The sequence below is a fragment of the Micrasema longulum genome, unplaced genomic scaffold (assembly GCF_059751315.1).
Source record: "Micrasema longulum isolate JH-2025_06_02 unplaced genomic scaffold, ASM5975131v1 h1tg001573l, whole genome shotgun sequence".
In the NCBI taxonomy this organism is placed as follows: domain Eukaryota; kingdom Metazoa; phylum Arthropoda; class Insecta; order Trichoptera; family Brachycentridae; genus Micrasema; species Micrasema longulum.
This window is the reverse complement of record NW_028278756.1, coordinates 1-72089: the sequence shown is the minus strand read 5'-3', so window position 1 is coordinate 72089 and position 72089 is coordinate 1. Positions and strand designations below refer to the sequence as shown.

General features: G+C 32.5%; 4 protein-coding genes across 6 annotated transcripts; 2 read left to right on the top strand and 2 right to left on the bottom strand.

Moving 5' to 3' along the window:
* The first annotated feature begins 35432 nt into the window (after nucleotides 1–35432).
* Nucleotides 35433–42815, top strand: aop (ETS variant transcription factor anterior open). The gene is made up of 5 exons (XM_088236572.1): nucleotides 35433–35856; nucleotides 38825–39115; nucleotides 39634–40317; nucleotides 40552–40801; nucleotides 41217–42815. The coding sequence occupies exons 2-5, from the start codon at nucleotides 38839–38841 to the stop codon at nucleotides 41596–41598; spliced, it is 1593 nt and encodes a 530-aa protein (XP_088092698.1). The 5' UTR covers nucleotides 35433–35856; nucleotides 38825–38838; the 3' UTR covers nucleotides 41599–42815.
* A 1410-nt stretch (nucleotides 42816–44225) lies between these two features.
* Nucleotides 44226–50562, bottom strand: mtSSB (mitochondrial single stranded DNA-binding protein). Of its 3 annotated transcripts, none has more exons than XM_088236575.1 (4): nucleotides 50287–50562; nucleotides 48581–48668; nucleotides 47174–47282; nucleotides 44226–44848 (listed from the first exon to the last, which is right to left on the bottom strand). In XM_088236575.1, the coding sequence occupies exons 1-4, from the start codon at nucleotides 50299–50301 to the stop codon at nucleotides 44617–44619; spliced, it is 444 nt and encodes a 147-aa protein (XP_088092701.1). In that variant the 5' UTR covers nucleotides 50302–50562; the 3' UTR covers nucleotides 44226–44616. The 3 variants fall into 3 exon arrangements, with proteins under 3 accessions (XP_088092701.1, XP_088092702.1, XP_088092703.1); XM_088236576.1 differs by having other exon boundaries at nucleotides 50423–50534; XM_088236577.1 differs by having other exon boundaries at nucleotides 50475–50523.
* A 1185-nt stretch (nucleotides 50563–51747) lies between these two features.
* On the top strand, nucleotides 51748–54733 carry ras (Inosine-5'-monophosphate dehydrogenase ras). The gene has a single exon (XM_088236574.1). The coding sequence runs from the start codon at nucleotides 52112–52114 to the stop codon at nucleotides 53654–53656; it is 1545 nt and encodes a 514-aa protein (XP_088092700.1). The 5' UTR covers nucleotides 51748–52111; the 3' UTR covers nucleotides 53657–54733.
* A 3198-nt stretch (nucleotides 54734–57931) lies between these two features.
* Rep (Rab escort protein) lies at nucleotides 57932–70005 on the bottom strand. The gene is made up of 8 exons (XM_088236573.1): nucleotides 69784–70005; nucleotides 67295–67469; nucleotides 66427–66670; nucleotides 66128–66350; nucleotides 64187–64533; nucleotides 63462–63613; nucleotides 59518–59646; nucleotides 57932–59402 (listed from the first exon to the last, which is right to left on the bottom strand). The coding sequence occupies exons 1-8, from the start codon at nucleotides 69984–69986 to the stop codon at nucleotides 59229–59231; spliced, it is 1647 nt and encodes a 548-aa protein (XP_088092699.1). The 5' UTR covers nucleotides 69987–70005; the 3' UTR covers nucleotides 57932–59228.
* Between the last annotated feature and the right edge of the window lie 2084 nt (nucleotides 70006–72089).

The following is a 72089-nucleotide window of genomic DNA, read 5'->3' as shown; positions in this document are numbered from 1 at the left end:
TAGACATTCAATCTGATATATCTTTATTTTTTTTTACAGATGTAAAATGGAGCGGAAGGATCATATTATATTGCGTAGAAAGAAGATACCTTATACGGTAAAACAGTAGACCGAAGAGTATAGACCTTTTGTGCTAATTTTACACAATTTAATTTAAATGTTTTGTAAACACTCAATATAGGAATTTAGTAACCCCTAGAGCTTATTAAGTTTTAAGAAAAAACAGATTTTATAAACTGGAAAAAAAATGTTTCGAACCTACCTCAATCAGTAACAAATAAAAATGTCGAGTCATTATTAGTTGGCAATTCGCGAGATAATTATTTTATCTTCTTATATTTTATTTAAAATTTCAAAACAGTAGAACATAAGAGAACTGATAAAAAATAATCCAAAATAACTAGTAAGTATGATTTGACATTTTAAAAACAATTCAATACACACGCATACATACATTTACCTATTTAGATATGCCATATGTATAAATATTATATAAAATATATACCGATACCCACCATGTACTGTACTCGCTGAAAAAACGCAGGCGATATAATCCTCGTAATAATATAGTTGAATAAAAATCTCACTCGTTTCGGAAACTGACAGTTATATCAGAATTAAATTCGACTTCAAAGTTTACTTATTTCTCTCTTATATATTGAAAAGGCTTTTAAGAAAAAATAAGCCCACCTCAAAACAATTAAAAATTTAAGTAAATCGTAATTAATTTTTAAAAATTGACACTTTTAATGCGTAGATAAATGTATTGAGAGGTTCTAGACCCGTCGGAAAACGTTGGACTCACATCAAAACTTGATGGTGAGGGAATCGGTAGTGTATCTAAGTAGTCGATCGGGAGACTTTTATGTTCAACTATTATGTCATACTGAAGCTATGTCTTTTCAGTGCGTAGATATGTATACCGTGACGTACGCTTCCGCTTGTTTCATATCGATGTACCTATCCAAAACTTGAAGGTGGGGGTCGGTAGTGTATCTTCGTAATTGCTAGAGAGAATTTATTTTCAACTATACCGTCAAGGTAAAGGTATGACGTCTTTATCTTCCCATCATAATCGAGGCCAAGGATTAGTTTGATATACAGATTGCCATGCATATTATAATAAAAAATATATCGTCGCCGTTCAGGCTAAAGTCAATAACCCAAAACATTTTGAGAAATCGTAATTTAAAAATAAATGAAACACCCACGAATGAAAGCATTATCGTATAAGATACTCGTACATATAATATGAGTTATTTTACATCAGGGTCCTAATTACAATGGAAAAATAAACTTTATATTCAATTTTGTCTACAAAGTAAAATTCAGTTTTAAGTATGAAAAGCAGAACATGCACACATTTTTTCCTTCTAAACATGTTCAATTATAGGTTACCGACGAAGATATTTAAAATGTTCATGCAAATATACTCATTTTCGTACACAAATATCGGTTTTTCTTTATAGACAGTCGAAGATAACTCTGTTAACCTCCCATCGTAATCGGGGACTAGGACATACTTGTACTGTCAGGGAGCAAAGCGTTAACCTAAATTTTATTCAGTACCGTATTTTATTTATCATTTTTTTATCATCATCTTACACATGTAGATGGACTGACAGAATAAAGGTGGCTACGGGGCTAAAATTTGATGAGTCAGTTCGTCGAGCTGAGGACAGACTGGAGTGGAACACACTAATCAGAAGTGTTCATGGTGATCACGATCCTCAACATTGAGTGACTGACTGGGAAGAAGACATATATAGTAGGTACCAGTGGCGAATGGTGGTTTCATTTACAGGTAAGCTATAAAAAAAAAATATATATTTGTACCTACATAGAAGGTACATAATATAATGTAAGTAATATATACTACAAATTGATATTTTTCTGTCGTTCTGTGTGATACAACAACTCTCATTAATGAAATCAACTCATACGACGTAACTTCGTGGTTCATTATGTCATACAAATATATTATCCGTTGAAAAATAAATAAAAAATAGCACTACGAATTCAGTCGATATGAAATATTTGATTGAAATGTCAACTGGCCGAATTGTTCTAGAAATTGATAGTGCTAAAAGCGGCCGCGTCTAGCGCATATGTCCTGCAATATGACGCATGAATGTTATAATGGTATTATGTCAAAAGTACCATCTCAAATAAAAATAGCCCTTCAGAAATAATGTTTGAAATACTGTTTTCCATATCAAGAATCTTCAAATAATTTGTGTAATCTGCAAGTTTAATCTAAGAGAAAAAACTCACACTGGGGTTAAGACATTAAAAATATAGTATTCTTTTTTGTATGAAAAAATAAGCTGGAATAATTGGCTAGTTTCTTGGCTCACCGCGGGCGCTGGGCGCGCTTTATTAATATTAATATTAGGAAAAAGATACAAACGGTGGAAATGATTTAAAATAAATAGTAATTATTTATTTGTTTTTCTGTAAATAAAATTACATCAAAACATTATTATGGTTAGTCAAATTAATGGTAACCTGCGCATAATTTTTAGTAATTTTGCATCGGAAGTAAGTCGCTCTAATTCTCCTTTAGTAAAGGAAGATGTTTTCCACCCCTCGTTAGAAATTTTCATTAATGATATTTTTACTGTCCCTCTTAAGGAAAACAGTTTACCAATTAGAAGGTTTCGGAAAGGAAACTACGATCTGATTAATGAAAAGTTTTTACAAATTAACTGGATTCAACAATTCCTCGGCTTATCGTTGGAAGATACCGTCTCCAGGTTTTATGATTTAATTAATGATTTGATCGTAACACACATTCCTCTCGACACACGTAGTCGCAAACGTTCATATCCTACTTGGTTTAGTGATTCTTTGTTAAAATTAATTAAAGAAAAAAAGAAAGTTCATGCCAAATGGAAAAAGTTTGGTAACCTTCTCGATTACGATGAGTTTGCTCTGTTGCGGCATCGACAATAAATACTTCAGGAAGATTGTTTTCAAAAATATGTTGTATCTTTACAAAATAACATCAAATCCAACCCCAAGCAACTCTGGTCATATATAAAAGAACGTCGAGGTGGCTCTGCTTACCCTAAATCCTTCGAGTATAAAGATCAGAAATATAACAGTGGTCAGTCTATTTGTCAAGGATTCAATGATTTCTTCAGTTCGGTCTTCAGCAAACCTTGCACTTCATATTCTGTAGAAAATCTTAGTAGGTAGTTTAATAGATAAAATTGAAACTACTGAAAGGGAGGTACACAAGTTCTTGTCTACACTCGACGTAAATGGAGGTGCTGGAAGTGACGGAGTACCTCCATATTTTATTGTAAAATGTGCAAAATCATTATGTATCCCTCTCAATAAAATAATTAATTTATCTCTCAAGCAAGGATATTTTCCCCTGAAATAGAAAGAAGCTCATATCTTACCAATACACAAAAAAAGTTCAAAAAATAAAATTTCTAATTATAGAGGTATTTCCATACTCAATACTTTCAGCAAAGTGTGCGAAAAAATAGTTTATTCTCGGATTTATCCAATCATAGTAAAAGGAATACCTCCCCAACAACATGGGTTTCTGAAAGGCAAATCTACTATCTCCAATTTGATAGAATTTATAGATTATGTTTTTCATTGTATGGACAAACTTGAGCAGGTTGATGTAATTTATACAGACTTCGAAAAAGCTTTCGACCGAGTGGATCATATCATTCTTATGAGAAAACTTTTAAACTTGGGTGTAAAAGGAGACGTTGACAGATGGATCTTATCTTATCTCAGCAATAGAAGCCAAGCTGTTGTTCTTGGTGGTTTTCGATCTGAGTTTGCTGATATTTCCTCCGGAGTACCCCAGGGTTCACATTTGGGACCATTGTTTTACAATGCGTATCTCTATGATATTTATGTTGTATTTATGAACGCAAGATTTTTGATGTACGCAGATGATAAAAAAATATACTTCAAAGTTAAGAATCCCCTTGACTGTCTTAAACTTCAAGATGATCTAAACCGTTTGACAGAATACTATTTGAAAAATCGTATTAACGTCAATGTATCAAAGTGTTTGCTTATTTCTTTTTCGCGAGGTCGACATCCAATCCCATATCATTATATATTATCAAACCAACCTGTTCAGAGAGTTGATACCGTACGCGATCTGGGTGTTATTCTTGATAGCAAACTTACATTTGAGAATCACTTCGATGACATACTGACCCGTGCACATAGAAACCTTGGTTTTGTACTTCGTACATGTCAGGTATTTAATGATATCGCGTGTATTAAAATGGTCTACTTTGCTCATGTTCGCAGTTTGCTCGAGTATGCCTCTTCTGTTTGGTCTCCACAATATGTCACACATAAAGAAAAGTTTGAGAAAATTCAATGGACATTTCTTAGACATCTTAACTGGAGATGCAGGTATACCGATCTCAATTATATGTCTTCCTGCAAAAAACACCACTTGCTTACTTTAGAAGATCGCCGTCTACTGTTGGACATGGGGGTGCTTCATGACATACTCAGTGGACGCCTTGATAGTCCGGCTCTTTTGTCAGAGTTATCATTAAATGTCCCCGGCTACCGCACCCGTCACACGTCGAGCTCTCTATTTCATGTGCCAGCAGTTCGTTCGAACTATGCCCAGAACTCTCCACTTATACGTTTTGCTAGTGAATATAATTTGAACTTTCCCCTTATTGATCCATTTGATTGTAAAAAAATAACATTTAAAATGCGCGTCTTAAAACATTCTTTTTTGTCTTATACTTAGTTTCAATAATAAAGTTTTATTTTATTTTATTAAATTTTATCTCTATTTCTTAATATTTTATATATATTTATATTTTCGATACCTGACACCCTCTCTCCAATATAACACCCACACACCCACCCTCTCACTCACTTACACTCACACAAACACACTAGTATGTATTGTACGTGTATTTAATGTATTTCTGTGGATATCTGTCATTGGTTTTATTCTCTGTATATGTTATTTGTTATATTTGTATTACATGTATTACTGTTGATATCCCCAATAAATAAAATAAAAAAAAAATAAAAAAATAATCGCTTCTATACACGGATCGCCTCTGGTAGGTACCGCATAAATAGTATTGATTATCTAATATACCTACATTATAATATAATATATTATAATTTGTATTATCAAAACACGAAATATACTGAAAGTCCTACATTTCAGTGCAATTTATTTAACAGTATTATTATATTTCAAAGCAAGTGTAATCAGATTTCCAAATAGATGGAAATCAACGACAACATGATCCTCAAAACCAATCTTAAGCATCCAAAGTAAGTTTACACGGAATTCATTTTTCTGCGTATTATATATCTATGGTAATAAATTTTCCAAGATTATGTTAAATCTATTTAATCTAGATACATACTTCCTAATAACAAAATGTTAGATATATGGCTCCTGTAGACAGGAGATTAGAGTACCCGCTCTGTTTACCTACACTAATTCTCAGAAAAGTACCCTTTTCTCAAAATTTAACTAAAATAATTAATACACGTTAATCGTGTATTAAAAAAAATAATTAACGCATAAATATTACAACTTACAGCCTTCTAATTTTTCTACCGCCTAGGACATAATCAAACATTGTTGAATTACTATCTGGTAAAAGAAGAAGTATAAAAATTGAAAAACTGTTTTCAGGCGTTGCCTAGTAGGTGATTTGGTTCAGCCGGATGAATCTCACCCACGTGATAAAGGTTTCAGCTCTTTTACTTCACAAAAGTCAACAGATGGAAGAGTTGAGGAAATATGGATGTTCAAACATGGGCAGAATGGTGAATGCTACACAGTGTGTAAAGTGGCCACTTAAACCAGCCAATGACAGGTCATAAGCCCTGTAAATGCCTAGACTTCCATATTCCCTTCTCAAAAATTTTTCCCTCTCTGTTGAAATAAATTTAAATACAGATTGTATTTATTTTATTTCATATTAAATGTAATTCAATGGACATAATATTTTAAGCCCTTAGGTGACAATTCATACTACTCGGTAGGTAAGTACCGACATAATAAAATTATATTTAACTTCGGTAAGTAGGCAGACAATAGAATATTATCACACATATATATTCGGAGAATTTATACCTAAATAATAATCTAATGCGAGCACAATGAATGTTAATGTTATATCCCAATTGTCTACGAAACCGGGAACCTATTAGGAAATGGCATTGTATAATGGGTTTTTCACACTCATAATCGATACATTTTTACTAAAAACTGACACCAGCTACTTTCAGTCCCTTATATAATTTCAATTGTTGGGTTTTGGGTAGCCTATCGTAAATTATCCAAAGAAATTACAAAAAATAAGAAAATAAAAACAAAATTGTTGTATTAATTAAGCGTATTATTTATATAATATAAATTTGATAAATAACACATTCATAATAGGTAGCTAATTTTTTGACCATAAAAATATTTTTGATTATTAAATATTATTGTGTCATTTTCTTACCAATGCCTATTTTATATGATTTTTTAGGAATCTTTTAAAAATAGTGTTTCATACGAAATTCAAGAGAACGAAGAAGATGTTACAAAAAAAAGTATAAATTTAATGATATCTGCTGTATAATTTTTAGGTTAATTTTTTAAATATAAACATTGTATAATTTTTAGTTTTTTTTATTTATTTTTATAAATCTTGGGTATAAGGAAATTCATGTTTTTTAAAAAAAAACAACATTAAACCAAATACGGAATAATTTGTATGTTTTTACTAGCCTATACTCGTATGTGTGTGCATCTATTATTAGAGATTTAAATTTTTTAACAAAGTTCACTTGTTGTATATTTTTAAGTAAAATCTACACATAGTAAATAAGGAGTAATTGATAAAAATATGGGTGGCTTCAGCCAGACGACAGAATTTAATCCAGGATACGGCCCTACCCAATGTAGGGAGTACCGCTTTACCCACCGTTAAACTACTGGGAGTTGACGCTCGAATTATTAAAACGATAAGTTCATGCTTCTACCAGCTGAAGCAAATCAAATGCATACGCAAAATTTTGCCGGTTGATGCCGGCCGTCAATAATTAAATGCGTTTGCAGTGTCTAGAGTCGATTATTGTAATGGTATCTATGCAGGTCTACTAATAAACAAAATGACTCGCCTACAGTCTGTATTAAATATTACAGCGAGACTTATTTTCGGAATTCCTAAGCTCAGTCATATTACTCCACTATTTTAAGAATTACACCTGCTACGTTTTCCACAAAGGGTGGAATACAAATTCTGTTGGCTTATGTATAAATCACTGCACAACTCTGCTCCGGAATTTCAAGGAAACTATGCATTCCAGGTGAACTAGCTGACAGGCGTCTTACGCTTAGATCAGCTACATCTACGTCGAAAGAAAAAGTTCTTATACCTCTACGCAAACAGCGCACTAAATTCGGTGAACGTGCATTTGCGGTCGCAGGCCCTACGGCATGGAATGCTCTCCCAGCAGAGGTGCGAGGCTGTGAAAGTTAAGTGATGTTTCGTAAAAAACTTAAAACCCACTTGTTCTCTAAATCATTTGAATAAATCCTTAGCATGTGGTGACAAAGTACATTGTTTTTCTTAAATTGAAAATTAAAAAAGTTACTTTATATAATCACTTTGTAAAGCGCCCTTGAGGTATTATATTACGAAAATTGCGCTAAATAAGTTATTCATAATAATAATATTAACATGCGTTAATCCGGATCCTTTGTTATAATTTAACGGTAAGATGATCAGTCTTGAGGTGTCAGTCCTGAAACTTAAATATTGCAGTGAAAAAAACGCGTTAACCACTACACCACGAGGCGATCAGGAACTACTAATACCACCATATCAAACGGTTATTATTATTTGTGTTGTGCCGCAAGTTGTGAGTTATTTATGCGCACTAATATATTAATTTCTATGGCGTTTTTATATACTTCTCACCACATGTAGGTAACAGTTTTTGTTTGCATTGCCCCGAACTGGAGACCGTTGCGTTGGAATTTGGTTGTGTGTGGTGTCTACTTGCCTACTGACTGCAGTAGCGAACTAGAAAGTAAATATTTTAATTCAAAATAAGCTCTTTAACGGATTTTTTAAATGTACCGAATATATTTTTTGTGTTGTAATGTTATTTGTACATTAGAGGGCTTATTTCCAAATGGCAATTTCTTCCAACCAACCAATAAAAAAAATAAAAAAAATATATAATTCAAGTTACAGAACATATTCGATAGAAAAAAAAGATTAAAAAGCTAACGATATTTAAAAATATAAATAAACGTATTTGTTTACAAATTACCTTAAATCAAAACTATTACTCAGTGAGAGATTAAGGAAGAGAAAGGAGATGTTTCTTCAGACGTGATTTAAACAGAGATAATGTAGTAACATCTTTGATGGTAGATGGGAGATGATTCCACAGTCAAGCCGCATGGACACTGGACACTATATGAGTTAGAGAAGAAAGAGGAATTGTGGATGGGTATTAAGAGAGTGCCTTGAGAATTGGAACGAAGAGGTAAACCATAAACTGATAAGCGACTATAGAATAGCTTAGGGAAAAATTCTTATTAATCATAATCTTATTGTTTATTAAATATTACGCATAAAATTTTGGGAACATAGTTATGTAACATAAAATATATGAATTATTTTTAAAAACAAACCTATGTCATCATTTTAAACAAAAAGTAAAACAACAGAAAAAATGTATTTTAAAAAAAATGCTCCTACTATGAGATGCTCGGATTCTTTAGTTTTGCATGCAATTATATTTGTTTTAAATTTTATTATTAAAAAAAGAGAAACACGTGGTAGTATTGTGGACTCACGCACCAAAGGTCCCAGGTTCAAATTCTACTTTACCATAACTCGATTTACATTTTTTCAGCACAGAGTTAATTATGACTTTGAGGAAATGGTCTGAAAATGTTAATATTTGAGTAAATTTTAACAACTCTAGTATTTCTCTTTTTTCTTTTAAGAAAAAAAAATGGCTAAAATAATTGTTAAAATTTAAATAAAAACTATTTTTTACCGTTAAATAAATATTTCCGACTGCGACGGAAGTGTCCCCTTAATGTGATTTTAACGACTCGGTACCCATTTACTTATTTTAGAAGTATTTACCCAATTTACTAATTTACGAGGAAGTCGATTTCAATAACCGATCCAATATAATTGGATTTTTATAGTTGTTTTAATTACGAAGACGGTGTTTTCAAAGATAGCATTTTACATTTATGATTTCGGTAAAATTTATTAAAACTTTATTTTTTTCATTTGGATTTATTTTCGCTCACTTAGATTAGATACGAAAGTTACATAAGGGTAAGTTGACCAGTCTTACACTTCGGGTGCCAGTCCAGGGACAGTGAAATATTGAATTGTAAAACCACCTTTTAAACCAATATCTAATTTTGACTTTGTAAGGAATCTAACTCAGGACCTCAAGCGTGGTAGGCAAACGCGCCACCCAATAAACTTCGAGGCGGGATTACTTCCAGACGATTTGCTTTATTAGGACTTTACCTGAGAGTATCCATCAAGATGTGTGTCCAGGCAGATATATAAAGTTTCTCTACATGAGGGAGTGCGGATATTATCCATGGCTTTATCCCACTGAGTTCCTCCAGGGTATGCTTGGTTACAGCAGTTTGAAGACTAGAAGGAATGTGTATTTAACAACTGACTGTTTCACATTCCAATATACAGAACCAACCTGCCAATGGTTATGCCTGTTGGAAGGGCTATCTCTATGTTGAACAATATCACATTGACATTTTTCACGTCTCTAAGGGAGTTTTTCGTTACAAGATTCTTTTACTTTTTTAACATATTATTCTTTGGATATTATGTATACTAATGTGTTTTTTTTTATATATACCTAATTTTACCTAATTATTTTAATTATTTCTATATGTATGAATTAAGATATTCCATTTTGTAATGTACATATATATGAATAAATAAATGATAAATAAATGAATATATTTATTTGTGTGAAATAGATTCAGAACCTTGTTTCTACTCGATTGCTACTCTAAAAGGCGGTTTACACGTGGAAAATACAATATTAGTTTGTCCCAGGATTCAACCATTGTCCACGTGTAAACGGAAATTTGTTGGACAAGACACTGTTCTTAGACATATGCACCATTTAGTGAGAATTAAGGTACGGTCAGTTGATTTCCATCGAGTCGAAAACACTCGTCCAGGATTTCGGTTCTATAAATACGATTTGATATTGTTTATTTTTAGAACCGTATTCCAATGGGAATCAAAAATTTATATTCAATTTTATATAAAAAGTAAAATTAAGTTTTCTGTATGAAAAATATAAGATGTTAACAATTTTTTTTTCTAAACCGGCAAAGATGCTTTGAATTTTCATACAAATACACACATTTTTTTTGTTGTTTTTTTTTGCACCACAGCAAGCCAGGAGGCCCAATTACAGCGGTGAATTACATCACAGAACACCCAGGCTTGAGATAAATCACATTTTAATTTATGTGTTTCCACCGGGAATCGAACCCGGAACCTTTCGTGCGTGAGTCGGACGTTTTGACCACTACACCACGCAGGCCGCCGATATGTACCGATGAAGATAGCGTTTGTAATCGCGGCCCAGACGTGTATTTTTCTGTGTACTTTGAAAATGTTTACAGCTGATCCGGCTTCCGGCCCTGTTGTAAGTGTACCCGTATAACACAAGACTGAAGCATGATCATGTGCCGTGTTGTGTGTTGTGTGTTGTGTTGTGTTGTGTGGATGCTGCAGGTAGGTACTGGGTACTGGGTACTGTATACATGGGTAGGTAGTTGGCGGGACAGGAAGCAGACCGGTTCCCGCGCTAGGAAGTGTCCCCCCCGCTCCGCCCCTTCCGCAGTTCGGGGGCGGGAGTTCAGCATTCCTACTTCAAAATTTTATAATCTTGCGTGCCACTCGGAATATGGCGGGAATGGCGTTCCAAGATTAATTGCCCCGGTAATGTCCAACCTTACAAAGGATTTATGTGAATCTCTTAAAAAAAGCTCATATAGTATCCATTGGGTTACAATATTTTTTATTCATATTATTATTATGAAAGAAGCAATAATATTTTTTTAAAACAGGGCCTAATTCGGCAAATGTTTAAATTAATGGATATTTAAACTGAGATGAAAAACCTCACTGCACACGATCTGTATTCGGGTTTTTAAAAAAAAATAATTTAAATCTTTACTGCATAGAATTAAGAATAGTCCAGAAGGAGCGTAAATTCATATTTGAATACATCGGACTGTGTCCAATAATTCCCCCACTAGCCTTACTTTCGCCGCGCGCATTCGTAATGTCGCCGCGTAATGTTGCACGATGGGAAAAAATATAATTATAACACAAATGTAAGGTAAAAAGAAGCCATCTGTTAATTTCTCTAAAACTTTATTGTGCACGCGGAAATATTGATTGACAAACAGCGTAGATAAGTAAAGGGTCATTTAATAAGAGTAATTGAATTAATGAACTTTGAACTTAAAATAAAAAAACAACTTTTATTGGATCATGTTAAATAATATTTGATGTTTTAAAGATAATGTTGGTCAAATGTCCACCACAGAGTTGTTTAATCCAAAGTCCAATTTTCATTAGTTCTCTCATTAGATGAGCAAAATAGGGTAAAAAAAATTACTACCCTGGCAACACTAACGAAATATTCATTTTGTTTCTTCGACAATCTGACAGGTGGAAAAATAATTCAATTTTTTATAATGCATTTGCTACATACACATTCATATGCTAATTACACATGAAATGTGATTGCATCCTGTTTCTTTAAGATCCTAGCAGTATTTCTACATTTTAAAAGGACACGGCATAGTTGAATTCAAATCAGGAGTTGCGTACTGAGCGACGTCTACAAAGAAACTAATGGGTCAAAACGTAAACCTACTCATTTATGGGTAGTTTAGTCGCCTTCCGTATGATGTGCGTATGCGGTTTCTGGACTATTCTTAATTCTATGCTTCACTGATATTTTGCAAAACATATGTATATTGGTACATATTGGGCAGATACCTTCATAAATAGTTTATAAAAATAATACCAACACCAAAAAATAAGTCAAATGATAAAAATTTAGAGTCTCGGCTGGTTGGACACTTAGACCATAATATACTCTAAAGTTGGAACAAATCATTTTCAGCAACCATAATACTTAAAAAGTCACTTTTACTTTATAGATAATGAGAAAGTATAGTGGATTTGTTAAAAGACTTTCAAACCAAGCCAAAATAAAAAAATATGTAGTTTACATATTTTGATTTTTTAATTTTTCACTCCGCCTGTGTCACAAGCTCTCCACAGTGAGTTCTGCTGATACGTAAATTGGCTTTTCGTAAACCGGAAATCCATCACAACACATAATCATTGGTTTATTCATAAAAACTCGTGATGTCATTCAAAGTAGTTAGTTTTTCAAATTATGGATTTTTCATACATTTTCGAGAAACTTCGCTGAGCAATAAAATTCTTCCAGTCCAATTTCTCGTAACGCTAAACTTCCTCATTGAGATAACTTTGTTAACTTCCCATTGTAACAAGGGCCTTGAAATATTTATAGTTGCAGATAGCAGATACCTATCTATTTACTATCATCAAAAAATCGTAATTAACCCTAGACAAAAATTCCCCATTACCCACATATAATCTATCGCGTACATGACTGTAATTTCTTTTATCTCATGTTTTTCCACCTCTTGGTCTAGTGGTTAGGACGTTTGTATGCCATGCATGAGTATTAGATTTGTGGGAATTACAAACAAAATATGTATATTTTAACGGTGTTTTACACTGAAATAATTCGTCGTCCCTGGACTGGCACTTGAAACGTAAGACTAATAATCTTACCTTCGTATAAAAAAAAATCGAAGCAATGCGTGTACCAATGACGATATATACCTATGTATACTGGTGTGTATTTATATATATATTTTTTTTTTTCAATATAAGTATATTAAAAAAAAAACGATCTTGAAATAGGGCACTCATAAACATATTCTTATGTGTGCTTATTAGAGCAAAAGTTATTAAATATTTTAATTATTAAATATGTTTAACATTGTTCTTACTTAAGTCTCACCTAAAGTTTGAACTTGATTTTTTTTTCTTCATTAATGTTTTTATCCATTCAGATATTATTTCTTAATTTTATTAATCCGCAATCCACAGTTGGCAGATTCGGCGGTCGCTTATTTTTTGTGTTAATAACTGGGATAGTAAAATTAAAATATCTTTCGCGGTAATATTGGCCGCAGGAAATTTTATTCTGTTGTGGGTTCAAAGTCACGTCGAAATTCCGACCCCACGCAAGGGAATCTTATTTTAGATTTTTGCAACAAAGTTAGATTTCATATGATCTGCATTTGATGTCATATAAATATCTTCGTTTAGGTAGTGAAAAGAATTGAGTCACAGTATATCATTACTTTGAAATTGAAAAACGAAACTCTCTGTCTTATTAGTTTTTTTGTTCCATTTGCGTTTTTGCATTATTTGTTTATTTTGTATAGACTTACTCATGTATGTATATATATTTTTTTAATGTGAAAATACGCTGAAGGCGTTTAAAATACACAAATATATTAAATGTCCAATTTTAAGCAAATTTTCGGAAAATACTTTCAACTGACTCATGTCCCATATGATAAAATAATATTTGTTAAGTAAATAACAGCATTAATCGATATTATTCCTGGCCGATTACCTTTTTTTCGCATCCTTCTCCTGACCCATCCTTATAGTACCTACCTGACATCAAGATAGAAGAAATTCAAAATTAGAAGAATTGTATTTGGAACAAAACACACAGCATTTTTGACATAACATCACATTGCATAAAAGTTCTTGAATTCGTCGCGCGTCGTTGTAAACATCGTTACATTTCATCGTGCATGTTATCATCCAGAGCCCGAAATTGAAGAACATTCACATCATATCAAAGATAGGTGTCCATTCCATGTTCCTATCCTTTATTCAAATATTCCCAACCTCTGACAAAACTGAATGAATTTTTTATTACAATCCACCTTTTCGTTAACAATATTAAATGTATGTTTTAAAGTATCTTATATTATCTTACCTTGGTTTTAACAAAATGTCATTTTATGAACCGGTTTGTTTCCGGAGAATAAATTTATTTTACACTTCAAGGAAACTGTAACAAAATTATTCCAAGTGAAAATCTCAAAAAAAAACTTAGGATAGCAAGTATGTAGATTTACATTATTTTATTTATATTTTGGTGCACTAAAATCTACTTTGGCAAACAAATGTTTATCGCAGGAGGCTAAACTAGCAGTTCACAACGGAGTTCTAATTCCAACTCTAATGTATGGGAGCGAAGTATGGAATTGGAAAAATAATGATGAAAGTAGGTTGAATGCTGTCGAAATGCGATCCCTCAGGCGAATGTGTGGTAAAACGATGTATGATAGGTGCACAAATGTCGAGATCCGTGAAGTGTGTAAGGCTGAGACATGCATTATTGACAGAATCAAGAAAGGGGTGCCGCGTTGGTTTGGACATGTAGAGCGAATGGACAGCGAAAGAACGACTAAAAGGATCTACGACGCAAATGTTGATGGATGCAGAAAACGAGGAAGACCGAGAAAGACATGGCACGATCAAGTCCATCAAATACTTGAAGATGGACATGTCAAAAGTGGGAATAATCGGCGTGCGTGCATGAGAAGATGTATGAATGTAGAGGAAGCGAGGTATGTATGCCAAGATAGAGTGTTATGGCGTTCTATCCTCTCTGCCTACCCCTACGGGGAAACGGCGTGATGGTTTGTTGTTGTTGTTTATTTATATTTTGTATGATGAGTAAAATTACAAAACTAATTAATAAATAATAGGCACGCAGTATCCAAAATTAGGCAAGATTTATTTATTTATTTCCCTTTTTTACAATGTACAGGTCATGTCTAGCTGGGAATTTCCGGTATTTGGGCAGAACCTTATTTGTTACTTGTGTTTTTCCATTGAATAATGCCAAACCTATTGAAACCATTACTAATAGTTATCAAAATTAAAACATAATACACCAATAATAGCAATTTTAATTACACAATAATAAAAAAAAACAGGACAAGCAATAAAAATTAAAACGGATGGAGCAAATACTACAATATTCGAAAAACAATGTATTGCAAATTCCAAACACAAAAATATAAATACTGATTTGAGAACATTACCAAAACAAGCTAAACTGGAAGTGCACAACGGAGTTTTAGTCCCAACACTTATGTATGGAAGTGAAACATGGAACTGGCAGAGGAAGGATGAAAGCCGAGTGAACGCGGTTGAAATGCGATCTCTCCCTCGAATGTGTGGGAAATCAATGTATGACAGGGTTATGAATGATGAAATCAGGCGAGAGTGTAAATCTGAGACAAGTATAATTGATAAGATTAAGAAAGGGTCTCTGAGATGGTTCGGTCACGTAGAACGAATGGACGACGAGAGAATGGTAAAACCAGTATATATGGCAAAAATGAACGGCAACGTTAGACGAGGACGACCGAGGAAGACGTGGCATGATCAGATAAACCAAAATCTTAAGTCTGGTCATGTCAAAAGCAGACAGAACCGAAGGGCACGTATGACAAGATGTATGAATGTGGTAGAGGCTAGGATTGTATGCCAGGATAGACGTGTGTGGCGGTCCATTCTCTCTGCCTACCCCTACGGGGAAATGGCGTGATGGTAGAAGTAGTAGTAGTAGTAGTAGCCAAAACAATAATTTTCAAACATTTTGACAATCTCCTAAGACGAAACGCTTTACTATTTTTATAATATTAAAAATGAGTTTTTTTACTTCAAATATCTTAGAACTCCTCCGAATTGCTTCATTTAGGTTACGTTGATACTGCATTATTATTTAAAGAAAATATTTCAATGAGCCTAGAAGAATATTAAGAAACACGACTTTTTTCATAACGATTGAGAGATCACGAATACATTTTGAAACCCGTTGGCATTTATTTCGTGTAAACTGATTTAATTTCCTGTTTTGATCTTGGAGAAATAAGCTTATTATTGAATCCGTTGGAAGTTGCAACAGGATGCGCATCGGCTAAGACTTCCTTTATATTATTTTCTCGTGTTGGTTTTTTCCGTCCACCGCAGCGGAAGTTAAACCCGACGGTTCAGATAGATATAAAATCACGAAACATATCTGACATTGCTTAGAACGGTAAATAATAACACTCTGAAAGCTTACATAAATATTTCCTCATCAATAAATCAACAGAGATGCCTGTGTCCGTATTTTATTTAAATAGCATAATAATATAATGTTATGGGCGTTGATAGTATGCCTGTCTAGTTATATGTTCATTATTATACTCGTATTTTGTTCTTTTAAGAAAAATTTTATTTGATTTGTTTTTTTCAAATTTATTTACTACATACATATTTATTTATAAACCCTTACGGATTACATAAATTTAACAAAATATTATTAAAATTCATATTCTACTGTTAAAGATAATATTTTAAACATCTTTTGTAAAGGTCGTCTGAGTCTTTTTTTTAGTTTTGTCTGGTAGTTTATTGTATAATTTTGTTAAAAAAAACTGTTAGATAAGGGAGATCATATACTAACTTTAATATTTTATTTAGATGTCTTTGTAGTCTGTTTATGTCATTTTGATTTCTGTTCCGAATAGTAATTGCACAAAACATATTTTAAATTTTTAAATTTTAGAAAAATAAACAGATTTCTTTTTTTACCATACATTTATGTTATGGGAATTTTTGGACACAGTCCGGTGTATTCAAATATGATTCTACGGTCCTTCTGGACGATTCTTAATTGTATGTTAATTAATAAAGATCCACTGTGGAAAACGTATATTGACTTTCATAACAATTTTTGTTTTTTTATATTCTTACACCTATTCTATAGGCATTTTCTGTAAAAATTGTTGTTATTTTCTCAAATAAGTAAAAAACACAAAATGAAAAAAACGTAATAATTCCATGTTCACTAATGATGAAAGTTTTGGGTATATTTTCATATGTTTTTTTCTTCTTTTAATTAATGCGGTTTCAGTACAGAACAGCGTTTGTTTGGTATTTTTGGTAACATATTATAATTAATAACCCCACAAAAAACTTTTCGGTGGGACACATTATTTAGCAGAGGTTTATTGTTTATATTACATACATTTATTTATTTATTACCTTTTAACAGTCACTGTATTTTACTCTTTTTATCAGCACACAAAAGATTTCGAAATTATTTTATAAAAGCTGAATAAAATAAGTTTCTAGAAAAAATATGAAAATTGAAGAAAATAACGAACATTTTCCGCGCCCAGTGGTGTATACAATTTTTTTTTAGATATAATGATGTGATTTTCACAAAAATGGCCCTATATAAATTATCCAAATTTATAACGGTACAAGTACCTTTTACATTCTTACATGAGTGTCCTACACTAATATACAAAGAATTGTAACTATGTGACGTACGTTCGATTTTCCAAATAAAATTAAATAATGTTTACAAATACATTTGTATTTTGTACGTATTTTTTTATTTATTTACAATTTTAAAAAACCCGTTAGGGTTACATTAGAAATTTAATATTGTCTAGTCATTTTATGTCTCGTCTAGTCTAGTTAGTTGAGTCATCATGTGTTTTTTCAGATTGATTTTAAATTTGTCTCCAGTAAAAGTTTTCAAGTAGTAAGGTAGGTCGTTGTAGTGTTTAAGTCCATTATGTAGTATTTTTGACTGTCCTGTGTTTGTCTTTGCTTTTTCAATATGATAGTGTTGTTGTTGTCTGGTGTTATATTTGTGTATGTCAGCATTTTTGACTAATATTATGTCGTCGTCTTGTATGTCTTGTATAGATTACTTTAGGGTAAATTCTATACATTTTATAACTTCACACTAGGCAAAATACTATATAAATCTAAAAGTACAAAATATAGATATCTTTGAAGAACGAGAAAATAAAAATCATAACATAATGCAGTTACAATACAGAAAGAGAAATGGTAATAAATAGTTTTAACAAATATTCGTTTAACAAATATTATTAAAAAAATTATAGTGCTGATAAAACGATACATTAAAGTTTAAAAAAAAAAATGGGCTTTAGTTTAATAGTTTATAAACATTTTTTTAAGCCGCTGAACTTTCTCATTACCCTTGATCAATTTTTCTATTTAAAAAAACTTGAAGTCTGTTTTTTGATATCTCTCCTCGATGAAAAGAAATATTTTTTATTGATAGATTTCGTATGCAAACTATCGTTTTGAACAAAACGAACGGTATGAACCCGATACGCTTTGTTTCATTATTAATTCTTGCGTTTACTTAGCCAATAATTTTCTTCAAATAGCCGCAATAGCTTCCGCTCCCACATCCGTTCTGGTGTTCTACCGATGTTTCCTCGACTGAAGGATTTCCTTCCACAACTACCGAAGCATTTCTACTTCTTTGTTGCCCTAATTTTATTTTGTTGACGTCATTAGCAGCTCGCGTGGGAGCGTCGGTGAACCGAGAATAATGTAAAGTAAATCGGATCCACTTAACTCATTCTTGCAGTAAAAATAGGTACGCTATCAACTTTTAACCCTTTTTCAAACAGAGTCTAATTGGGCTTAGTATTGTGGTATATTTTTCAAAACTTCCTTCCATATCTCACCTGCTGACAAGCCTCTATAATAGAGGCATAGCAGATTATTCTTAACCCTTCCCTTACTGTGCTAAAATCTTCCTCGTATTACGGTGCTTAATACATACAAAAAATAAGAGGTTTTGAATCGGAAAAATGGAGAATGCATAGGCAGTTGCTTAAATTATTTAAAGTTGAAGCCAAAAGTGATAATACTTTTAATCTAACTTCTAAAAATATGAATAAAAAACCATTGGCTCTTGCTTGCAGTCACAGCGCGGTCGAAAGAACTGCCCCTAGCGAAATCCGGAGAGTTACTAACTTGTGTCCGTCCGCCTGGCGTCTATCAGGCAATAGGGAAATATCACATACTACGAATACCGATAAAATTACGAAATAGATTCAGAATAATTAATTTTGTTTTCGAAATCAATCTGGATATTGTGGAGAAATGTTTTTATACATAAATGTAAAAGAAATTTAATAAACATACGTTGCTAGAAAAACGCAACATATTTGGCCACGGTTGTTGTAACGTCAAGATTCGTGACAATGTTCTAAACAAATTTGAATCGATAGAAACAAAAAAAACATGAATCATGACGTATTAGGGGCATGGCTAATAAGAGAATTCAAAATTACAAATTAAAAAAATATTTACTCGTATAATATGGCACTAATAATTAGCAAAAATGTTTTTTTAACTGAACAGTATTTTATAGACATTTATTACTTTAAAATGTTTTTTAAAAAGTGATATTTCTCTATTGGGAGACAATTATATGATTGTACTATTTTCACTATACCACGCGATGTGTGACACATTGGTAAATTTTCTATTGTATTAGTGATTTGTCTTTGATTTGTGATATATTTATACAGATATTAAAGTTATTTGATGTACTTGCTACACAACACCGGAAAGGGAGAAAACTCAAAAACAAAAAAGTTGTTTTTAAACAACATGAACTTAGAAAATGATTTTTGAAATAAGTACTTACCTTATTTACGTGTGACGTTTCAAAAATTGATTTAGTTAATGTTTTCTGGTGGCAATATTTTTTTCGTTATTTTCGGGTTCATCTCGTGTCTAATGGTCAACACATTTTCTTAACGTGCAAGAGGTTGCAGGCTTAATTCCCGGCATGGTTGATATATTTTTTTTATTTAAAAATGTATTTCACACTAGAATATTTCATTGTCCTAAAACTTGCACCTGAAGCTTAAGACTGATCGCTGACTCGCTGCGATTTGTGTACTAATCCGTTGCCCAATGCACCATTATGTGTGGAAAGGAAATAATCAATAAATGGGTTCACTGCGAGTGAATTTTATATCGTAAACAAACTGCTATGTTCGCGTCTTTGAAATTTCCGTCATTCGAGGAAGTAGTTTTCCCCTAACTGTAAAGGTTTTTTATCCGACTTCATTATTATTTTTTTACTATAATTATATGAATTAATAGTTTTTGTTCATTAATATATTTATAAGGTTACAAAAATGCTCCAGTTAAATGCATATACTTTTTTTCAAAAATTGTTTTACCTCGCGCAACCAGAGTTGTTTTAAAACAACGCTAAATATCTTTTAAATTATTAGTAAAAAAATATTTTTAAATCTCAAAATAAAGCCAGTACACGTAATTAAATGTTAAATGATAGCCAAATGAGTGCCAGATTTTATAATTTAAAAAATAATACAGCGAATTGGAATCACAATTAAAACTTTTTTTAACATATCCAGAATAGTTAATTGCACAATTAAATTTTAATTAAAAATATCTCTAATTTGAATTAATTTCAACATAGAGGGAAAACATTATTGAGAAGGGAATATAGAAGCCTAGGCATTTACAGGGCTTATGACGTGTCATTGGCTGGTTTAAGTGGCCACTTTACACACTTTGTAACATTCACCATTCTGCCCATGTTTCCACATTTCCTCAACTCTTCCATCTGTTGACTTTTGTGAAGTAAAGAAGCTGAAACCTTTATTATATGGGGGAAATTCATCCGGCTGAACCAAATCATCTACTAGGCATCGCCTGAAAACAATTTTCTAATTTTTATTTTTATACCAGGTAGTTAATTCAACCATTTTTGAGTATGTCCAAATGCTTGCAGACTAACTTTTCTCTCTCGGTTGCAGCTAATTAAAATGAAATGAAATCCAGCTAGTCTCCAAGCATTTGGACATACTTAAACATTGTTAAAAACATCTCCTTTGTTTTTTATTTCCTGATAACGATTTGGATATTTGGCAATTTGGCAACTTGTTTGACTATGGTTACTTTTTTTTATCTGATGATAAAGGGTTAAGTGCGTACCAGTAATAACCAGAAATGTAAAAATACTTCCAATAATCGTGACAGAGAAATTGGTGCACTTTTCAGAAATAATCAACTCGATAACGATATCTACATCGCTCGCCTTAAGATATGGAAAATGCCAATAAACGTAATCAATCATTACTTCTATTCGATAAGTATCTTTTGAAATTAAAAATTACTGTTAATTTATAGTGTTTTTAGCTGGTATACGTCATAGACGAAAATAAACAGATCGACTGCGATAGTAATTGTAAATTGCCTATTTTCGACCCTGCATTGACAATTTTTCAATGATAAGATTACATTGTGGAAAAATACGTACGTCATTAGATAGAAACCGATTTAAGTCTAGATAAAAATACTGACTAATTGGGTTATAGTGAAGGCTTCCATTTGAGGCTTGAGATTTGAAATTTCGAGACTAGAAGGACCTACAATTCTCAACTCTCACTATGAGGATAATACTCGCACGCGTTGGTATCTAGAGGTGGCTCTTGACTTTCGCGTATTCCAATTTCGCAAAATTCACCATTTTGCACGTTTTAAAAATGTTTGCCTTTTACAGATTTTCGTCGATATTGCAAAAATTGTTCGCTTCCATGCAGTTGCTCCCGCGGTCAAATAGTGATAGGTACGTTTAAACGGTATTATATGAGAAAAATAATTAATCAGGCCACCAAGAAAACTGACAGGGAATGTGTGCCTAAATAAAGATTAATTATTAAAGTAATTCTAAAGAAACCCTTAACCCTTAACCCTTATAGTTTATATAAAATATTTAAGCTTAAAAGAAAGTTTATATAAAATAGTTGCTCTGTAGAGCAAAAACTGGTAAATGAAATACACAATGAATGTGAGGAAGAAGAGGCTGATAAAATCGTCAAGACTTTTATAATCATAAATATGAATGAAACCCCCCACATCCATCTTGATATTTTTTTGACTATCATGGAAGAATATCATCTCAAAAAAGAAGATACTTATATTCCATGTACGTAGAGCGATTGAGAAAGACACAGCATGTTATAGAATTCTTTATCATGAAAATATAAAAAAAAGGCGGTATTCAATTCATTTCTGGTAAATTTATAAAGATACCAGCTGAAAGCATTTATTATTTATTATTATAATATTATGAATCCATGAAACACCCCTCATGAACCTAATGATATGTATTGATAAATAAATATTTTTAATGTATTGTCATTGGGTAGTTTGAGTGGCCTCTCTCATAAATATTTTACCTCTCTGTTGCAATAAATTTAGATCTTGATAACTCCCTTGTGAGTAGAATCCAGCCATGTCTACAAACATTTGTTAAATATGTTCAATGAGTAAATTCAGGCCAAAAGGAAATTTGATAAAAAAATGTTTTCGTGAACACTGTAAAAATTAGAGCATTTAATTGTACGGCGAAATTCTCGAAAATCAATTTTTAAAAATTAAAAAATAACTACGTCATAAGTTCTTGTTGTTCGACCAATCAACTACAGCGTTGTAAAGATTTCCAGTTTCCGGGAAGCTAACTCACCAGTCAGGACAACTCTCCGACAGCAACTAGTGACGTCACGGGCGGAATAATTTCGAAATTACTAAGGTTTTAAAAATCATAGCGATGATAATACGATACGTAAAAGTAAATAGTAACAATATTTGGCTTAGTTTGACAGTATATTAATAACTAAAAAAAATGGAAAGACCTCTGAACTTCCTCTTTGTGCATATTAGTTAATTTTTTTGTTTAATGAGGTTTAGGTACACATTTATGTTTGTCTTTACGCCAAATAAAAAAAGGAAATTAAGTCAATTTTTTGATAAATTTAAAATTTACTAATATTTAATCAATACTTATCTACTTAATATATGCACACGTTTTTTATTTAACTTGTACCCTTTATTTTAATATTTATAGGTCAATGTGGTCTAAACGAAATAGTCACACAAAAAACGTATTGGAATATAAAAACGTGTGTTCTTTTACTATGTCATTTTATCTGTAAAGAGGGGACTTTATTATTCTGGTATCAATACCAAATTTGAACACCATATCCTGTTGATTAAAACATCCTCGATAATGACTAAAATTTACCTAAGTCTCACCTGATTGATAATTATTATCCAACGATACGAAAATTTAAATAACGCAATCAGCTTTAAATGAAGTTAATTTGAAAACAAAGATAATTGTGATATTTCTAACAGTACTACAATGTACCTACGCTTGATGATTACATAAAAATGTACCCATAGACCTGATGAAACGTATCCAAATAACTAAATAGGCGATGTCAAAACACTCGGAGATGAAATCTTCAGCAGGGAATAGAAGCAAGTCGCTGTCAGTTATTTAGCAAGCCTTCGTCGTTGCAAAACTAGGAAGTATAGAGTAGAGTGTACTGAAACCTCAATCCGAAAACCATGGCGCAAGATGTGTCTTGTGTCTTGTGTCTTGCCGACACTGGCTCTGTACCGTACCAGTTCTATAGTACCTAGTACCTACTACCTACCCAGTACTTGGCATTAGTAAAATGTATTGGTGCCTGGTACTCTAAGATTGGTGGTGTGACCGTACTATTAATCGATAAAACCAAAACAATCTTATTATTTACTAAGCTAAACAATTTCAAAGAATTATAAAGCAAAATAATAACAAAATTATAAACAGGATGCCCACCTTATACCGCACACGGCGAGTCCTTGTCTCGTTTTAGAATATTGTATGTGATATTGTTCTGACATGCTCGTATTGTATCTGTGTTAAGTACAATTGTTTTCAAATTTTAGATTTTTGTCTACAATTACCTACATCAGTTGTTAATTTATGAACATTTTTTTACGATTGTAGTTAAAAAATTCAGTTACGTAAAATTATTAACTTTGGAGTTCTTAAATGCTGTTAGATAAGGAAGGTCATATACCAACTATAATATTTTATTTTGCTGTCTTCGTAATCTGATTATATGATTTTGGTTTCCTGTTGCCCATAGTTGTTGCATATAAAATATTTTAGATTTTACAAAGGCTTCATACATTCGAATTTTTCGATATGGCATAATCTAGTCGAACATGGCAAGTGTGTCATCACAAGTCAGGAGTGACAAGAGAGAAAATAAGGGAATACGTTTGCATAAAGAAAAGTCGGACCATGTTCCCTATTAAGATTAAACATTATTAAATATAGTTATAAAACTTTACGTCATAATGCTTATGTAACCATAGAAACAGGTTCGGTGTTCTTAAATAAAACCATTGACCTAATAATACACATAGACGCACCCAAAACCCTCTAAAATCATGACACTTAACTCATGCCCAAACGCTAAGTCCTGCCTTATGCGTATTTAGTCGATCTTCAACCGCTATCCGGTTCTATCAAGCTCACGACATTTAATTCGAAACCAAAATGCTTGGTTGTGTCGTGAAAGCGTGTAAAAACCGTTCGGATAAACGTAAAAAAGATGGTGTAACTTTTCATTGATAGGTACCTAGGTACTTGTTTATGATTGAATTTCAAAATTTAAAATAATTTATTTTCAAATACTGAATTTAAGTAGGTACCGGGGTACTTGTTTATGGTTGAATTCCAAAACTTTAATTGCAATTGACACACTAAGACCAACAAAACGACAAATGAAATACAAATAGGTACAACGTAATAAACGAAAAAAAAATAGAATAAACTTAATTTATTTTGTAGTATTTTTAATGTATTCTTATTTAATTGATTTGGATGTTACAATCCGCCATGACGTGACTGGTAAAATCTGGATCATAAAGTGTATTTTCCGATTTAAATTATTTTTTTCGACAAGTAAAAAAGGTACGAAAATTCCTTATTTTAAGAAATTTGCTTATAACATTTGGCACAAGAACAAACGATTTATTGTCACTTTTCTCTTTGATATACTGTGATCTGTGATCGAATGAGAAATAGGAAGATTTAAAAAAAACTATAAATTACTAGACCATCTAATAAAATAGATATGTTTACAAATCTGTTATGTAATATTACATAATTCTAACCTTCTGACCAGAAATAAATCGACGAGTTGAGTGAGCAATGAGGAAGTTCGGTTCTACGGGAAATTGGGTGAAAAAAGGTTTTCTTACACGCGGTAAAAATTATAGCATTTAATTGCACAGCGAAGTTTCTCGAAAATGCATGATAAATCAATAAAAATGAACTACTTTAAATTACGTCAAAAATTCTTCTGGATAAATCAATGCCAACTCATCAATTAGCAGAACACACCGACTAGAACTTGTGACATCACTAGCGGAGTAATTTCAAAATTTAAAAAAATCATAGCGCTGACAATAATACGACAGATCAAAACATTAAAAAAAATTGGCTTTGTTTGAAAGTCCATTAACGATTATTTTTTTTAAATCACTGAACTGCCTCATTAAATTATTAACTTACCTGGGCTGGTATTCCAAACGCTCTCGCGGCCGTAGAAAAACCATTTATCTCGTGTATTTACATTCCAAATACACGAGATAAAGAATACCACCCCTGAATCAAGCTGCCATGAAAGTAGTGCAAAACACGGGTTTTTTTTTTAAATACCCGTGAATTTCATATATTTTTTTAATACGCTGTTATTCCACATTTCGTTATTTTGTCAATGCAAGATCATTGAAACAAAAATGAAATAGATCACGACACTCCGTGATAATATTAAAATGACGATGTGTGAATGTATTACATATTATTATCTGTTTTGTACCTAACATTTGTTTAATTTAAAAAATATTTGACACGAATCCACATAAATCTGGTTTTATTATGAAGGCGTTTAATAATGGCATGACAAAGAATAACACTTGTTTTATTTAAAAACCAGTCGGCATCATCATTATACTTAAGTTATTGATATAAAAATTATATATAATATATAAGTTCGTCACCTTGGGATTGGGAGTGATTGACCCAAGTGAAAAATACCAAACATCTCTTTTCTAACACAAACAAACAAACCATCACGCCGTTTTCCCGTAGGGGTAGGCAAAGACGATAAAACGCAACATCACGCTGTCTATGCAAACAGACCTCGCTTCCTCTATATTCATACATCTTCTCATGCACGCACGGCGATTATTCCTACCCTTGAGATTGTTCATACAGTTCTATATGTTCATACAGTTCTTTTCAAATGCATGGTACGATATCAAGTAATGGTTTGTTCTGGCATCGGCTGGATACGGGGACACTACGGAATCCTTGGCAACGAAAAGGCTGACGAAAAGGCTCGGGAAGCTACGCTCAAGAAGAAAGCCCCCGATTTCGCCGATTTCCCGCTCAGCTTTGCCAAAAGGAAAATAAGAAGCAGGACCCTTCATCTCTGGAACGATCGTTATTTGAGTGAACCTACCGGAAGTATTACTAAAATGTTTTTTCCTACAATTTTTCATCCCTATGGTTTCAGGAGAATGCAGAAAGCTGGCTACGAGCTCACCAAGATTCTCACGGGTCACGGGGGGTTCATGAGCTACCTGCATCGCTTCAAGCTCTCCGAGATCGACAGCTGCCCATGCGACGATGAAACTTCTCAAGATGTCCCTCACCTGTTGATGCATTGCCCCTTTTTCAGCTTTCAAAGACAGCAGCTGGAGGCGCGATGCAGAAGCCTGGGTGAAGATATTTGCGACATCCCATCGGTGATGGGTAATAATGAACTCACACGAGAGGTAGTATCATACATGATAAATATAGTGCAGGCAATTGGTAAAATAAACCAAAGTAAGGAACAAAATGCCGAACACTCTTCTAGTGGAACGGAAAGCCGGTTGACAACTGTCAATAGGCCGGCTTCTCCTGGAGAGTTTTAAGTGGTTTCCTCTCCACATGAGCAAATGCTGAGAAGTACCTGATTTGCCCAAATTAGAATATCCTTCCTGATTCAAACAGTTCAGCAAAAATAATGTAATACAATAGAAGAGAAATCATCTTTATGAAATATAAACCTTGTATATTATAAGCAAGGTAAAAAATAATGCAACTCCCATATAAAAAAATAAAAAATGGTTTGTTCTGTTCTTTTCACCAACAAGACGAGTTATTTATTTTATTAGTAACTCATATTTCTAATAGATTTAGTTTTTCTACTTATATTTCTTGTTGGAACTGCATTTTAATTATAATAATGTAAATACGTTTATAGTTTTATTATTATTTATTTAATTTATCATAGAAATCAAACAGTCTTTTTAACAAACTCAATATACAAGAAAACAATTTTATAAAGTAATACCAGTTACTGATTTCACATTATTTTTTATGAATACAGGAGGAAAGGGGAAAAAATTAAATACTATAAAAATTAAATAAAAAGTAAATGAAAGGGAGAAGACGTGGTATAGTTCCAGCTCTATTTTCCTCCCCTCTATCTATGCTACCATTAACATTTATATTTACTACTAAAAATTCACAACCGACAATAATTTACTGCATTTTGTGGTTACCTACCGTATTGTACGGGACTCGTCGCACATTATTTATTCAGTGTGTATCAGTTAAATTTTAAAATAAAATGCTTTTTTTTTCATAATACGGTTTTGAAATTTAATATATTTTTAAAAAATACAATTTATAACATGTCTTGATTTAAATTTTAACAGAAAGGTTTCAAACTTTTTACCAAGCTCTTTTCTTGTACATTTTTAATATGATTACAAGTTTTGCACAATTATTTTTTTATCACACCCACACACACGCACCGTCTCCCTTATTCATTTCCACACGCACATGTACCCTCTCCGTCATTCATTCACGCATACACATGAATACAAACGCCACACACATACAATTACGTAAACTCTTTTCTTATATATTGTGTCATTAGATTTACAGTGGATTTTTTTAATTTGCTCTAGTATTGTTAATATTTTTTTACTTATTTTGTTTATGGAATCCCAAATAAAAACAATAAATATAAAATAAAATAAAAATAAAATAAAATAAAATAAAATAAAATAAAATAAAATAAAATAAAATAAAATAAAATAAAATAAAATAAAATAAAATAAAATAAAATAAAATAAAATAAAATAAAATAAAATAAAATAAAATAAAATAAAATAAAATAAAATAAAATAAAATAAAATAAAATAAAATAAAATAAAATAAAATAAAATAAAATAAAATAAAATAAAATAAAATAAAATAAAATAAAATAAAATAAAATAAAATAAAATAAAATAAAATAAAATAAAATAAAATAAAATAAAATAAAATAAAATAAAATAAAATAAAATAAAATAAAATAAAATAAAATAAAATAAAATAAAATAAAATAAAATAAAATAAAATAAAATAAAATAAAATAAAATAAAATAATTAGACTAAAATTGACATTAATTACATTCATCGAAGTGTGCTATTTTTCATTTAATTTGTCTGTGAGCTCGAAATATCGGAGATTACAAAATGACGAGCTCTACGGACAGGGACTCAATATGAAATGATTCTAACAATTTCTGGACTATCGATTAGGTTATTAACAATTTTATAAAGAAAGCTTATATCCAACATGAAACGTCGAGTTGCGAGATTTTGAATTTTATGAAAATTAGCGGACTCAGTCCTACTGGAAATCGTTACATTATTTTATTATAATTCATGTTTCGAAAGTAAGCACAAAATACATTTACAACTAAATTACATAAACTCTTATAAATCAACTACAACAACAGTGTAAGTCACTCTCCAAGAACAAGAGTTAGTCTCTTTTTTTGGAGAGTTACAGTGATAACATTTACTAGATCTGTAAAAGTAGAAATGTTTAGAATTTTACTAAAACATGTACTTTTTATGAAATTCATGAATAAAATAAAATATTTAAAAAATTAGGCGAACATATAGCATTGCCATTTTTTTTTTAATCATTTAATTTGTTCACCAATTAATAGAGGGTAAGCGAAGTAAGACGATTAGTCTACGCCACATGTACCAATCCAGGGAGCATGAAGTATTTCAGAGACAAACCACCTTTTCAATAGGTATAACATATTTCTGCAGTTTTTTTTAGTAATATGTAAGACTGGCCTTACCTACCTGTAACAGATAAACGAGATACGCTGCATTTGGTTAAACAATGCAGTGCCCTTTGCACCATCGGGTATGAATAAAGGTTTGTTGATGATAGTGAAATTTATGAATATTTTTGTATGTCAACAAATCAACACAGGGATGGAAAATACCTTAAATAAGGGAATATGGATGTCTAGGCATTTACAGGGATTATGACCTGTCATAAAAAGGCTGGTTCAAATGGCCTAGACTTCCATATTCCCGTATTTAAGGTATTTTCGAGCCTTGTTGTAATTTGTTAATCTTAATGACTCCCGAGGGGGTAAAATCCACTCTTTTGTCTACAAAATTTGGACAAACTCAAATATTGTAATAAAACCAACTGATCCAAGTAGAAGTCTAAAAATTGAAAAATTGTTTTCAGGCGTTGCCTAGTATGTGTAATAATTCAGTCAGATGAATCTCTTCGCAACAATAAAGGTTTCAGCTCTTTAACTTAACTTAAATCAACATATAGAGGAATTTAAGAAATCTGGATTTTCAAACGTATGCAAAATGGTGAATGTTACACAGTGTGTAAAGTGGCCACTTAAACATGTCATATGCCCTGTAAATGCCCAGACTTCTATATTCTCTAATTTAAGGTATTCTCCATCCCTGTTGTAATTTGTTAATCTTAATGACTCCCGAGGGGGTGAAATCCAGTTTTTTGTCTACAAACATTTGGAAAAACTTAAATATTGCGATTTTTTAGTAGGTACTTAAAAATAAAAAATGAAAATCAATAAATTAAAAAAGTTTGGGAAGTATTCATCCCCCACGGACACAGCGACTACATTATAATTCATCATATTACCCGTATACACACCCAGGTGATGCATAGAGCACTGCATCGGAACACAGGCCGAAGCTCATCTTAACAATTTTTATTCAATGAATCAAGATGATCAGTCTTACTCTTCATATGTCAGTCCAGGGACTGTGATGTAACGTAAAAACACATTTTTAAATCAATATTCAATGCCAACCATGTCGAAAATCGAACCCGATACCTCTTGCGTGGTAGGCAAACGAGCTGACCACGATGCGGATAATATTATTATTAGGTACGTTGATTTATTTATTTTTATTTCATGTACCCATTCAATGTTTTTTTTATTCACAGTGACCTTAAATGTTACGAATATGTACTAGTTTAGCATATAAAATATAGGAATGTAATTCATAGTCGCGTGAATATATGTATTTGTATCTTAGTGGAATCTTTAGCTCGTTTGTGTGAAAGTGTTATTAGGGTCAAACAGAGTCTCGATCGCTTGGGAATACTGTACCGGATTTCCGGTCGAGAGGTAATTACCGGACCTTGTTTCTTTTTTCCGGCCAACGTATTTCGTTAAGGCCGTGTTATTCCGTTTATTCTTAAGAATACCTTTTGAATATCACAACTTAGAAACATACGTATGGTCGACAAAATAAAGGTGACGCGGTTGCTTTTTAAGTACATCTACATGTCGCTCTGCAGCGAATGAACAACTAAAATATATTTATGATTTATAATACGCGAACGATGAAGGATATAAACCGGAAAAGACCGAGAAAGGTATGAAAATATCGATTTTGTTTATTTACGTATATATATTTAAAAATTATATACATTAACAGTTTACATAATATGCATAAAAGCTGAAATATTGCCTTAAGGCAATTTCTCCCTATCTACCCAAAGCGTTCAATTTGAGAAAATCAGTAGTAAATGAACATTTTGTAGATTTATTATAATATTTTCTTCACAGTAAAATAAAACATTGATATATTTATATATTTTTAAGAAATAAAAATTGATTAAATATCTACACTTTACTATGAAAAGAGGAAGGGGTAAAGGGAAGGAAAGAGGGAGGAGAAATGAAAAACTTTAATATTCAGGAAATGACATTTTAATCGAGATTTGAATGTGAATAAAGAAGGGGGCGTCTCTGACATTGATGGGTAGATTTTTCTACATCCCTACTGTGAAAGAGAAGGCTAAAAAATTAGAGCGGTAAAGGGTATTTAAAGGGTTCTCTCGTTACTAGAACGGCGAAGTGAATTGAACAATAAATAAAAATAGACGCCCAACGTCAGAAGTCGGAATAATCGGCGTTAATTTTTTTATTTAATAACAACATAATACATATTTTTATTAAATATAGACGCAGCTTGTAGTGACACAACTAGGAACGAACTATGCTTGTAAACTTGACCCGACTCGCTAGAAAATCCGTGTTGAGTCGGGGCACCTTCATTGCATTCATAAATGAGCTCATTGCAGGTTAAGTGAACTAACCGACAAAATGGTAAAACTGTTTTTTGCCTAATCTTTTTTTACTAAACTGTTTTGGTATTATTTATGTTAAAAGCATTAACTTTTTGGTCCAGAATATCAATTAATGTTAGTAAATATTTGTATTTTACCACTTACCGGCTTTTCATGTGTACCGGTTTCGAGACGTACCCGTCCCTTCGTCAGGACACTCACTACGCCAACATGCAGATACTAAAATACACTTTCCACTTTACCATCACCGTAGTATACATAGTATTTAGGATAAAATTCATAAATTATAAGCAGAGTTAAAGGGGATGCAAGCACCACCATGTCCGAACATGCACTAAAATTAGGTTAATATTATTTGGTGTATTTTAGTATTTGCATGTAGGTGTAGTGAGTGTCCTGACCAAGAGACGGGTACGTCTCGAAACCGGTAGACATAAAAAGTCGGTTTGTGGTTAAATACTTATATTTGCTAACATTAATTGCTCTGGTATTTTTAATTAACATGGATTTTATGTACATAAAGACCCAGGAAAAATGTTTTTGGATTTTACTACAAAAATGTAATATAAATATAAGATATGAGTTAATTTATTTCACCTTTAAAATATAAGTTTACTTCACCTGCAATGAGCTTATATACATATATATTATTTCACAGTTTATAAAGCCCTGTAAATGCCTTGACTTCCATATTCCTTCTCTAAAATGTTCTATATCTCCGATTTAATATATTCATATTCCAAATGTATTTCATAACTTTTAGCTCTCCTGGCCAGTAGGGAAATATAACGTCTTTTAAAAAACTTTTTTTAAGTAATAAAGGTCTAAAAATTTTGCTTATTCTTAGTAGCATAAAAAATATTTTTAATTTGTAATTTTGGATTCCCGCAAAAACGGTCATTCCATTGGCCACGACCCTAATACGTCACGATTTATGTTTATTTGTTCCTGCCCATTCAAATTTATTTAAAAATTGACACAACTGCCAAGGCCAAACATGTTACGTTTTCCTAGCAACGTATTTTTATTAAATTGCTTTTTTCTCGTTATTAGTAATATGTGATATTTCCCTATTTACGTTTTGTTTTTTATACAATATAAAATGAAATCATACATATTTACCTACTGTGCTCAAAACAGGATAATAGTTGGAATTATTTTACTATGTAGAATTTTAAGTGAGAAATTCTAAAATATTATTCACATATTCTTTACCACAAAATATAATGATGATTACTTCTCAGAAACGAATAAACTTCAATATTTTTTTTAATGGAGCAGCAAGACTTATTACACGAGTAAGAACATATTTTGACAACTCACATCTTCAAGATTTTCACTGGTAAAAAAGCCCAGAGATAATAAAATACAAGCTTTGCTGGACAGTATTCAAATCCCTGACTCCAAGATACCTGTCGGGTTAATTTATTAGGGAAAATACATGTCAAAGATCTACTCCTAGGTCAGCATTTGATTCAGGCAGGGGAAAATTTGTCGAAATCCGACGCTACCCAAACACTAGGTTCGGAGATCGTGCTTTTGCCTTTGCCCTTGCCGGCCCCTCTGCCTGTCTTCAAACTTAAGAATTATCGACAGTAGTCAGTTAATATCTCAACTAAAATCTCACTTCTTCAGTTTATCATACCCTCAATTTTTAAAGAGGAAATAATATAATATGTCACTTTAGCTTAGTTAGAAAGTACAAAAGCTTACGTGTACAATTGTAAAACGCTCTTGAAGTGAGTTCTCACAAAAATGGCGCTATATAAATCATCTGAATATTCAAATAAAGAAAAACGTCGTCAACCTGTTGATACGTCTAGTGGCAAGAAGCCTATACAAAAAATAGGTTACATATTTTACGATCGGAGTTCGCCCGCTTGAGACTCCTAAATTTATAACGCAATGAAAAAATACTTATGGATTTTGTGATTCATGGCGTATGATTAAGGGTCAGATATTAAAAACATGGCTTCGCATCATTCCAACAGAAGCAATATTACCGATGGTTGAACTGTTAATTCTATACAGATAATTAGATAAATATCTAAGGCAGTGATTAAAATCTCAAATCATGAAGTTCATTGGCTTTGTTCAATTCACCATTCTGTCTATACTTATATGATACATCCACATTTCCTTGATTCTTCCATCTGTAGACTTCCACATTCCCTTCTCAAACATGTTTTCCGTCTCTGTTGAAATAAATTTATATCTCAATAACTCCATAGGAATAGAAATCCAGAATCTCCACAAACATTTGGACGTACTCAAAAAAATGTTAACTGTTGTTATCATAGAATTAAGAATAGTCCAAAAACCGCATACGCACATCAAACAGAAGGCGACTAAACTACTCATAAATGAATAGGTTTACGTTTTGACCCATTAGTTTCTTTGTAGACGTCGCTCAGTACGCAACTCCTGATTTGAATTAAACTATGCCGTGTTGTGTCTTTTTAAAGTGTAAAAATACTGCTAGGATCTAAAAGAAACAGGATGCGATCACATTTCATGTGTAATTAGCAAATTAATGTGTATGTAACAAATCCATTGCTTGAAATTTGTTTTTTTCCCATCTGTCAGATTGTCGAAGAAACAAAATGAACATTTCGTTACTGTTGCCAGGGTAGTAAATTTTTTAACCCTACTTTGCTCTTCTAATGAGAGAACTAATGAAAATTGGATCTCAGATTAAACAACTCTATCGTAGACATTTGACCGACATTATCTTTAAAACATCAAATATTATTTAACATGATATAAAAATATCTGTTTCATATAAAATAAAATTTGTTTTATATTTTAAGGATAAAGTTCATTAATTCAATTTCTCTTATTAAATGACCCTTTTCTTATCTACTCTGTTGTTTCAATCAATATTTCCGCGTGCACAATAACATTTTAGAGAAATCAACAGATTGCTTTTTTTACCTTACATTTGTGTTATTATTATATTTTTTCCCATCGTGCAACATTACGCGACGTTATCGCGAATGCGCGCGGCGAAAGTGAGGCATAGTGGGGGAATTATTGGACACAGTCCGATGTATTCAAATATGAATTTACGATCCTTCTGGACTATTTTTAATTCTATGGTTGTTATATTAGAATAGCAATTTTGTTCTTCTTACAAGCTTAAAGGGATAAATAAAATAAAAACTTATATAGGTAGATATATATAATGACAGACTATAAAATAAATACATGGTCGGTCATGTCTCCTGTCATGTTCTCCCTCTTATCAATAAACGACAGTTTTTGGTCCATTCCTGGACAGATTTCAGGAAGTCGGCCGTCTGAAGTCAAGTCGCCTATGGTTCGGTTAGATACGGCCGTGTAAGTCTGTTGCTGCGTTCATGGCCGTACTCTGTATGCGATATTCCAATTCAGGAAGCGGGAACGCCGCAGTTTAAAAATAAAATGTTTTTATAGATAAAGGAAGCCGCGGAAACGGCCGCCTCGCGCGGGAACTGGGAACCCGGAAGTACACGCTGCCAAGTGTTTTACAAGTGATATTTTGTGATTTTTCACACGAATGAATGCGGATTTCGGTACACTAAATATAGCGGTGCGTTCGGTCAACGTCGTTATAATCTAATTATTCATTGTTAAGAAGGAAAAGTGATGGATTTACGAGGCCGATTGTGGGTATGCCATTTACACCTTATTCAAATTGAAAATCGAACGCGACCATCCGGCGACCGCAAGTATCATTCGGATGTTGTCGTTCGCTTTAAGATGGGTTTTGTTCGCTTTGTATTAATCCCCCTCCCTCCTCCCCCTTAGGTTGTGTTCAACTTTACGATAGACGATCGAGTGAAAAAGTTGATAAAATTTGAATAATGTTTCTCGGAGGATACGTGGTGATTTACACACTTTTTTCAGAGCCCTGTTTATCTCCGTCCCCTCTCCCGCCTCCCGCTTCCCTCCGCCCGCGCCCGCCTTGTGTGTTGTGCGAGCCGGCAGACACCGGCATTCCGGGTCCCCCCTCCCTCCCTCACACTCTGCTCCGAGCCCCCCGCCCGCTATCAGCGCCCTCCTGCACCCGCGTGCTCGTTTACCTCACTCAGTTGAAGCCGGGACTTTGGGCCGATCGCACGCTCGCGTTGGCAGTCTGAGTCTGGCGATCGCTATCATTTCGACTTTGTGACACTTGTTACGCTTCCTTTTACGCATCGTCAAACTCGGAAGAACGCCGTTTCTAAACAAAGTGAGCCGATCTAATGTAAATAAGGAACAAATATTATTCGTCATCGACTGTTATAACTTTAGTGATATTATTTAGTGAATGCGGAAGTGTTGACTCGGATCTCTCGAGTGGCTGATAAGAATATTACGTGTCGAGTAGGAGGTTCTCAATCACCTCGAGTATGTTACGCACAAATATTTTGTGCGGAAAATTTTAAGTCAGTGCTGTTACTGTGAAGTGTATTGTGACAATTATTTGGATACAAAGGAATTTAATATTACAAACGGAAAATTTACTTGAGGTACGTCAAACTTTAACTTTTGCTTTTGAAAGATACGAGAGGTTAAATACGCTTAAACTGTGTTAAATATCAATCACTCTTATCTTAATTAATGCAGAAAGAAATTGCCTCAACCTAAACTTCAATAATAGTCTAATCTCACTACACGAACGCAACATGATAATGATTACGTTAAATTAAGAGTAAATATAACTTTATCTTTAAATTATTTCCATAGGTAAATAAAAATTGTAGTAATATTTATAATAAATTATGATGATAATAGCTCCAGTGCAGAGCACTGACCGGCAGCTATTTTGCATTTATTTAGTCAAACATAAGTTATCTCGAGTGAACAACATTTCCTATTCGGTATTTTCTGGGACACAAACTTTATCACAACTTTCATACATGAAAAGTTCTCGTTCTAAACTTATTATAGATGTTTTTTGAAGGAAATTTACAAAAAGAAAACCCTGCGAATAAATAATAACTTTGCATTGTAGATATTTTCTTGTTTGAATCTTTTTGACAATTTTGTGTTTTCGATGTAGTTTTTTTTTCTTTTTTTTTCTCAGAAATGCTAGCCTCTTCTGCCCAAAGGCAAGTATACATACGAAAATTTCAGTTTATTTACAATCACGAACGACATAAAATTCAAGCGGAATTAAAATAAGAAATCTTAAGAAAAAACAAGCTATAAAATCAGCGTACTTCTTAAAAATACTTTATTCGTTAGTAAAAAAAAAGCTTAAACAGGAAGTAAATTAAGGCGGAAAAGTACAAATATCTTGTACGTACTTGTAGAAATATGTACAGTAAACAATTTTGGCCCATTCAAACTTAGTTATCCACGCATCTTCAGTGTTTACAAAATCCGGGATTCTTAAAAATTAACCGTCATCAGAAACCAGTTAAACTAAAATATGAAAATCAAAGATAAACAGTAAAAAATTTTTTTTTGAGTTTTTCGTTAAGATCGAATCCAAGTGATTTCAACATTCGCCTGCTTGTAAAAATGTAGATAAAACAGTAGGAGTTATTAGCTTCTTCAAAATTTTATCGTTATGGTGCGTAGTGCGTTTCTAAACAAATAACTTGAGACAGCTAAACTTCTCAGCCCAAGATGTATTTAAAAAAATGGTCAACGTGACCGAGAGGTTGTAATGTACGTTAATTCATTGTAAATATTGTGTCATTATAACGTTTAATAAAAAATATAAAACTTTGTTATCGATATAATTATTTAAAAACAAACACTTCTCTGTCGGTTTCACTTAACTTTGAATTTCATTACCGGCCGATAAGAATATTCCCCAAAGAAACTAAATTCAATCTCAATAGGCCATTTCCGGATTCCGTCGTGACCCTCGCGGATGTTTCCTTCAACTAGCGACATCTATGGAGTATTCTAAAAACCTGTTTTCTTCGGGTTGAAACAGTTAAGAAGATACTATTTTATCAAACAATAATTTACACATTATCGTTTGTTCAAAATTACTAATTACAAAGCAAATTGTTTAAATTTGTAAATTACAAAGTCAGTGCTTGAAATATTAAACTTGTTTTAAAGTTCAAATCAGCTAAATTTGTTCCTTCAATTACTCAAAAAAAGATTTTTTAAATATCTCAAAATTTCTACAGCATAAATAATTTTATAAAATTATGTAAGTTGCTGATTTTTTTGCTTGACAGCTCTATTATTTTGGTCAGTTGTAGTTCATTTCCTAATGGTATATAGGGCGTAACATCAGACTTATTTTATTTGATTGAATCATTCAAATACTATTTATATCAATACAGATTTTTTTCTTCATAAAAAAAAAACAATATTATAAATTATTATATGTCTACTGGCCTTAACTGTTGTTTTATTTAATTATTTTCTGACATTTAGTTCATCATTTACCTATATTTTTGATAATTAATTTTTTTAAAGCACAACACAGATATTTTTTATATAAGTACGTTCTTTTTAATTAGTGAATCAATAATTACATGGAAATGTTTACTTAAATGAAAGACATATATTTTTGCTAATTTCTGCTGTATCTAAATACTTACCGTTATTAAAAAAAACGTGTATTATTAAACTTTTTAAAAGTATTATTATGAGCCTTATTTACAAACAAACAAGGATCAGACATAAGGTCTTAATATGATTGTCACAAAAAAAGAGGAATGGTGAATTTGTACTTATTTACGCTATTACGCCGGTAGCATCGTCATCTTAACTCCAGTTTCACAGCTTAAACCAGTCCTGTGCAAGTACGTTTCTTGCAAGTCACGATAATAAAGGAAACTGCACTTATTAGCATTATGGGGGGATTACTTTCCCTAAAAATTATATTATCCAATTTGATGACATTCTATTGTTTTTAAATATGGCTTATAGTTATTTGAATTTGGATAAATATAGCTCCATTTTCGTACAAAAAAAATCACTTCAAATAATTTTGTGGATGATGTACTTACATCGAATACTATGATCAATGCACTCACTTTTAAAAAATGCTCGTTTTATTTATGTTAGGAACTGTATTCGTTAGTAGATGAATAGTTGAATGAATCTCAATGTATTCTAGACCTTAGTTTGTTATCTTAAGTGATAGGTATTGTATCAATATGTCAATGGTGATAGGTCAATTTATATAAAAAATTGAAGAGGGATATAGAGATCGGGAAGTATCATTATTTACCAAAATCATTTGCATTAATATAAATACCATCCCTGGTTTTGTAGGATGAAACAGCTACAATGAAAATTAAAAAATTTGAAGTAATTTTGTAATAATATGAAGTTTTAAAAAAAAAAGTATATTCTTTAACCACCAATTAAATAAATTAAAAATTGTATGTGGAATTTAAAAAATAATGATTTGAAGTTCTATTCCAGCTATACTTATACAGGCATGCTTAGTGGTGTATTAAGTTAAGATTTAAACAAAATTTATGTTAAATTAATGTGTTTTTTTTTTCTATTTTACAGGAAAGGAAGTGGTTATGAAGTTATTACCACTGCAGCTACCTCCTTTAGGAACGATGGAGCGAATGTCCCTTCCCTTTAGCCCCACCGACCTTCTGTGGCGCTACCCGCTGAGCTTCCCTCCCCCCGCCCAGCACCCCTCCTCGCCGCTCTTGGACTACAAGACTCACCTGCCAGGCTCCCTCCCTCCCGACCCCAGGATCTGGGCTCGCGAAGATGTCGCCACTTTCCTTAAATGGTGCGAGAGCGAATTCGATCTGCCAAACTTTGATATGGAAATGTTCCAAATGAACGGTAAGTTACATTCTTTTTTGTAACCTTTTAAATTTCTCATACAATAAATGAAGCATAAATTCAAACCAAATATTTCATAGAAATCCTAACTCTGTAAATTCCAAAGCTCATATGCAAGAATATTGTGAATGTACATATTATAAACTGTTCATTTGCCTTTGGACAAATTTAAAATTTGACAAATTCATATGTTAGATAGTCAAGTTTATAAAATTATATATTTGTAATTCTATGGTCAAGTTGTTTAAAAAATACTGTTCCTTTATCAAATATGATTTGTGTTTGTTTTCCTTGTATTTTTTACATTCTAAGCACTTTCTTGTTGATCTTAATATGTATCTTATTCACAAAATTTTATCATATTAATTTATGAATTTTTAGTTTATTGAATTACATAATAAATGCAATTATTCGGTAATTCTAAACATAATTTTATCAGAAAATAATATAGGAAACCTATTCCAGTGTTTACTGTGCAAAAACCCTCTTTATTTATATATATATATTTTTATTTACAGGCAAAGCGATGTGTCTTCTGACCAAGAATGACCTTGGAGAGAGATGTCCGGGGGTAGGGGATGTTCTGCACAATGTACTGCAGATGCTAGTGAGGGATGCTTCCCTTCTGGGACGCCTCCCGTCCTCTCCTGTCACCCCCACGTCACGCGCCCCCTACCCCCTCTCCCCTCATTCACATCCCCCCACCCCGAACTGGAACCTACTGGGACAGCCCTCAGCTGAAACCTCCTTCCAACAGGCCAAGCACTTGGCCCACTTCATCTCGCAATCCAACTCCGTTACTCTGAGTCCGGCCCCATCTCTAGACAGCCAAACAGGCAGCCCACAGCATGTTGAAAATGGCGCTGCCGCTAACTACGTACAGACAATGTACGGACACAACACTGCCAGCTCCGGAAGTAACCAGTCAGATTCGGACGAAGACAGTTATCAGGAGAGTAATACCAGGATGTCATCAACTGTTCATCCCGCATCACAGAGCACTCCGCCGACTACGCCGAGTTACGGCCAAGCTCCGCTGTGCCTGCTGCCCCCTCCCCAGCCACGCTCGCCCAAGGAGCCTTCTACCCCCTCCACTCCTTCTCAGACATCCATACATTCGCCCCTTACCCCTGGAGGATCCAACGCCTACAAAAATATGCCCAGAGAATTCTTCCCTAATGATATGCCTGAACCAAATACAAGTAAGCTATTATTTTTTTTTTACCTTTTGGTATTAATCATTTACGAAAAATCGTTTCCTCTGCAATATTAATATATTATTTTTCCCACAATTTATTCTTAAATTAATAATCAGCTTTTGATCTTTAAATTCAATATAGGTATTCGAAAAATAAAAAATATGTTATTTAATGTAATAATTTATTTCTTATGGAATGTTAGTCCGGTTCACTTATGAAATGTTAATTTTTTCGCAGATGGAAGATTACTGTGGGATTTCCTGCAACAGTTGTTAAATGATCCCAGTCAACGTTACACTAACTTTATCGCGTGGAAGAACCACGACTCTGGAGTGTTCAAGATTGTGGATCCCGCTGGCTTAGCTAAATTGTGGGGAATCCAGAAGAATCACCTCTCCATGAATTACGATAAGATGTCCCGAGCGCTTCGGTACTATTACAGAGTCAACATCCTCAGAAAAGTTCAAGGAGAGAGACATTGCTACCAGTGAGTAAAATTGTATAAATCTTGTAAAAAAAAATATGTTTATGAACAATAATAAATTAGTATGTTAAATTTTTTTTCAATACCACTCATGAACTTTTGTATCATATGAATCATAAAAGTTTAAATGTGAACTTTATATACATTAATAGAATAACTTAGATCTAGAAGAACATTCGAAAAACTTTAATTTAACCTAAACCCAAATCATGGCAAATATGTTAAAATATGTAACAATCTATCTGGAGATAATAATATAACCTGCGAATAAATAAATTGAATCTTTTTATGTGAACATATTGTAAAACCAAATTACTGGCATAACAGTATAACAGCAACTGCCTGCTCTTCTAGTATTTCGATAATAAACATTAACATTTTATCTTTCTTTTAACGCAGTATTTTTCTTTTATTATAGATTTCTTCGTAACCCAACGGAGCTTAAGAACATTAAGAATATCTCTTTGCTTCGACAGCAAATGAGTCCCACACGTGTCCCAGGGCAGGGCGTCCCCGCTCCCCTGTCCCTCACCATCAAGGCTGAACCCAAGGAAGAGGAACCCTTCTCGCATCCCTGGACTCAGCCCGTACAAGATGAGGACCTTCCGACAGACCTGAGTATGCCATCTGACCTTCATTCCCGCAAAAGAGCTCACCCAGACTCTCCCAAACAGATGACCCTGTCTGATAAACACCGAATTAGTATGATCGTCGGAGAGAACCTGCAAAAACTCAGCCGGGAAAGAGAACAACATTATGCAACCTTGAATATGAAGCGTGAAGAGACTTCTTCACAATGATGGCCTCTCGGAGTGATACTTCCTTCGTGTTGACTGCCGACAATTACGCCAAGACTGATCTATATTTCGTTATGTGCAAACGACAAATATACATAAGTGATAATGTGATATGACACTGGAAACTATATGTGCCAATATTATTTAAGATAATTATAGTGTTGATAGGTATAGAGTACATTTTTATACTTCGAAATTAATGTCAGCAAATTGACGTTGAATCTGCGGGTGTGATTTAATTAGAATTTAAAAATAAACCGTAAAGAATGTACAAATATTATATTACAGGAACATTGCGTTCATGTTTATTCATTTTGTAACCTGGTAACCTAGAAGCGACACTGTGTTGCGTAATGGTTACCTCGGTAGTCCCACCGAGTGAAGTTTCCATCTGCCGAGAAACATTCCACGGTTATAAGCAAAATCTGAGTTCTTCCATTGTGAATTTCAGTTGTACCGTTGTTTTCGACGACTGTATAATATATTTCACCATGCGAGAATTGATTCTCTCAATCATTTCTTTGAAATACACAATATATTTTTTATAAGTGTACCTTTTCTCTAAGATTACTGACACTTGTGTATATACTATAATAATGATACATATATTATGCCCGATGATTCATGAAGAACAAATAATTAAACTTCTGTGATAGCATATCGTCGGGTGGATTTATTATTGTCTATTAGTTTACCAGCTATATTTTTCTGTGATCTCTCATGTGGATACTGTCTGAAGAAAAATATACTGAAACTTGTAAATACTTGAGTAATAAATACTGTCATATATTTGTACATGAACATATGTTTAAAGATAAAAGAGCTTTATGATTTATAGAAAAAGTATATGCTAATGTTTAATTCTATATAAAGAGATTAGTGTTGGCCGGAAGTGTCCGCGCCAAACAGGACTAAAGAGAACGTAATAATTCCTCAGAACTTTCTGGGTACATGTAACTCTCAGGGTAAATGAACCAATAAGCATATTTACACATAAATTTATTTTGTTAAAGTAATTTGAATACTTCAAATTCAGGAAAACCACCTGTAAAATTCACGGCCTTTCATTCGTCTCTATAGTTATTAAATAAAAATATTTAAGCTTGTTGGAATATTTACCAAATACATATAAGATATTGTAAGATAGTTCTGAATTAATATGTTTACATTACATTCTGTTATGTAGTAACAAATGAAAAATATAAGTGCATAGAATGCAAGCAAGTCTTTTATTTATTTATCTTATTCTTAGTCGATTGCTTTTGGCAGACCAGTTGTGGTAACGTTAGGAGGGAAGCACGTCCAAGCTATGATGTCAAATAGCTAACCTCGCACATACATTAAATATTCATTTTAACAGTTATTATCTAGTACCCAATTGGCCAGTTAACGATGACATGGAAGACCTCTGACTACATTCACACAGGTGTAATCCACGGCAATTATTATAATAGGCGGCCTCCGTGGTATAGTGGTCAAGACGCTTTACTCACCTACGGAAGGTTCCGGGTTCGATTCCCGGTGAGAAGACAAAAAATAATTGTGAGTTTTCTTAAGCCTGGGTATTCTGTGTTGTAATTCACCACTGTAATTGGGCTTCCTGGCCTGTTGTGGTGCTAAAAATAATAATAGTAATAACTTTGTTTAGGCTGCATAGCTTCTGAGAAGAAACATCAGTCTGATGGTATTGACTTTGTTACGATGAAATCTATAAAGGTAAAGGTACGGATTAAGCCGAAGGTTGCTTCTCTTTTTAAAAAAAATTGATTCCTATTTTTTGGATAGTTATTATGGATTACTTACAAAGTGTCATATTTTAATTATATCCCCAGAAGAACGCGGTAAATATTTTATTAAATTAAATACATTTTTGGAGTATTTAGATGAAATAGTGTTTTGTCGGCTTCGTGGTGTATTGGTTAGTGTGTTTCCCTTCCATGCAAGAGGCTCGGGTTGGATTCCTGATATGAAATACTGTTTTTACACTAGATAGTCCCCGGACTGGCACCTGAAGCATAAGACTGATCGTGTTACAAAAAAATTATCAATATACGCCGCGATTGGTGTACCAATGCAGTGCCCTATGCACCATTAGGTCTGGAAAGGGAATGATGATGATTTGGATGAAAATAAATTTAAATTGAAATATTTGGGTTTCATAATAATGCAAATATATTTTTAACAAAGTTTTTTGACGGCCAAAGAAAAGAGGTAAGTAGAGCAATAATTCTATTTTTTTAAATAGCCATATTTACATGGAAACAAGGGATGGAAAAAATATTCCAATTGAAGAGACTATAAGGCCTTCATATTATAAAATAAATTCCTCATGAAGTGGTACCATAAAGCATCTTCACAAAGGAGCAGGAGCTTCTCTGGGGAGTTTATGGTTAGGAATTTCAGATACAACTCAATAATTTTAAGAGATTGTAGAGTTTGCTAAGCAATGGAGCGCATTTTAACACAACTACTGGGAGTGCAATTGACAACTACCTGAAAAAATATTTTATTAAAAAAACACTTTATATCTTCGAATTCTTACTCAAGCACAAGTGACAAGTAAATTCCAAACTGAAATGTCAACCAACAATATTAGATAAAAATAATTTGGGAAAAATTATAACTCAATAGTGACTACAAAATATATTTATTAATCTGTACAAAATTAGAATATTCTTAGAATCAACAAAAGAATAGTTTGGATTCACAACTTAAATAACAATTTGCATATGTATTATGCATTGACATATTAACACATCAATGGTACTATGCAAGTTCTACTGGTTTCTTACTCAATAAATTAAATTAAAACAATACTTTTTGTATGCAAAAAAACAATATTCTAAAATGTTTGCATACTCAAAACATTAATAAAGAGATACAAACGTTAATCTTTAGTAAGTAAAAAAATAATAAATGTCCCATAGATTATTCTGAGGTGTCTATGGCAACTCATTTCTTTGCCAACAATAGCAGTTTTCAATTTGTTATACTGACTACAATATTTTAGTGTTCATAGATTCAAGCAACTGGAATAGTATTTGACTGCAAGAAGATTACATCATCCGCTATTATTGAAGTTGTAGCTCTAACTTGACCATCTTCAGTTTTGATTTCTCCGTAAGTCAGTTTTCCAGAAACATACACACGTTGGCCTTTCTTCAAGTACGTGATGACAGTCTCACGTAAATGCGGTCTAAAAATACTGATGCGGTGCCAATCTGTGCGCTGCAACATATCTCCAGACTCGTACCTAAAATAAAAGAGGACATTTACATTGGTTGCTGTTCTAATATTGAGACATTCAGATCGGTTGTTATTCTAATATTAGGAAATAATTAGATTAGTTGATATTATAAAATGGGGACATTAAGATTAGTTTTATTTATCATATTAACGAGATGAGTATAAAATACGATTTTCCTATCTACACCCAGTGGTGCAAAGGCCCCAGAATCTGAGCTCCAATTTCAGTTTATTTTATCAAGATAATCAGTCTTACGCTGAAATCGGGGTACCAATTGAGCTATCTATGCATGATCGGGTGCAGAGAAGGAAATTGAAATTTTATTACACTGCTAACAGAAAGATGAAGCAACATATTTATTTAAAGATTGAAAAATATATACAGGGATACTTGTAAGTAGACCCGATCCTTTCAGGACGTGATAGTAGGGTTCAGTAGAAACCAATTTGACTATGAGGTACCCTGGTCTAAAGCTGAGTCTCTTCGAGATATTTGAATTTTTAATGAAAGTGTCACCTTGAAGTCGAAGATTTATGAGATTTTTTTAATTACGTCACTTTTTGTAGATTTTTCAGTGTTAGTCAGTGAATAGTCTTTGAAAGTTTAAGAAATATGGTTAACGCTAGAGCGGTAGGCCTTTTAAATCTGAATTTAAAATAAAATTTTGACAAAGTATTTTTTTTAATCGACGTTTTCTCAAAAACTTCTACCCACATTATTTTGTGCAGATTATTTTAAAAAGATCTACATGTTTTTAGCTATCCAAAAAGGTAGGTAGTCAGATTCAAAGTAACAGTATTTTGAAGACGCGTACACTTCTCCGGTAGTGTGCAGAGCAACCGTCCTGTTAGTACCTCATGTCCCTTCTTAGGGCAAGCGGTAAGTCTTCGAGAAGAAATGGCAATTAATTTCTCAGGAAATCGTCATAAAATTTGCCATTCAACTAATTGTCAGATACTTGTCGATGATGCCCATCCACACGTTCAGGTTAAATCGGTGTTGCGAGCCTTTGGCCTTTTTCTTATTTGGATTACCATCTTGCTTCGGTGCCCAGAAGTGTGCGTTGTGGTAATTTGTTATACTATCCTTGTAAAATTTTGATTCAGCAGTCCATAAAATCATGCTCAGGAATTGCGAGTTTTCGGAGTCTGCGTTCAACATGAACAGGCAAAAATCTAATCTCCTTGAAATTGGAGATAAATCACAAATACAATCGAAAGTTTACCAATACGTCACATGTTGTGGCGTATGAAGTAAAAGAGTACCATGTACGATTGTCACACACACTCTTTATGTCTCACTCTTGATACTACAGTATATTTGGGAGCGAGAGAGACAATTTCACACGTCACACGCGTGAATAGCAAAGTTCCCAAAACTTCTGCTAGGGCCCAGTAGCTCTTAAAGCTTCATTAGGGGTGGTCCTCTTGCTCGGGCTGCGAGTGTGAGTTAATAGTTGTTTCATGTTTTTAGCAATTAGATTTTAAATATTATCACTTTTGACTTCAACTATCAATAATTGAAGCAATTGCCTATAAATATCATATTTTTCCATTTCAAAATCTCTCATTTTTGCATTTGTATCGACTACACAGTACCATAACGCGGAGATGTTTTTGGCACAGCAAGGGAAGGGTTAAAAAAAATATTTTATCAATTAAATAAAATTAACAAATTACAACAGGGATGGAGAATACCTTAAATAAGGGAATATGGAAGTCTAAGCATTTACAGGGCTTATGACCTGTCATTGGCTGGTTTAAGTGGCCACTTGACACACTGTGTAACATTCACCATTTTGCCTATGTTTGAACATCCACATTTATTCAATTCTTCAATTTGTTGATTTTAGTGAAGTTAAAGAGCTGAAACCTTTATTGTTGTGAAGAGATTCATATGACTGAATTATTTCACATACTAGGCAACGCCTGAAAACAATTTTTCAATTTTTAAACTTCTTCTTGGACCAGTTGGTTTCAGGTCATAAGCCCTGTAAATGCTTAGACTTCCATATTCCCTTATTTAAGGTATTCTCCATCCCTCTTGTAATTTGTTAATCTTAATGACTCCCGAGGGGGTGAAATCCAGTCTTTTGTCTACGAACATTTGGACAAACTCAAATATTGTAGTTAAATAAAACTTCCGTCAAGAAATTTCATTAATTAATTTAAATATTCGAGTTTATGGAAATAATATTTTAAAGAGCGTGCAAATTTTAGTTCTTGTTTAATACCCGAGGAACAATTTTCAATGAAATACAATCATGTAAATAACTATTATAGCCTTAAAGCATTGGCACAAAATGGCATAATTGCTTGATAGCCTGTTTACCTGTAATTATTATGAGTAGCGAGTGAAAATGTCACAACAGGGCGTTCTTCAGAACCTCTCAACTGTGGATCATTACCAACTCTACCTAGAAGAGTCACTTGGTTGATGGCTGAAAATTATAAATCGATGATTTCTAAGAAAAGTATTGTAAGGGTAATTTTTTTTGTCATAAATTCATGTTTAACATTCAATAACTCATAATAAACTGAATATTAATACTTTGTTTTTTAGTACTTTGTGCATAATAGAAGACACTAAATTACCTCAGAAAAATAGCATAACTGAAAAATATCAATTTACACTTAAAATACTTTTCTCCATTGAAAATAAAAATAATATTTTGTAAAGATTAAGAAGTAAGTATATTATTACAATGCATTTTTTTTTTTAATGTTCAATATGCGATTTTTATTTGATAACCTTCTACAATTTATTTTTACTATAATGCATCATAATTTGAACTTTCGATATATTGATCTATATATTGCAATAAATTAACATTCAAAATGCAAAACTTAAAATAAATATCGGATACTTAGTAGTCTCTCAACATTATCTATAAATGAAATTATATTTCATATCTTTTTTACACTTGTGCATTAATATACACTCACCCTCGCAATCAATTAATACATTTTCACACACGAAAAAACATTATAACTGATGTATCCAATATTACAACAAAATACAATATTATATAGATTTAATACAAATATTTATATTAACGTTTTCCATTACGTAAAAGGGGAGTGACATCTTAAAGTAATGTGTTTTCTGTGTTTTGTCAATAAATATTTTCAATATAAATTACACAAAAATATAGTGATTTCAACAAATGCCACATAAAAATGAATTATGAATATAATTTTCGGCTTCTTTCTTAAATATGTTGTATTCCTGGCTGCACTTTTTTTTTTCTTTGTTCATTTCGTTAAATAAAATTATTCCTCTGCAAGTATTTACTACTAATTCGAATTCTATATTCTGTTTATTATCTTTTTAATATGTGTTACTGTTGTTATCCTCAATAAATAAAAAACAATATTAGTTTGACTAGCATGCGATGCTGCCATTGATGCTACCAATCTAAATAATTTGACTAAATAGTTTAAGCTCCTAACATTTTCAGATAATTCATATTTTAACAGTAACAATTGTTGAAAAAAATATACTTTTCTATGTTAAAGATTGCCTTAGGCCAGTACATAATCTTCCCAGGCTGAAGAAGTTATGACAGTACACAACATAATGAACTTCTTCAACTTTGCTTAAACCATCCAAGTATTCAAGCGGAATATCGAGTATTGCACAGAAACAGTATGCGTATGGCTGAGCTAAGGACTTTGTTCATGTAAAAATATTGGATTCGCATCAAATTAATTTTCTAAATAGTCAAACCGAACATACATTTTTCAATCTTTGTGTCATCTTTCAAAACAGTTGTAGTGTGAATGTAATTCTTCGGAATGCATCGACCAATCATAGATGGTAAAACCTATAAATTTATAAAAATCATCTTAGTATATTGAGTTGTTACATATAGATACAGCACTCAATAGAAAATACTTGAATCAAGAAGTTTTATAATCATTTGAGTAAGCATGGTAAGCAGGAACTAAATAAGCGGACTGCGTTAGAGCTAGTTATCTAAAAAAAAGAAGCAAATTGTCAAGGCTGTAGTGTCAATGTTTAGTAGTACTATATTTTTTTATGGTTTTGTTCCCTTCCATTATACGGGTTAGCATGTTGTAACGCTTCTCTGGAAGAGTAATAGGAGTTTGATTCTCGATTGTGCAGCATAAATAAAAATATTATAAATAAATAAAATAAACATTTACTTGGGGAATCCATCATAGAATTAAGAATATTCCAGGAGCGTAGAATCATATTTGAATACATCGGACTGTGTCCAAAAATGCCCCCACTTTCGCCACGCGCATTCGTGATGCCGCCGCGTAATGTTGCACGATGGTGAAAAATATAATAATAACACAAATGAAAGGTAAAAACAAAGCAATCTGTTCATTTCTCTAAAATTTTATTGTGCACGCGGAAATATTGATTGACACAACAGAGTAGATGAGTAAAGGGTCATTTAATAAGAGTAGTTGAATTAATGAACTTTAAACTTCAAACAAAATTTATTTGACATTAAACGGATATTATTATTTCATGTGAAATAACATTTGATGTTTTAAAGATAATGTTGGTCAAATGTCCACCACTGAGTTGTTTAAACCGAGGTCAAATTTTTATTAGTTCTCTCATTAGATGAGCAAAGTAGGGTAAAAAAAGGGTTGTATGCGCGGAAACATTGATTGACACAACAGAGAAGATAAGTAAAGGGTCATTTAATAAGAGTAATTGATGAACTTTAAACTTAAAATATAAAACAAATTTTATTTTACATAAAACGGATATTTTTATGTCATGTTAAATAGTATTTGTTGTTTTAAAGATAATGTCCACCACGGCGTTGTTTAATCCTAGGTCCAATTTTAATTAATTATCTTATTAGATAAGCAAAGTAGGGTTAAAAAAAATACTACCCTGGCCACACTAACGAAATATTCATTTTGTTTCTTTGACAATTTGACAGATGGAAAAATAATTCATTTTTAAGTAATGCATTTGCTACACACACGTTCATTTGCTAATTACACATGAAATGTGATTCCATCCTGTTTCTTTAAGATTCTAGCAGTAATTCTACAGTTTAAAAGGACACAACACGGCATAGTTGAATTCAAATCAGGATTTGCGTTCTGAGCGACGCCTACAAAGAAACGAATGGGTCAAAACGTAAACCTACTCATTTATGAGTAGTTTAGTCACCTTCTGTTTGATGTGCGTATGCGGTTTCTGGAATATTTTTAATTCTATGGAATCCATATTTTATTATTAGTACAATATGTTTAACCTTATCGGCGCTTAAAACTTCACTGTATCAGTACCAATTTAGATAAATGTGACGCAAATATTCGCGTGCCAATGCGATACCTTTTCTAACGGTAAATATGAAAAAGTGTAAAAAAAATAAGCGTAAACAGATACTGAAAAGGGGTTTTTAATTATAAAAATTATACATTAATGGAAAATATAAAAATATTTACCCTGGATGCAAACATGACTATTTTTTAAATCTGATCAATATATTATATAAATCCTTTTGTTTGCTTAAGTTGAGTAAATTCGTGCTTTTAGAATTTCAATTTCAGAGCAAAAAATGTTAAATAGCAATAAATTTACCGCCTAAAAATAATTTGAGGTTAGGTTTTTGAGTTTCGTTTGTAGAACTCACGTATAACTTCAGATTGGTGCCATAGATCACAGACTACATAGATTATAGATTAAGGTGCTTTGGTTCATTGTTAGGTAGATTTGTATGCAAATTTCTAATTTGAGCATCTATGGCAGCGTTGCCAGATCTACCGATTTTGGGAGCAATCTACCGATCTACCGAATTCGATTTGAATTCTACCGATTTTTATACATTTCCTTGTTTTTTACACAGAACAAAATTTCAATGCAAATTAAACGAATTCATATTGTAATAATTTATTGCTTGTTTGCTCACTTCGATTGCCATCAGTTGCTTATTTAAAAAACTGCTTATCTATCGTACATAAGTATACAACGAATGATACATTAATTGCGGAATTTGCTAGTATTGTTGAATATAATATGGTAAAATAAATCATGGCATAGAATTTCATGACATTATTGAAAAAGTATATATGTCTATTTTATGAAGTAAAATGTAGAGGGATCACTTTTCATATTGAAAATAATATAAATGGTTTTATCTTCAATTAAATATCTATTTAAATTTAGTTAATCATTGTTTTAATAATTTGTTCAGTACTTCAGCAGTTTTTATTAAGTTTTAAGTTGCACTGAAAGAACTTTAATTATTTCTTTTCTTCTTTCTTTTTAAAACGTTAATTATTTCTTTGTTTGACAATAAAAATACTACGTATTTTGATAACATTGCTTCATTCATTCAATACAATTATTATTTTGAATCTTAATCTATTTATTAAATTATTATTTTTTATAAGAACCAACTCAAATATTCCTTTTCTTATATGAATATTTGAGTATTGAAATGAAATATTGTAATTTACATTTATTTGTAAGAAAAAGAAGACATTATAAATCACTATATTTTGGTAATTCACTTATTGCAGTCCTTTTGGTTTTCAATTGTTCATTTACCAAGCGTTTTCAACTATTTAAAGCAACGGCCTTAGGCAAAACGGCGCTTTAATTTCGAACAACTGTCAAATTTATTTTTGCCCCCCTCCTCCCCCCCTACCCCCTCTCCCGAATCTACAAAAATCTACCGATTTATTTTTCAGAATCTACATTTTTTCGCTTGAACGGGTCTGGCAACGCTGATCTATGGATAAACAACAATTTTAATGTAAAGAGTTCTATACACAAATTTAATCCATCTCTGCGTCTGACCAATACCTACTCTAGTCGGTGTTGGTCTGACCTGTCTGACTAATGAATTATTGACAGACAAAAATGCTACATTTTTCATACGCTAGTGCTGACTAGTTATAGTTCTAAGTTCTACATTATCTCTGCAGTGCTGTCGCTGTCAGTGACGACCGAAATCTGTGGACAATTTACGTTCTACACATGTTTCAGATATTTCGACTTGCGTAAACTGAATTCGCCGGTCTTTCTTTTTGTAGTGTGGTTAACGCTATTCTTATTATAATTTAAATGACAAGAAAGGTTTTATAAATATATCCGCGAACGCTGCTTATCTAAAAAATATAATTAGTGCGCAACTTCATACACGCATTTAATTTAATTAGGTGCTTTAGAAGCACCACGTGTTAATATTGTGCTTAATTCTGTTAAGTTCTGTAAGTGCACCAGTTTTATTAAAACGAAGCCTTTCATTACACCACAATCATCGCAATGGCTGGTATCGAAACTTGCACTGAAGATTTGCGAGACGGTCTTTCGGTTCAAGAATTATTCGCGTCCAGCGAAGGATTGACTTATAATGATTTCTTACTCCTTCCTGGATTCATTGATTTCACTAAAGATGATGTCGACTTGTCGTCGCAGCTAACCAAAAAGATCTTTCTCAAAGCTCCCTTTGTATCCACCCCTATGGACACTGTGACGGAAGCTGACATGGCAATAGCTATGGCACTATGCGGCGGAATCGGAATAATCCACCACAACTGTTCGGCGGAGTACCAAGCCAATGAAGTATTAAAGGTTAAAAAGTACAAACATGGATTTATCAGGGACCCGGTATGTATGGGTCCCAAAAATACCGTAGCCGATGTTATCCTCTATAAAAAGAAAAATGGTTTCACGGGCTACCCTGTTACCGCCAATGGAAAACTCGGAGAAAAACTCATCGGCATAGTTACTTCCAGAGATATCGACTTCAGGGAAAACAGTCCACAATTGCTTCTAGAACAGGTCATGACTCCTATTTCCTCAATGATCACGGCTAATTCTGGAGTCACTCTTCAAGAAGCTAATTCCATATTGGAAAAGAGCAAGAAGGGAAAATTACCAATTGTCAATGAGGCTGGAGAACTCGTGGCGCTGATTGCGCGCACAGATTTGAAGAAAGCGCGCAGCTATCCTAACGCATCCAAAGACTCCAACAAGCAGCTACTAGTCGGGGCAGCTATAGGGACTCGTGAAGAAGACCGGGAGAGATTAAAGCTCCTGCATCACAGCGGGGTGGATGTTATCATTATTGATTCATCTCAGGGAAACTCCATATACCAAATAAAAATGATAAAATATATCAAATCGGAATTTCCCAACATCCAAGTAGTAGGAGGTAATGTTGTGACCCGAATGCAAGCCAAGATGCTCATCGAAGCCGGAGTAGATGCCCTGAGAGTAGGTATGGGAAGTGGTTCCATCTGCATCACCCAGGAAGTGATGGCATGCGGCTGTCCACAGGCCACTGCTGTGTATCAGGTCTCTTCCTATGCCCGGCAATATGGAGTGCCAGTCATCGCAGATGGAGGGATCCAGTCAGTAGGACACATCGTCAAGTCTCTAGCATTGGGAGCTTCTTCAGTAATGATGGGATCTCTGTTGGCCGGAACATCAGAAGCCCCGGGAGAATATTTCTTTTCCGACGGTGTACGGTTGAAGAAATACCGCGGAATGGGAAGTCTCGAGGCCATGGAGCATAAAGATGGTAAAGGAGCGGCCATGAGTCGATATTTTCACAATGAAACAGATAAGCATCGAGTCGCACAAGGAGTTAGTGGAAGCATTGTAGATAAAGGTTCGGTCCTTAGATTTTTGCCATATTTACAGTCTGGTCTTCAACACAGTTGTCAAGATATAGGCGCCAAATCTATTTCTGAATTATTAAAGATGACCTACTCCCAAGAGTTACGCTTCATGCGCCGTACACATTCAGCTCAAATTGAAGGCAATGTTCATGGTCTCTTTTCATATGAGAAACGACTCTACTGAAGCTCATAAACATTTGCTTAAATTCATTATCTATAATCCTTATAGTTATTGCAAATTTTTGTATACCTGAATCTCAGAAGTATCGAGTCTTCAAGAACCTGTACTTACTATTGCACAATTAAATGGATGCCCGGTTAAAACAGAAAGAAATCACAATTTGTAATATGCGTGAAATCCCCAGATTTATCAGCTCTGCATTTAAGCATCCCAAAAAAAACAGTAGCCTTTAAGTACAGTACTCCTCAGAACAAGTTATCCTTGTGAGGAAAACTCTTAAACCAAATATGCGTACAGTGTATCATAATATATAATGTAATAAAAAAGCTAATAATTCTCGTAGCTCCAAAAATCATGTACAGTAATAAAAATATGTCTTTGAATCTACAGATAATTTTTTTCCATTTTAAAGGAGCTGCACAAGATTTTAAGTATTTTCCAAACACTTCTACCATAACTGCTTAAAGTCTTTCTAGGGTTGTAGATAATTGAATCATTTTTTTTTTCGAGTAGGTTAGCATTTTTTGACAATTTACGAACTGAAACATAATATGAATTACATTTTATGCAAAAACATGACTGCCTTAATTTAAAATGCTTGAAATTTCTACCAGTCTGCAAATAAACATTTTTTTAGATTTATGAACAGAGATAAAACACTTAGGTAAACTAGAAAAATTCAATTATATCAGCCTTGTTTCTCAAATATGAATTTAGGAACATTGATAATCTTTGTGGCCCATTTAATAGGAGGTTCTCATTTCTAAGTTAAAATATAAAACCTCGCAAATGTAACAAATATTACTCTATCTTAAACTCTACTTTGTACCATTTAATTTTTGATAAAATTTGTGAATAACACCTCTAAGGAATAATAATATTTTTTTAGAAATCTATGGATATACTGAATTTTACATTTACATTAACTCTAACATTATTAAGCTGTATTTTATGTACATGTCAGTCTTTTTGTACATTGATCTAGTCAGCATCCCGATAGAATCACTGAAAACTGAATATTGATGAATATTACAAAAAAGAAAGTGTTGAGTTTTTATTAAACTATTAATTTTAAACAAATGATTGATCTTTTATTTGTAAGATAGTTAAGTTAATTTGGCTAAATACTTTTTAAATATAAAAATTAAAAATATGAATGCTTTCAATATTTTTGCAAGGTACAAATAAATTTTGAATTCAGTATTTCTGGTTATGGTTTTGGACTATTACTGTTTTATTTAAATAGAGATAGGGCTAAATCGTAATTTTAAAACTACTTGATAACTTGCCGAATATAACGCGACCTATATATATGGAGCAGGAATGAAAGGAAAAATTCACTAATCCCCAACCCTAAATATAACGCAAATGCTTTGTTTAAAAAAACAATTTGAGTAAAAAAACAATACATTATATTCGGCCTATTCTTATTCTGTAGAATGGGGGTCAGTGCTATTTAAGACAGGTTTCCGTAAATTAGTTCTCGCCCTCCAAGCCCAGGTCTTTAAATAGCGATTGGCAGGGGGAGGGTGAGTGTTCTCATAATCCTAAATCTCCCCCTCCAACCCCAGATCCTTAAAGTATCAAGCTATTAGGCAGGGGGCGAGCGCTGTAACATCCTCAGGTTTAACCGGTGGTTCCCCAAGGATGCGACTTCTTTTGTGATATAAAGCATCACATTCACATATAATGTGTATAGGTGTTTCATCATCCGCACTGCGGAACCTACATCTAGAAGAAAGGTGCATTCTAGCAAGGTGTAAATTTAATCCGCAGTGCCCTGTAGGGGCTCTAGTGATAACCCTCACTTGATTTCAGCCAAGCCTCATTAGGTCGAAAGCAAGCCTTTCCGAGTAACCCTTTAGTAGTTCCTCGTATGGTGCTGACCAGATGCATTCTGCCAGAGCATTATGCTCTGCTTCCGGGCCCGTGACCTAAGTTCATTACAAATTGGGGTTGTTTCAGCTCCAGGCCTCGCCAATTCATCAGCTGCCTCGTTACTGTCGATATTTGAGAGTCCAGGTACCTAATTTAGTGTTACTCTGTTGCACTCACCGACACAATTAAGTTCCTGTAGGCAATGTTAATTTAGAACCGATCTCTACCGAGCTCAGTACTTTTAGAGCTGCCGACTATCAGAGAGAATAAAAATTCTTTTGTTTTTATATTGTCTGCGCAAATTTTCATACGCGCAGGGAAAGAGTTACGTTTGGAAGACAGTGGATAGAGCCCTAGGCTATTAGAAAACCTTTTAGCTGGTCTAACTCCATGTATTCCCAAAATTAGATTTTCGATAACTGCTGCAAATTACTCATGGTTTTTAATTAAAACTGACATTCCCCGACTCCATCACACGTAGCATAGTCATATCTGTCTCTCTCTTCACATTGATGTGATAAGAATTTTGGCATGATATCTCTTTCATTGTGTTGTTGGGCTAGAGCATATTGCACCAGTGGCAATGCTGCAGGCCATTATTTGTAAACTGGATAATGCACCGCTACATACCCATTGTTGGGCTTTTTTGTGCCAAGCTATGCATCCATGGGTGACCACAGGTTTTACCGTGGCTGCATTTATCCAAAGTTCAGCCTTTGGTTTTAGAACCCATTTATTACCCACCATGCGGCAGCCATTGCCTAGTATGATCACATGTTGTATGTGTAAATTCCAAGTTAGTCAGAGGAGGCTTAAGAGCAGCTAACTTCCTCCATTTGGTGAATGAGACTGGTTGTTTTGCTGGCATCGACAGAGAGCTTAGTCTTTTAACACCAGCATTCAATTTTCTTAAAGTCTATGTGCACGAGACTCGACATGATACTCGGGCCTATGGTACTCACAATTGAGACCACAAAGTCGTCAACATACCCGTAAGTTACAAGGTGTGCATCATTTCATTCACACAACATCTTCATCAACAATAGACTGTTAGAGTGGCGATAGAACATCGGGCCAATACAATATATTGATTTTTACATTTTGTTATAAAATAAATTATATATATATATATATATATGAAATCCTCAGGAATATCCCACAATTCTCTAGATATAAATGTGTTTTTTTTGTCCATTTCACTTTGTTTAATGTACTTAGATAATTCTCAGCATCGTCCTTGAAATAATATTGATGGTGATACTTAAAATATGAAAGTATATTAACATATATTTCCATAAAATATAAGTAGTTTTCTATCCTATTTACTATGTTGTACTGAATTTTAAACTGTCATATCTCTTGGTGCCATTAAAAACGTTTGTATTATGTATTATGACTGTATTAACCGCACACTACCATTCTACACAAACATGAAAAACATGTTCTGTTCAATAAATTAGAATACTATCTTTTGTTGGATTACTTTTAAAATATGTTATTATTAAAAAAAGTTACTATTGTGTATTTTGTTAACATGGGCAATTTAAAAATCAAATATTATATTTCTCATAGAGAGTAAAATATTGTTGGAGATTGATGTACAACAATGTGCATTGTAGATTTAACAATAAAGTTAAGTACACATACTAGTATCTTGACAGAGAGAGAAATCCTTTTAAGAGAATGTAAAAGTCCAGCATGAATTCTAGGAAAGTATTTTTTTATTAAGAAAAAAGTTTTTTCATACTTTGATTACATATTTTGTAAACATTTACTCCACTACAATAAACTATAAATGGAAAGGTACAAAAAAATATTAATTATTAATAAAAATATGCCCCTTTGAAAAGTGAGCATGTAATATTTTATGCATTGTTTGTTTTTAAAAATGGATTATGCATTTTTTATACATTTGCAAACTTATTGATAGTAAAAATAGTTGTAGGATTACTTACCTTTTTTTATAGTGCAAAATATATTCATGTCATGTTTATAGATTACATAAAAGCAAGGTATGTTTATCTATCTCGAACCTGCAATTATAATATTGAATAACCCAAAATTTCATAAAAAATTACATATGAAAGTGGGTTTTAAGATACTCTTTTATATCATGTTTATACTCATTAATCTCAATTTATGCATAAAATATTCAGATACAGATCGCATTGTATGTATGACATCGAACCTTAGACTTCATTCTCAGAAGTGTAATATGTTTTTTGTCACACTATGAAGGGGGATGTTTTGAAGAATCTATAGAAATGGATTTTTGTGAAATATTTTAATCAAATCGCTACTGCTCTGATTTAGCTTATACCTTGATAAAGCCCAAAAGTGATCCTTGGCTTTGTACTTTACCAGAACTTAATGTATGTGAAAATGAAATGAAAGACATTGTGATATTTAAGTATTTGATATTTATTATTACGAAGTAATATGAAAAAGTACTTAATAACATAAATTGGATTGCAATGAAGCAAACGGTAATAGGAGAATGGTTGGTGAAAGGCTTACTGTAATATAGGAATTCAGTGGTTGCCGTAAATTTACCTTCATTTGAAATATTGAAACTTGTGGAACAACATGCAATATTCTATTTTACTTAAATCTTATGGACAATTAAACTAATTTTTAATTACCAATTCTGAAAGAGAAAGATTTTCTTACAGATTAATACAATGGTTGCATCAGTTGACAATTTTATTATTGATATTTGTCCATTTTTTAAATATGTAGTTTGATTGATTGAACCGTTTAATCATTAGAAAAATGTCATGCATTGTTTTTTAATACTATTTCCAATATTACACGTTAGTGTTTTAAACCATTTTATGTTTTGTGCAGTTCAAATCTAAGATTAAAACTCACATTCCTAAAGAAATTATATTTTTTGTTGTCTTGGAAATAAATGTATATGTATTAAAGTGTTTAGATAAATAAATATATAAAATCACATAAAAGTTATTTCCATCATAAAATAAATTTTTACCTTGGTTTATTATTTCCTTAATAAAAAAGAAAAAATCAAATTTACGATCCACAGTTGATTTACCGCACAGCCAAAATTCATTCTAAATAAATAGGGACAGCCAGAGATTTGGTGACTTACAAAGAACGAGCCCACATCTGATAAGTTTCATAAAAAATTAGAGATGAATATTGTGGTGCTACTAGTTGACCGCTGACATGTTGCCCCTAAACCCCCGAGAGCTTTGCCATCTCTATTATATTGTATGGAATGATTAAAAACTTAATTATCTTCTACAATAAGACTTGTGTAATTTATCAAAGATGTATTGTGTTGAAAGCAATTTATATTGATTTACACAAGAATATTAAAGTAAAAGCACTTACATACCCTACTTTATAATATGTAAAGAAGTGTTCAAAACATTTAGATATTTTTCAAACATCTATCTGGTAAGCATAGAAAACAAAAAGCTTCACATTCAATTAAATGACAGCTTAACATGATAAAGCATATTAATTGAAGACTTTTTTTATTCCAAATAAATCACTTTAACCCCGATTTCATGGGCAGTGAAATTGAGGATAAATCCAACAAATAATAAAAATATAGGAGAAATAACTATTTTTACTAAGGTAAAAAATCAGGCAATTGTTATACACCTCACTCTTTGGGAAAAATTGAATTTGATAAAGGCTACCCATAAAATCAGGTTATGCTCCTAATTTATTCTGCCGTGGTTGATCCACCATTGGCGACGTCTTCGGTTTTGTCATTTTCATTTTTCTCAAATTCCGGTCCAGTCTCTGCATCAATTCCTTCAAAAATTATTTCTTCGGGATCTGGGGCACGTGGCAAGAACTCAACGTCCGGGCAGATCTTGGAGAATATGTCACGACCCTGAAAATTTATTCCATCAAATATAAAACTCGCAATAGATATTGATGACTGAACCTGCATTTATAAAAAGGAGAATGATGAATGATTAGACAAGAGTAAAATACATATTTTATACCTGTTTCACAGCATGGTCGAAATCAAGATCAATATCTGGGCCAGAGCAAAGGTGAATTTTGTCTGAAGATGTATCGCACATTCCTGGTTGACTTGTATCTACCATGTTAAAGTAAAAACTCCACAGCACCTGTGTGATAAATAAAACAATATGTGATAATTAAATATACAGTAAAACTTAAATTATCGGGATTACTGAGCAGGGGCGAATGCTCCTTATAATCGATTATTTGCAGCTTACCATATTTTTTTGACGTCGAAAGTAATGTTTTATGTTACAGTATTATTAGGAAAAAACACATCACCATAAAAATATATTATTTTTCTTGGGTAAGTACAGCGACCAGTTGCGCTTCTATTGGCCAAAATTATTACTACTGGATTACAAGAGATTACTCTGCTGACGAAAAAACACTAATTTAAATACGTCTTAATCCTAAAATTTTAGAATCTTGTTTGAAAAATTACACTTGCGATTACAGTAAAATCTTGAAGCTTTCATTAATGCAATTTAGTCTTTCAATACTTTTTCATAAGGGCTAGTATTCTTTAAAATACATCAATTTGACATACTCGGTAAGGAATACTTTTAAATTATTTAGTTTTTATCTCATTTATTAAGAAATAGTGTTTAATTTCAAGACAAGTTATAATAGTCAGGCTTAAACAAAAATGCACCGGACCGGTATGCTAATGAACTATCCAGTTTTATAAATTACTTTTTCGGCACCTGGCCCAAAACACGGAATAGCTGCGCGGATGGGTCGTTGCTTTCTAATGACAAAGGCGGGGGTTCAAGTCCTTTAGGGGTTCCAATTTTTTTTTGCAATAATGTTTTTTTTAATTGTATTTTTTTTAATCAAATGTTGTGCTACATTAGAAAATATTTTTACTGAAACTATTAGGCGCTGGAGCCATTTGTTATGGATTATTTATCAAATATAAAATAGACTTGTTTTTTATATGTCATACTACCGCTATGGACATTTTATCAGAATTTTCGTAGCTTACCAATTCAAAAACTCACCGCTCGCACTGTTACTGAGTGACAGATTTTATTGATATTGAATATTACTGCGAATTTGAATCACATTTATTTATGCATAACCAGCAAAGTTAATTGCAGAATTTTCTTTTTTTTTCTTTTCTGATAATGATCTGGATATTTGGAAATCCGGATGACTGGAGTTCGGATAAATAAAGTTCTACTGTATAATGGAAAATACATGTTTTTGGCTGTCTATGAAAATAAAATAATGTGCTTTCCAGTATTCAACAACATTTGTTCAATAAATAATTGAATACTAAAGGTATTTTTTTACAACCTATTGAAATCAATTGAAAATAATGAAACCTATGTGTTTAACTTTAAGTTATTTGACAAGAGAGAAAACAAAGTTGTTTCAAACGTAAAATTAGGTTCAATTTTAGTCAAATATAATCTCAAATCTCCTCTTGGACTTTGTAATCGATTTTGTGATTTTTTCTAAATGTGCATTACTGCACTAAAACCCTTCTTTACTAAATGGGAAGAAGAAAGTTTTTTAGTAATTTTACTTATTTCCACAGAAGAGGGTATTAATTTTGAAAACAAACCCAAAAAGCATTATTATCACATTGAATGAATATTATTTTGGCTTCGCAGTCATTTTGTAAGTCAATAAATAAACTGCTCTTTTAAATTTGAACTGACACTTTCTATGTCCAATAAAAATGGATTACCAGCCTCGGGCGGTACAAAACTTTCACTCATAGGTGATATTTTGAACTTTTTTGAATGGACCTTTATTTTATATGAAAAACATGATAGTGAACTTATTTTTCTATATGGACACAATGCCCACTCTATCTTCTTTAAAAATTTAAAAACGCCCCGCCAGAACTTCAAAATGCCCACAAAGAGGCGCTGGCGCCCCGGTTAAGAATCACTGATTTAGATCTTCCTCCTCAAGCTGACATAAACACATGGCAGAGTCCCAGACATTCGACATCTGGATTCTGAACAGGTGAAAACCATTACAACAGTGCCCAATAAAGCTGCATATGTAAGATGTCTCAAATTTGTTAACAGTTGCCTCAAGTCTCTAAATTTTGAATGAGGAAGTTCAGTGGTACAGGGAATTGGCTATAAAAATGTTTTCTCACGCTCAGTAAAAATTAGAGCATTTATTTGTACGGTGAAGTTTCTCAAAATAGTTATTTATTTTCTTGGAATTATTCTTGGATCTTTGTTTTGCAATATGGTGAATTTGCTAAAACTTTCATGGTTTAATGGAATAATGGGCTGCTGCGGTGGTCGATGTGTGGTTCAGTGATTGGAGGTGATTTTTCATGAATCCATACAAAAAAGTCTTCTGGTTCTTTCCAAAATTGAATTTTTTTTGTTCTTGCAATCATTTTCATTACCATCTTAGTGTTTTGACGAAATGTAAGTTTCAAGTGTGTATAGTTTAGAAATATTGATGATTAATATCTAGTTTAATGATAATTAAATTTAAGTTAATATAAGAACATTTATATACCCAGTCCTGCCATAAATACTGTTACACAAGTTCAAAATTCATAAAATGTAAACAATAGCAGGTAGAGACCCGTAACCTTTTTTCAGGTAAAGTACCAACCCTTTTGCTATTGCTATAATTAGTCAGTCATTGAACGCCAACGAGTAAACATGGAGTGGGGTATTAAAGAAAACCGAATAGCTGTAATCGCGTTACACAAAGTTGGGAAGAAGCCGGGAGACATTTTTAGCACCCTAAAACTTTTACGTATGAGTCGCCAGTTTGTGTATCGAACTATTAAGCGGTTCAAGAATATTCAAAGTGCTGAAGACCGACAAAGATCTGGACGTCCTCGAACTGTGCAGACTCCAGGAGCTATTAAGGCTGTCAGAAGCAGAATTCATGGAAATCCTCTATGTAAAACAAAAAATCTTGTCCAGGGAGATAAATATATCGACTCGAAGTATGTTTCGCATCATCAAATCTGTTCTAAAGATGGGGGCTTACCGAAAAAGCACTGGTCATTTGCTTACTACACCTTTAAGGGACATTAGGAAGACTAGAACAAAAAAACTTATTTCACAATACGCGCATAATTTGCATTGCAAAATTCTGTTTTCTGATGAAAAAATATTTAACATCGTAGAAAACTTCAACAAGAAAAATGATCCGAGTGTACGCTCATAGCTCTCGAGAAGCCGCTCAAGTCATTTCAAAAGTTCAAAGAGGTCATCATCCAGCAGCAGTGATGATTTGGTGGGGTGTCTCCTACGAAGGGGTTTCTGAGCTTCATTTTTGTGCGCAGGGTGTGAAGACAAGTGCAAAATCATACCAAGATGACATTCTAGAGAAGGTTGTTAAGCCTCTCAATGACACAATGTTCAATTCGAGACATTGGATCTTCCAGCAAGATTCTGCTTCAGCTCATAAGGCAAATTTTACCCAGTAATGGCTGGAAAACCACATACCGGAGTTTAATCCGCTGGACTACAAATTGTGGTCAGTGTTGGAGACCATGGTCTGTAGCAGACGACATCCAAATTTGGAGAGCTAGAAACGGTCTTTGAAAAAAGCAGTGGCTAATTTTCCAAGGGATATTGTGCGTGCTGCCATTGACAATTGGCCGTCACGTTTAAAAGCCTGTGTGAAGGCAAGAGGACATTTTGAATAAAAAAAAAAAATCAATTAGTGGAATATGCATGTTGGCCTAGTAACGAAAAAAACTTTTGTAAAATTAATTGCTTTTTTGTTATAGTAAAAACAGTTTGTAACAGTATTTATGGCAGAAAAAGGTACTATAATGTACTATTTTAAGACCAAATAAAAAAAAACAAAAAATCATATATCCCTGTGTATTTATTTTATGAGTTTTCGAACTCACAAATATAGATTGTTTATCTGCATAAAAAAAATAAAAAAATAATAGCCAATATAAATAACGAACCTGTGGTTTGCTTTTATCTTCAGAATTCCCAGTGCTGTCTTTATCAGGTGATTCTATAGTGTCACATTGGACAAAATTAAATAATTTTTCTGCATAAACATGCAGATCTTCTTTAGCTGTCTTGCTTTGAGGGCAAGTCATATGAACCAGATCTGTAAATAAAATATTTGAAATGCAATAGGACAAAGAAACGAACATAATTTTTAATCAAATTACATACATACTGTGAAATAATAAACTCCGTTTTATGATTGATAAAGTAATAAGGCAAAGCAATGATGCGCTTAACTGTTCATTCGACATGTGACCTATTTTTATTATTTTTAGAACATTTTATGAAAGTTTCATAATACAACTAAATTATTGAAATGTTATCATTTTCAAGAAAACAGTTATAAATTCAATATTAGACAGCACTAAATTTCCTGCAGAATAAAAATACATTTAAAATTTTGGAATATATTCTTTGAATACTAGGTCAACAAAAAACTCTCGTAATACCCTAACTCTTAAAGTACAGTGCGTAAAATTAAATCGCAACGGAGGTCCTTGTGACCTCGCCGATAACAGCTATTTATTATTATTAAAATTCTTATAAGAAATTAATAAAAATTAGGTATAAGTCATTTGAAACAAACTCCGCTAATAACAGATCTTCAAATGCAATCTATTAAATTAAAGGGACCTACATATAATACAAAAATGAAATTATACTTTATACTCACACAGTCCCTTGGGACAAGAGGAGGTGGATGGTCCTAGTTCAATCACCGTAACAGGATCATTCATCCCCTCCAAGGGAGGGAATTGCAAGAGAGTGAGAGATTCTTTTTCAAATTCCAAGATACTTTTATTGGTAACAAATACCCCCCGAGATATTCCTTTAGTGAAATCAGAATTGGAAAGAAATTCCTTAGGCGCTTTGTCGATGCCCATGACAACATGTTCACAAGAGAGAATTTTGTTGTTACTATGTATTTGGACGCATTTCTTCGGATCAGCATTCTTGTTGATTTCAATCGAGTCAATTGGCCTCTTCAGACAATATATGCCACCAAATACTGCACACAATCTATGGGAAAAATATCACAAACGTTAATAATTATACCAACATTTTTATTTGAGATATTTTCAAAAGTTTCAGCACATTTTGCAAGTACAATTAAACTCCAATCGTCCGGATTTATGAGTGCCAGATTTTATTCTTTTTAAAATAATACAGCGAATTGTAATCACATGTCCAGCAAAGTTAATTGCACAGTTAAATTTAAACTAAAAACATCTCCATTATTTTTCATTTACTGATCTCGGTTTTTGGCAATCCGGATGACTGGAGTTCAGATAAACAGAGTTCCTGTACCTATTTTATGTAGTAAAATTATTAATGATCCGTTTAGCAAATTGTTAACTTTTTTTTCACTTCATCTCATGAAAATCATCCGATGGCAAAATTAAACACTAAGAAATAAGTTATTGCTACTGAAAATAAATATTTATATGCTGAAGTTACAACCAAGTAATGCAACAACTTATCAATCGAATCCTTATTTACATGACAACTAATGAACTAACCACAAAATATGATAGATAAGATACAGAAGGCATTATTTTTTATGTGGTTTTGTTTGCAATTGCTAATCTAAAATCATAATACATTGCACACAAATACTAAATTAACAGCTATATCTGTCATATAATAAATATTTTAACCGATTAGTGATTTTCCTTATTAAACATTTAATATACATATTATGTATTTTAGTTTTTTTGTGATTTTAAACCAAGTCAATTGTATATCAATTATTTATGTCTATATTTTTAGTATGATTTTGAGTGAAACATCTATTGTATTGTACATTTTAATTAATAATTAGAATTTGTTTTTAGTTGTGACAAAGCATTCATTCAATTTCTATAATAACTTGCATGTTCTTTGATATGTAGGTTGATTTCTCAAAAACAATACGCAGTTGTTATCAAAATAGCTACCCACAAGAGCTTAACATAATATTTACACAAAAATTAAAACACCGACAGTTTAAAAATAACTTTTCTCAGTCCGATATGCATTGGTATAACATTCCGATATATTTTATCATTTTTTAAAATGATTTATTTTTAAGCAATGAAAATAATGGGTCCTTACGGGTGTGATATGAAAGACATTTATGACTAATACTTAAGTTTTTTTATTGATGCTATTTCTATGATTAAAATCATTATTTTTATATTTCAGACTGCGAAGTTGAATGTTAAGATTCAGAAATCATCGACAAAAAAAGATATACCATTGCTACAAGTAATAGTTCAAATGTAAGTAATCGGGTTGTTGTCCCTTGGCTAGCATCACTGACTCTCAGATAAGAGGTCCGAGATTCAAACCCCACTCTACCCCAGATTAGATCCCATTTTCTAATAATGGGTTATTTACAACTCGCTGAAAATGGTCCCCAAAATTTAAGTATTTGAGTAAATTATAAAAACGCAAATGCTTTTTTTATCAAAAAAGAAAACAAAAAAATATTTCAGGTATACTTTTGATTGAATATCACAGTCACATTTAGGAGGACTTAAAATAAGACACTAAAGCCCTATACTATCTTATTTGTATCAAATAAAATAATGATAATTGGCATTGTACATGGCCTGAGAACTCAGAAACCAACCTGCAGAAACATTGAGGTAACTCTCCACATCCATACATAGACCACAGGAAAGGAGTGTTTCCGTATCTTCCCAAACTGATAAGGAATCTTTTGCATCTATAAATACCATCGAAACAAGGTGTTGTATCAGTTCCTCCGGCAATAGCGTAGAGTACGTAATGAATTAGATTTCCTGTCAACTTCTTACTTTTAAGAAACTCCAAAAATGTTTTATTTTCCACATCTACAAAATTATAAAATTATTTATAAATGAGCAATGGAAAATTTTGCAATTGAATATTTTATTCTATGAAAATTACCTTTAAATTCTTCATGCTCCTTGGTTTTTTCATATTCTAAAAACGATGTAAGAAGTTTCATTAACATTCGTTTTTCAACAACTGATACATGTTTAGTGGCAAAAACATCAGCACGTGAACATGGAACTGGCTCCAGTACATCACCAATCCATGTTAGGACCCGATTCACACAACGAAATTCTGCATATCTCGCAATATTAGATGAAATCAGTAGCTCTACCAGTTCTCCCCGAGCAAACAGTAGCTAAAAAATCATATAATTAATGTTTCTTTCAAGTGGTTATCAACATTTTACAATAAAGTTTTCAGAGAAATACCAAATTAGGTTTTTATTTTATAAATTACATCTTTCAAAATACATACAACTGTTAGCTAATATTTGAATATTAGCGCCACGTGTACAACTTCCATGATCCACCCCTAGGGGCGACAATGGCGCTCTAGGCAAACCAATAATAATGCGCCAGCTGGCGCATGCGCGGAACGCAGAGAAGAACAAAGGATCGAGTTTGGTGTCACATCCAAAAATATATTATGATTTTGTATCAATCGATTGTGCATTTTTATAAATAAAGATTATTTAGTTAACACTGCATTAAATGTTAGTTTCAATTATGTTTTGTTATTTAACTCTACAAACACAACTTTTTTAAATACAGGCAAAAACAAACTTAGAAAAAAAACATTAAAGTGATTTCAAATATAGGCAGTAATATTTCTTAAACAAAATAACTATGTACTTAAATAAAAGGAGTTGTATGTACAATGTATATACATACTTCGTTATCTGATAAAAAAATTATATTTTATAAATTTTGAGTTTAAACTTATGTTATTTGTTTATATTTTATATGATAATATAATATACCTTCGGTGCTAAGTCAACATTGAATTTACGGTACTCATTTTTCACTTTATTTTGGGACCACATTATTTTAGGTGATTCTTTAGCAGTTCCCTCTGCTGACTTAGTTTCAGAAGAATCACCTTTCTCCAGACTTAAATTCTTAACTTCTTTGTCTATATCTTCCTCTTTGTTAGATCTGAAAATACACATATTAGATAAAACAAAAATGTCTAAAGTTTACTGAAAGAAAATTTCGTCCTCTGCCTCATAATAATAAATACGGAAAAGTGAAAAATTAATTTTCAATGCAGATAATTAGATGTGCCTATTTGATAGAGAAATGAAATGAGGGATGAAAACAAATTATTCAATTTATTTATTGTGTTATTGCTTAATTAGTAGAATTCTACAGTCGATAGAGTATATTTGGATTAGTACACCTACTCCTCGGGAATCCTACAAGGCTCTCGCCTAGGATCATTGTTATTTATATTATATTATATAAATGACATTGGTGATTGTATAAAATATTCTAAATTATTATTTTTTGCTGATATTGCAATTTTTTTTTTACTGGTTCCTGCGACATGCTTCAGATTTACAAAAAATCTACTACTACCGTCACACCATTTCCCTGTAAGGTTATTCTGACACACACTCTTAGCTTCTTCCACATTCATACTTCAAACATCTTGTCATACATGCCCTTCGGTTGGGTCCGCTTTTGACTGCATCTCTCTGTCTGTTTATCTGGTCACGCAGCATCTTCCTTGGTCATCCTCATCTTATGTTTACTGTGCATTCTTGTCATTTTTTTCGCTATCTGTTTTACTATTATTTCGTCATACATTTGTTCTACATAAGTATCCTTAACTCGTAAATGTAACTAAATTATATATTTAATTATGATACAAGATTATTATGTTAATTCCATTTTGTTAAATAATGTGGATGAAGTTAAGGACTTGGGAGTAATATTGGATGAGAAATTGAGTTTTGTAAATCATATGATATTATTATATTAAAGAATTTTTCAAAGAGCATACTATAAAATGCTACAATTTGTAAGTTGAGTGTCAAAACCAATTAGCGACATAAACGTTTGATTAATATTCTATTTTTAATATCAAAAACATTTTTCACTTTGTGGTATGACATTTTACACTACTTGTTTGTACAAATTTTGAAACAAATAATATTATTTATTTACGCAGTCTGCTTGAATTCCGTTAAATTATATGGAACCCTATTTATGATTTTCACACAAAAAGAATTGAAAACATACAACATAAAATTATTAATGAACAAAACAATAATCAATTTTCAAACTCTGTAACTGCAGAAAAAAATGCGGAATTTACTTTCAAAGATCGACAAATTTTTAAGACCAGGTATATATGTATATAAAATTTAGAATTTTATTTTGTTTTAAAAAGGAATAACCCACTAAGCCTCTATATAGAGGCTTGTCAACAGGTGGTATAGAGAGGATATGGAAGAAGGTAATGAAAAATACACCACAACACCCAGACCAATCGATAAAAAAATCTTTCGTGGATTTCTCTCTTGCAACTGGCGAGAATCGACCCCCTGTTGGCCGCCTAACTAACTGCGCCACGGTGCCTGTCATAACAAAATAGATTCCACTGAACTATTATCTTTTATACAATTTGGAATACCCAGATTCAATAGTGGATTTACACACCTTTTTATCATCGCTACAACAATCAAATCTAGGTAATAAATAATATATTGATCGAGTTTGCTCATCATATAATACATTTTGTCGGCCTCATAGTGTAATGGTCAGCGTGTTGGCCTACCATACGAGAGGTCTCCGGTTCGATTCCCGACATGGTTGATATGAAATAATTATTTGAAAGGTGTTTTCACACTAGAATATTTCATAGTCCCTGGACTGGTACCTGAAGTGTAAGACTGATCATCTTACCTTCATGTAACAAAAAATGATAAAGATATGCTGCGATTGGTGTACCAATGTAGTGCCCTATGCACCATCAGGTGCGGAAAGGGAATGATGATGATAATACATAATACAACTTTTCTATGACACTTAACATAATTTTCAAAAACATGTGAAAATTTCAATAAAGACAAAAAAATATATAATTAATTTTCTTACAATTTATTTTTGTATTTTTTTTTTATATATAAGTTTTCTTACGACTCCTTTTATTCTCTCTTCCTTCCCCACTTTCCCATCCCATTTTTTCAATACCATATTCTTTTACTCAGTGAACTGTATGTTGTTTTATATTTTTGTTCCCACATCTTACTTTATATCCTGTACTAATTGGTCTAGTTATTTGTACTTTGTACGTATTATTTTTTTTATTCACAATTTATAACATTAATGTAAATAATGAATGCTGTTGATCTTGTACTATTTTTATTATTCTTTGACTTGATACAAAATTATTTTTTGTTTAAAAAAGATTTATCTTTAATTTCGCAGACTTAAAAGTAAATACGAAAAAATAAACTCTTACTCTTTGATATACCACTGATCTTCCACATTGAAGATTCCAAAATCTCCTTTAGAATAAACCTTTCCTTTGGCATCTTCTACCAGCTTCTGCAATCCCTCAAAGTTGAAAGAAGCCCATAATCCTCCATAGAAATCACTGGAGTCAAGATGTAACACACTTTTCCCAATTCTACTGGCTGCAGCCGCTACTATGGACTCCGTCATACCTTTAAACAAAAACCAATGATAATTTTAACAAACTAAAATTTAGCTACCAATGGTTTAATTATTGATATTTACACATTCTTATTAAAACAAACATATCCTTTACTTACTAGGGTTACTGTACCAAGGAAACATTTTACAAATTTATGTGAATATTACAGAAGCATATTAAAAATAATACCATCATTAAAAATAAAAATAAATACTATATCAAGGCTGTTTAACAAACTTCCTGCCAATATGAGGTGCTCTACCAGTCTGGAGTAAAGTAGCAAACGGTTTACCTCATCAAAAAATAAGACTTCAAAGAGTAAAAATAAAGGGTTTAATTTATATTTATCATTTTTTTCAATATGTAACATTGTTTGATATTTCTTTATGATAATTTCCTCTGATAGTATTAGAAACGCAACAACAAAAAAATATTTATTATGACATTTATATTTGGAGAGCTAACTTTGTGGTTATTCATTATAAATATAAAACACAACATTATTTTTACTGGACGATTTCGAAACTGCAGAAGATTCCTTATCAAGGCATAATTTCTACTACCATCATGCCATGTCCCCGTCGGGGGTAGGCAGAGAGGATGAATTGCCACACGTGTCTATCCTGACACACTCCTAGCTTCTTCCACATTCACACTTCATACTTCTTTTTTTCACTTAAATTTTAATTTTTAAACAACTTTCATTTATGTTTTTCTTTTTCCTTCTCTTTTTTATACTTTCATAATTAACCTTACATATAATTGCTTTTTAATATGGAAACTTCACTGGTCCATTAGAATTAAGTATAATTGTGTAAAATATTAAACTTTGTAACTGTACTGTATGTTACCTGAATAAAAGAAAAAAAAAAAATTTAAAAAAATCTTGTCATACATGCCCTTCAGTTTCACCTGCTTCTGACATGACCAGACTTAAAATTTTGGTTTATCTGGTCATGGCACGTCTTCCTAGATCATTCTCGCCCTACGTTACCGTTCATTCTCACCATACTATATATCTGTTTTACCATTCTTTCGTCATCCATTTGTTCTAATTTACTAATTAATATTATCATATTTTGTTTTATATAGTATTCATTAGTAAATTATACCTTGATAAGCCTGTGTAGCTTCGAAACCAGTTGATAAAAATATTTAAAAAACATGGTTAAAAACAAAGTTGTTTTAGATCGAAATCCAAAAAGATTTTTTTCTCAATTGGTCTGGGTGTTGTGATGTATTTTTTATTTATTCCTTCCATACCCTCTCTTTACCACCTGCTGACAAGCCTCTAAATAGAGGCTTAGCGGGTTATTCCTTTTTAAAATAATAGGAAAACATTTTTGAGAAGAGAATATAGAAGTCTAGGCATTTACAGGGCTTATGGCCTGTCATTGTCTGGTTTAAATGGCTATTTTACACACTGTGTAACATTCATAATTCTGCCTATATTTAAACATCCACGTTTCCTCAACTCTTCTATTTGTTGACTTTTGTGAAGTAAAAGAGTTGAAACCTTTATTGATTTGGGTGAAATTCATCTGGCTGAAATATTTCACCTACTTGGCAATGCCTGAAAATACTTTTTCATTTTCTAGGGAAGGTGTTTTCATTAACTGATCTATTAAAAATAATAGTCAAGGGTAGTGACAGTGAGCATTGCAAAACAAAAAAGGAGAAATCTCATCATTTCCACTTCCCTTGTTTGGGTTAGTGTTAAGCAGATATTTTGTTACCTCTTCTATCTCTGTTACGTGTAGAAGCTTCAGAAAGATTAATTCTAGCAGGGTGTTTATTCAATCAGCAGTGCCCTGTAAGGGCTCTAGTGATAACTCTCAATTGGTTTTGGCTAAGTTTCATCAGTTCGAAAGCAAAACGAGTATCTCTTTAGTAGTTCCTTGCATGGTGCTGACCAGGTGCTGGATCATTATGCTCTGCTTCCGGACCCACGACCTTAGTTGATTATGAGGAGCACATTTGGGCAACCCACAGTAGGCCTATGAGCTTGTTAGGGGTTTCTTAGCTCCTAGCCTCGCCAATTTATCAGCTTCCTCGTTTCAACAACCTCAAGTCCTTATTACAATTAAGTTAGATTTTAAATGAATTACAGA

Bases quoted from the DNA above. Each gene is read 5' to 3' on its own strand.
- Rep (XM_088236573.1), bottom strand. From the start codon at position 69,986: ATGACGGAGTCCATAGTAGCGGCTGCAGCCAGTAGAATTGGGAAAAGT. The intron at 63,614-64,186 runs GTGAGTATAAAG...TTTTATTTACAG, and splicing joins CTCTTGTCCCAAGGGACTGT to ATCTGGTTCATATGACTTGC. The intron at 59,647-63,461 runs GTTCGTTATTTA...TTTATCACACAG, and splicing joins AAGATAAAAGCAAACCACAG to GTGCTGTGGAGTTTTTACTT.
- aop (XM_088236572.1), top strand. From the start codon at position 38,839: ATGAAGTTATTACCACTGCAGCTACCTCCTTTAGGAACGATGGAGCGA. The intron at 40,318-40,551 runs GTAAGCTATTAT...ATTTTTTCGCAG, and splicing joins TATGCCTGAACCAAATACAA to ATGGAAGATTACTGTGGGAT. The intron at 40,802-41,216 runs GTGAGTAAAATT...CTTTTATTATAG, and splicing joins GGAGAGAGACATTGCTACCA to ATTTCTTCGTAACCCAACGG.
- ras (XM_088236574.1), top strand. From the start codon at position 52,112: ATGGCTGGTATCGAAACTTGCACTGAAGATTTGCGAGACGGTCTTTCG.
- mtSSB (XM_088236575.1), bottom strand. The intron at 47,283-48,580 runs GTATGTTCGGTT...TATAATTTTCAG, and splicing joins TGACACAAAGATTGAAAAAT to CCATCAACCAAGTGACTCTT. The intron at 44,849-47,173 runs GTAAACAGGCTA...CTTTTATTTTAG, and splicing joins GCTACTCATAATAATTACAG to GTACGAGTCTGGAGATATGT.